Source organism: Cricetulus griseus (genome assembly GCF_003668045.3).
Source record: "Cricetulus griseus strain 17A/GY chromosome 1 unlocalized genomic scaffold, alternate assembly CriGri-PICRH-1.0 chr1_1, whole genome shotgun sequence".
Taxonomy (NCBI): domain Eukaryota; kingdom Metazoa; phylum Chordata; class Mammalia; order Rodentia; family Cricetidae; genus Cricetulus; species Cricetulus griseus.
The window spans coordinates 96,826,685-96,898,773 of record NW_023276807.1 but is presented as its reverse complement, the minus strand read 5'-3'; the positions used below and the strand labels follow the sequence as shown (position 1 = coordinate 96,898,773).

Genomic DNA, 72,089 nt, shown 5'->3' with positions numbered 1-72,089 from the left:
ATTAGAAAGCAATTTGGTAGTTCCTCCAAAAGCTATAAGTAGATCATCTTGCTGTCCAGTAATCATTAATATGTCAATGGGAAGTTTTTCTTATTTAGCTCAGGAGTCCTTCCATATTGAGGTGATTATGAAAATTAGATGAATCATCTTATGCTATCATTTCATCCCACAATCAGAGGAAAACAAGCAGGTCTGTGTGATGAGCGAGTTTTTTGTTTGTTTGTTTTTTTATGATTGTGATAGAGGATGGATGAGCTTGGGCAGATTCCTTACCTTGGGATTAGAAGCTTGTCCAATCTTAGAGGGAAGATGACGCTAGGCTTAGGATCCAAGTAAAGAGAATGAGTAACGGAATTCCAAGGAACAAAATCATTGCAGACTTTGAAAATAGAAGTATTGGACCATGGGACTGAGTTTTAGTTTCTTTGTCAGTGATCTGTCGCTGCCCTGGCATGTTGGTGAATTAAGGTTCACGTTTAAACCTGAGGAAGATCAACTCTGCAGCTGAGAGTCCTCTTCTTTGTTGTTTTTTGTTGTTGTTTTTTCGAGACAGGGTTTCTCTGTGTAGCCCTGGTGTCCTGGAGCTCACTTTGTAGAATAGACTGGCCTCAAACTCTCAGAGATCAACCTGCCTCTGCCTCCAAAGTGCTGGGATTAAAGGCATGCACCAACATGTGGTCCCTGTAGGTGGTACCGAAACACCACCTCAGGGTCCTAACCCCTGGGGCAAACCAAAAGAGAAAGAAGAGCAGGAGGGAGGGCGGGGGCAGGTTTTCTGCGTGTTCGTGGTAGACACAACCAAATGGATGCTCCTAGTTTGAAGGGAAAGGCTTTAAAATGAAAGTTTGTCCAGTTATTTGGGGACAGAATCATGCCAAGTCACGAGTATACACGGACTGGAAGTTTGGATGTGGTCTACAGGGAAAGATCCAGGACAGTCAAAACTACACAGAGAAACTCTGTCTCAAAATCAAAACAAAACAAACAAACAAAAATACCATAGCAACAAACAATAAAACCAATATAAATGTGAAGAATAAAAATGTATCAATGCATCTTCATATTTATCCAGTTGCTGTTATGCCAGTGTTCACAGAGGCCCATGATCCTGTGTCCTACAACGTCAGCTTTTCTCTTTAGATTGTGTTTGTCTTCTTTGTTAAAGTTTTAAAATTTTATTTCTAGAAAACACAGCTTTTAGCTTCCTTGGGCTTGTTTGACTGATGTATTCAAAGACTCTGTGAGTATGTGATCTAATCCTTATTTCTTTCCCTCTCCTAAGGTTGACCTTAGTAGACAGAATGATGCTCTGCATTCCTTCTTCCATTAGTTCCACTATTTTCTGATGAAAAACAAACAAAAAAACCTGTATACCCATGGGCTGCTCATCCTGATGACATGTGGGCTGGCAGTTCCTGGTACAGACCGTCACCATGCTGGCAAAGTAGATAGCCATTGATCCCTGGCTGCTGCACTTTGGTTCAGGAGCATGGAACTTGGTCAGTTCCAGAGGCTCCTGACAGCAAATCAGTGAACTATATCCCAAGACCTGTCTGAACTGAGCCCAGGGATGCCAGTACTCTTGCCAACCCTTAGAGGCTGTGTTTAAGAAGGAGATTTCTGAGGAGAGTGGTGCAGTCTGGGAAGATCAGAGTGTGATAAAAGATAGATTTTACTTTAGCAGCAGTGGGGACTGCATTGCTTAAAGCAGAAAGCATGTGATCCACAGTAGTTGTAAGAGCCCTAAAGGCAGGTGGTCACTTGACAGGTTAGACAGCAGAGGTCAGGGATTTCGGACAACACAACACTGAGCTTGGGGACCCAAATGCAGCTCAGTATTGCTGGAGTATTCGAGATAAGGGAGCTGAGGTGGGAGGAACAGTCAGGCTGAAATACAGGTCTTGCACAGTTGAGTTTTACCAGCAGTCCCTCTCCTATATGCATGTGTCAGTTTTGTAATGGTGGCATGGTGTTTCAAAAATACTCTTTTTTGGTAATAGAATAGTGTTCAGATAATGGGAGAAAAGACTAACTACAAATGATGAGGCCGAGCAAAGCAGCAAGAAGATGACTCATCCCTCCCCACTGAGTACTTCTCTGAAATAAAATTACCCACCTACTGACATCAGCATTCTTTTTGCCAAATCTCTTCATTTTGAATGCAAGGTGTGCTTTCAGCTAGGGGTAATTATCTAATTATCTGTTATCCAGTGTGTATCGCTTCATTTTCTCCTCATTCTCCCACTTTGTTTAGTGTGTGGCTTTTGGCTGGCTTGAGAAAGGCATGACTCAGTTGCCTGTCAGCACAGCTTTGCTGCAGAGAACACATCATGGAAAAGGAATCACACTTGTCTTAGGAGCTGAGTGGTAATTGATTACTAATTACTGAAAATCATGTCTGAAGTGGAGAAGGCTCCAGCCTACTTTCCAAAGCCCCGGGTAATTAGCAGACAAGCTTGAGACACCAGTGCAGGGGTAAGAGGGGGATTGAGATCTGAGCAGGGTGAGAATTTACCCTCCTGACAGGGTCCATTAGTGGTCCTTAGGGTAATGGGCCATTCATTCTCAAACAAGAAAGAAGAGGAGGGTGGGCTGGGGCTAACAAGCTTCTTTCATCATTGTTACCAGAAGTGGGTACCCCAAAATTAGCTCCATCTTTCCCTAATGGTAGAGAGGAGCAACAGTGTGAAAGGAGAGGCAAGCAAAGCTCTTTGCTTTCATAAAAACCTTAAGGTTAATATTGCAAAACCACAAGTCTGCCCATGTCACTGTTCTGTAGGAAGTCTTGGGTGGCTCCTTTTGTCCAGAAGGTTCTCAGTGTGGTTCAGGCAGCAGCCCTCCAGCCTCCTTTCCCTGCTTCTTTGCTCACAGCAGAAAATAAGTGGGTGGTGATCAGGAGGTGCTTATCTCTGAAGCTCCTCCTCAGGATTTCTCATCCCTGAACGTGTACAACAATCGCCTTCCTGATCTTTAGCGGGCTCTCTTTGCCAACGCTCCCTCACTTTTTCTTAGTTCTAATGTACCACTGCCAGCAAGACTTCCCTGAATTTCACCCATTGCTATGCACTTCATTGACTCAATTTTAAAGGAACTTACTTTGTTTTTAAATCAAAGAAAAAAGTACAAAAATCACAAGGAAAATCTCCATATACTCTCAGTTTTCTCTGCTGTTAACGTCTTACATTCACATTTCAGTGTACTATAATTAATGGACCATTATTGACATTTATTTTTATGTCTCCTACCATCTACTGTTTAGTCAGAGTTCTTAGTTTTTGTCAAAGGTCCTTTTACTGTCACTGAATCCTCTTCAAGGATTAGCTATGGTTGTGGGATGCTCTGTCTCTAAAGGGTCATATACTAGACTCTTGCTCCTCAATGTAGAGATGCTGAGCATTCATATGGTTACAGTACTGAAGGATGATTTGATCCCCTGAGGGACCCACCCTCAGTGATCTGAAAGTGAGTCAGTGTAGATCTGAATCCTGCCTTGGCTTTCTGTCTCACCATGTCATCTGTCTCATGTGTTCCCTCTGTTGTGATGCCATCCACCATTCAGACCTCGTTAAAAACTGCTCAGATGGCATGTCATGTTCTTGAACCCACAAAACCAGGAGGTAAATGAGCCTCATTTATACTAACATAAGCTCTGTGACAGCAACAGAAACAAAGACATCATATTACCCTTGGGTATTACATCTCCTTACAGTCTTTCTCTTCTATGAATTGGGCAGTTTTAAGCACAGTTGACCAGATCCCTCTATCGGAATTTGCCTAGTGAGTTTTCCTCCCATAATGCAGGGTAATGGCTTTGTCAGAAGAAAATCATATAAGTAAAGCATAATTTTCATTGTGCCATATTATATTAACTACTTTTCTATCTATGTGATAAAATATCATGACCAAGGCAACTTATAGAAGAAAGGGTTTACTCTGGCTTTCAGTTACAGGAGGGATAAGCATCTATTGTGGCAGTGGGGCATGGCACCAAGAGACAGACATGGTGGCCTGAGTAGAGAGCAGAGAGCTCACAGCTTGACCCATAAGCATGAAGCAGAAAGAGCAAACTGGAAGTGACAGGAGTTTTTAAATTCCCCAAAACCAAGTCCAGTAGTGTACTTCCTCTGACAAGGCTGCACCTCCTAAACCTCCCCCAAACAGAGCCACCAACGGGGGACCAGGGCTCAATACACAAGCATTTCTCACTCAAAACACCACACGTATCAAGGATATGTCCTGTCATTGGAGAGGGAACCTGACCAGGAGAACAGAGGTAAGAATGTAGCAGAACAGACAACCAAGGTAGAGTAGGGTGATATTTTTGAAGTCATGAGTGGAATCTTAAAATTCTGGCCCCAATTAAATTATCCCTTAAAATTGAAAGACAAGTCATTTAAAATATTTCTCCAAAGCTGAAACTTCAGAAGAAGCTGTGTCTTCTGGGAAATATTAAAGAGAAGTTCCTCTTCCTCAGAAAGAGGAAAATGAGGTTGATGCAATCTAGAATCGATGTGAAGCAGGGAAGAGTCCAAAAGCAAAGGAAAGATGCTATATTTTATTCTTTTCATTTATTTAAAAATAACTCTCTGAAAGTAATCATCGCAAAGTATCACTTATATAAATGAAATGGATAAAGGGGCCCTTCATGGACAGTAAAAAAGAGCATGCCTATTGTTGTGTTATGATAAACCCTCTCCTGTGGACTTCTGCTCTCAGTGGGAAGTGGGCATTTCTGCTCAAATTACATCAGTCAACAAATTAGCTGAAATGTATGTCTATAGTGACCATAATTGTTTGCTTTTTATTTGTTTTTTTTTTTTTTACATTTTACTAGTGCATGTATGTGCACAACTATGTGCAGACCACATATGTGGAGGTCAGAGGATGGTTTTCAGGAATTGGTTCTTAGTGATCAAACTCAGGTTTTTGGGCTAGCTGGCAAGTGTGTTATCCAACTGAACTATCTCACTTAACTTTGGAAATGCTTCCCTAGGAAAATCTAATTGAAATGTTATGAGAGGCATGGAAATTGAATAATCAAATTCTTAATTTAAACCAGAGAAAACAGAAAAAAAGTAGAGGGACAAAAATAAACAAAACACAAATATAATAGGGAAACACAAACATGGAAGATTTGATTTAAATATCAGGAATTACCCTAAATGTGAATGGTATAAGCCATCAAATAAAACACACTGTCAAAATTAAAAAACTAAACAAGATCCAACTGCATGTTGCCTAAAGAAATAATTTTAAATCAATAATTCCTAATTTAGGACAATTCAATAATTTTTCAACCCTCTGTGAGGGGTTTATCAGTGTGTTTGTTGCATTCTTTTTCATTGATTTTTATTTAAAAGTGTTTTCATATAGAATGTTTATCATATTCTTTCTGCTCCCCAGTCCCTCCTCCCATCCTCGCCACATGTCCTGTACCCACCCAACTTCATATTCTCTCTCTCTCTCTCTCTCTCTCTCTCTCTCTCTCTCTCTCTCTCTCAGAAAAGTGAAAATCAAAACTAAAACAAAAATACAATACAACAAAAACTAACAAAACAAAAGATTGGCACAACAAAATGGATTTTGTTTTGTGTTGGCCAACTACTCCTGGGCATGATCCTTGTCCTGGAGTACAGTTGATATACCCAGTGAGAGTTCATTGAAGAAAACGAATTCTCTCTTTCCTAGCAGATATCAATTACAAGTAGCCTCTTGGTTAAGGGTTAAGTTCGTGCTACTTCCCCTCTCAGTGTTGGGATTCTGACCTGCTTAAACCTGTGTAGGTCTTGTATGTGCTGTCTCATTCCATTTCATAGAGTGGGCCTTAAATACAATTTAAAAAAAAAAAGTTTGGCTGCTCTCTTTAACATTTGTGCCACTGTAATGATAGTCAAAGCCATTTTTGACATGGGATAAATGGTTTATCAAGACACAGCTCACCATTCATGGAGTCACATGTTAACTAACCCTCACACAGGTTGAAGGAAATGGGAGTAAAAAGAGATGTCCTGCTGGCTCTACTGAAGACTTGGCAGTAGCCACATTGATTCAAGGGGGGGAATGTAAAGAGAGGTTATTATCAAGGACTAAGAGGGCCTTACATAGGACAAAGGGGTCAATGCTCCTCTAATGACAACAGCTTTAAATCTGTTTGCACAAAATTGATGATGTCAATATGTGAGAGGCAAATATTGATAGAACTTCAAAGAGAATGGAGGCAAACTGCTGTGATAGTGGTCACCCTTGGCTATGGTCTTAGCTTTTGTGTTCCTAGTTACCTATGATCAACTTTGATCCAAAACTCTTAGATGTGGGGCTGGAGAGATGGCTCAGCATACAGGAGCTCAAATTGCTTTTATAGAGGGCCTGTTCCATTAGGTATATTAAGCAAAGTTAAGCATCAGTCTTGATACCAATTAATTGAAAATAGTGAATTGAATTGAAATATTTGAAAAATCATTTTGACAAGGCATTGGACCCCTATAGGTCACACCAAACATCAAGATTGAGTCATGCATGCTGGCATTCCTATCACCAATCGAAAATAAACTGTTTGTCTAATTAATCACAAAGGACAGAGATAAGAGCCAAATACCACAAATGGGACAGATTCAGTTGTGACAATGATGGCATCACTCAGATACAATCTATTTAAAACTATTTTTATACAATATATTTGGATCTTATTCTTTTCCCTTCCAAAATCTCACTGATCTTTCCCATCTCCCTACATACCTTTATGGTTTTTTTTCTCTCTCTTTCTCTATCAAAACTGAAAAATCAAAACAAAAGAAAAAGGAGAAGAAAAATAAGAAAAAAATACCAAACCAAAGGTATGAACACACATCACACACACACACACACACACACACACACACACACACACACACACTATACAGAGAGAGAGAGAGAGAGAGAGAGAGAGAGAGAGAGAGAACAAGCAAAACAAAATGAACAAACAAACAAAAAACACATGGAGTCAATTTCATATTGGCCAACTACCACCTACTCTTGTACATAGGGCCTGTCCTAAAGTATGGTTAACATACCCAATGACAGTCAGTCTGAGAAAACTGGCTTCCCTTATACAGCCGGTATCATCTTCTTGGTTAGAGGTGGGATTTTGTATCTATTTCTTAGTGCTGGGATTTTGTCAGCTTTGCACCTGTGCAGGTCAGTGTGTGATATCACAGTCTCTGAGAGTTCTCATGTGTATCAGTCTAGTATGTTTCTTAACAACAATCTTTATGTGTCAAGGAACCTGAACCACTTGCTGTAAACAAGTCATTTACTTTCCTATTGTTCTGTCTCCATGTCTCCTCCTTTCAATGAAAGTGACTTCAAATGACTAGCCTGCTGTCTGTCTGGGTTTTTCCATTTGTGTTTTCTTTATGTCTTCAGTAAATCCAGTCTTTCTACACAGCTCATTGATCTATTCATCATGTTGGTGAACAAAGTGCTTCCTGATTCTATGGCCACAATAAAGCCAATGAAGATCTTCAAATTTTGTTGTAATTTTGTTAAACTATTGTCATCTTTTTTGATGGAAGAGCCATGGTCCTACATTAACCTCCTTTATTGTTTTTGTTCCTAAGCACTTGTCTTATTTTTTGTTTTGGCAAGTTCACCTGTGTTTGCATCATTTTGTTTCTAATGTGGTGTTTTTAGTCTCATTGATGTTACATTTAGAGTTAGGCATTTTGCAGTCTCTTGTTCTCTTTACCTTGGCTAGTTGTGGGTCTCTGTGTTAATTATCATCTACAGAAACTAGAAGCTTCTCTGAATAGGGTGGAAAGATCCATTAATCTATGGAAATAGTGATGAGCTCTTCAAAGTAGTTTTAATACTATGACAATTTAGTAGAATAAAAATAGTAGTTTCTTTCCTAAGGCCTATGATTCATCTATCCATAGGTTCTTGACCAACTAATGGGGACAGGTATGAGTTTCATCTCATGGAGCCAGACTTAAATCTAATCAGAAGGTTATCAGTAACATTCAAAATTGTTTGTGTCGCTGTTTCACCAAGCTAGTCATTGTAGGACACAGAATTCACAACTTGGAAAGACTAATAATCACTTATCCAACCTCACAGTATACAGTACCTTCTATTGCTCTGATTGACTTTTTTCATGTTCTATTCCTCAAGCATGTGCTGTGTTAAGTGATAGGGTCTTACTATAAGGTTCTGGAAGGTAACCAAGAATGTTGGCAATAATCTGTAATGTTAGAGGCCTATGGGACCTTGCTGGCCAACCACTCCATAAGAAGTAACCTACTTCTGGCACTGAAGTTTTTATTTGATAGCCCATGGTGTCTGGTAGGGACATTGTTGACATGATGTAGGGTAACTACATTTTAACACTTCTAAAGTACTGGAATCTGAAGATTCAAACCTACATCCAAAAATGAGAGAAAATATGTGATGTTTGTCTTTCTGGGTCTGTGTTATCTAACACAGAATTGTTTCCAGATTTGTCTGTTTACCTGTGAATTTTATAATTTCATTTTGCTTAGTGGAAAAATAATATTCCACTGTATAAATATACTATAGTCTTATTAGCCATTCATCAGTTGATAGATGTCTAGGCTATCTCAATTTCCTATTTGTTGTGAATTGAGCAGCAATGGACATAGATAGATGAGCAAACATCTCTATAGTGGGGCTATATGGAGTCATTTGGGTATATGACCAAAAGTGATAGAACTGGATCATGCGGTAGATATTTTTTCCTAGCTTTTTATTGTTCCCACACTGGCTGCACCAGTTTGCATTTCCAAAAGAAATGAGTAAGCATCCTCCCTTCCCCCTATCCGTGCTAGAATTTATCATCATTTTGTTTGTTTGTCTGTCCAAGCCACACTGACTAGGATAAGATGAAATCTTAAAGTATTTTTGATTTGCATTTTTATGGTGACTAAGGATGTCAAACATTTTGGAAACTGTTTCTCATCTATTCGTAGTTCATCCTTTGAGAACTCTCTGTTTACCTCCAGGCCTCATCTTTAAATTGGGTTGTTTGCTTAATTGGCATTTAATTTTTTAGTTCTTTGTATATTCAAGATACTACCCATCTTAGTTACCTTGCTATTGCTATGATAAAACACCATGAACCAAAGCAACTTGGGGAGAAAAGGGTTTTTATTTCATCCCATATTTTATTCCATCATCCAGAGAAGTCAGGGAAAGAACTCAAGAAGCAGGAACATGGCAGTAGTAACTAAAGTGTAAATCACGGAGGAGTGCTGCTTATGGGATTGCTCTCCAAGGCTTTCTCTGGCTGCTTTCTTGTACTCCCCAAGTCTGCCTGCCCTGGGATGGCATCACTCAGAAAGGCCCAGACCCTCTCACAGCAATCGCTAAGTAAAAACAACGCATCACAGGTTTGCTCATAGGCCAATCTGATTAAGTTATTTCTCAATTGCCTCTAGCTTCTGTCACACTACTCCTCAGTCAAATATAGCTATTAAAGATTCCCCATTCTCCCGACTGCATCTGCACACTTGAGTGATGGCATCCTGTGCTATTCAGAGCTTTTGAGCTTCATGAGATCCAGTTTATTCATTGTTAGTTTTCAAGCCTAGGCTCTCAGGGTACTATTCACAAAGTCCTTTCTTGAACCAATGAGTTCAAATGTATTCCATATTTCTCCTCCAATAGCTTCAGGGTATTTATGTTGAGATCCATAATCCATTTATAATTGAGTTTTGTGTAATAGGGCAAGAAATATGAATTTAGTTTCATTATTCTACATTGAGCTACCAAGTTTGGCCAGTATTATTTGTTAAAGATATCTATCTCCAACTCATGGGGTTTTTATTTCAACAGTGTACTGATAGTTTTACCTCTTCCTTGTAAACCTCTGTCTATTCTTGTATTATACAACAAAACTAGAATACAGTGCTGCGAGGATAGAATTTGTAGCACTGTGTAAACATGGAGGTAAAGGTAGACAGCTTTATCTTACTCTGGAACTTATGGGAAAATGTTCAGTATTTTACCATTAAATACTATGTTAGTTAAAGGGTTTCTGTTTGACTTTTATAAATATCATCTTTCAAGTTAAGAAGTTCCACCTGTTTCTACTTTGAGCAGAGCTCTTATATAAATAGATGCTGAGTCTTGACAAATGAATTATCTGGATCAATGATAGGATCAGGTGGCTCTTCTTTAGATTTTACAAAACATGTATTATGTTGGCTTTCCGTAAATGTTATAAATCAAAGATAAATCCCACCTGGCTGTGAAGTATTAGTGTAGTGATCTGTGGATGGATTTGTCTCCTTATTTTGATGAAAGCTTTTGTAGATTTGTCTGTCTAGACTATTGTTCCACAGTCTTCCCTGCCTCCTCAGGCTTCATTTCTCTCTTCCCTTCCACTATACCTCCCTGGTTTTGATATCACAGTAAACACAGCCACAGGAAATAAATTGGAAAACCCTATTCCCATATTATAGGTGAAAGTGTATAGATAGTACTGACATGATGTCTTCTTTACACATCTGAACCAACTCCCATGGAAACCTCTAGCCTAAGGATGACCTCCCATTGTATACTCACCTGATAGTTCATCTTATAAATAACTATAATGCTGTTTGGATCACCTTCTCCTTGCATATGTTCTAGCAGCCTGTGATTTTTTAAAGAATTTGTCCCCTTTAGTTAAGTTTTCAATTTATGTGTGTACAATTCTTTGTAATGCTTAATATCCTTTTATTTTATTTTTTTGAGACAAGCTCTCACTATGTAGCCCTGGCTGGCCTAAACTCATATATATCCACTTGTCTCTACCTCCCTGGTGCTGGAATTAAAGTCACATGCCACTACACCCAGCTTATTATCCTTTTATTGTCTGTGGATCTGGTACTAATATCCTTTCTTTCATTCCTGACATCTTCCCATGTGTCTTCTCTTTTCTTTTTTACCGATAGTGCTATAGTTTATGCTGATTTTGCTTTACAAACTAGATATTAGACAAATTCACTGTCTCTAAGTTGTGCTTCTGTTTTTGTTTGTGTGTATGTTCTTTAGCCAGTTGAAGCTGATGTAGTAAGTATCCATAGACTGAGTGACTTATAAACAACAGAACGTATTCTTTCTGGATGCTGGACCCCTGAAGTAGGGGGCCAGCCTGGGTGTGTTCTGATGAGAGCCTTGGGGCAGACTGCCAACTGTGTGCTTACAAGACAGAGTAGGGAGAAGCACACTTACAGCCTTTACAAGAGTGTTAATCCCATCCCCAGAATTCCATGTTCATGACCTCAACTAATCCTAATTACTTCCAAAAATCACTTTGGCAGGTAGGATTGCAAATGAGTCTTAAGAGACACACTCATCCAATCCTTAGCAAGTTGTCTATTTCCTTAACTTTCCATTCTGTAGTTACTATATTCTTCCCTCTCTTGGCTTTGGGTTTATTCGGCTTTATTTTTTCTAGTTCCTTAAAATAAAAGCCTGGAATATTGACTATATACCTTTCTCTTTTAATTACGCCAAATTATTCCTTCTAATCTCTGTTTTATGATCTCCATCAAGTATTAATATGTTGTATTTTAATTTCATTAATCTCAAATTTTACAATGTAAAATTTGTAAGCAAAATATAAATTAAGCAAAGAAAAACCCACTTCAACTGTGATTAAACAAACTAGTATGCAAAGCTTAGTTCCCATCATCCATGAATAATATAATACATTTTCCTGGTGCTGCTCTTCTTGACTTAACCATACTTTGATCAGCACAAAACTTTGGGGATACTTTGGGCCCTGATATGTTGAGGAACCATAATAGCCAACCCATGAACAGATCTTTAAAAAAAAAAAAAGTAGCCTAACAACAATTGTTAAAGTCTTAATTTTCTCTCTCTCTCTCTCTCTCTCTCTCTCTCTCTCTCTCTGTGTGTGTGTGTGTGTGTGTGTGTGTGTGTGTGTGTGTGTTTGTGTGTGTGTGTGTGCACGAGCGCGCGCGTGTTATGCATGTATAGGTGTGCATGCCACTGTGTCTGGTGGTTAGAGGAGCTAACTCTACAGCTGTGTGGTGACTACACTCTCTTTCGACTTCTACATGGGTTTCAGGGATTGAACTCAAATCACCAGGCTTTCATGGAAGTCTATTTACCTACCACCACCTTGGCCCATTAATTTGCCAAAATGAGTGTATCACCTGTCTTTTTACCCTCCCTGGACAAGAGCAATCTGAACTCACCGTTAATCTCTATACTCTTTTTGCCATGGTCCACATACGAGTGATGACTTTCAAACTGTAGACTGACCAATTTTAAATCTCCCAACCATGCCAACATTAAACTCTGCTGCACTTGATAAACTGAATGAGGGACATGTCATGGGGCCTCACAGTCTCCACCACAGTCCTCTTTCTGCCACCTTTGTCCTATCAGCTGCATTTGGTTTACACTAATGGGGAAGAATCATTGCATTTGATGCCCCTTTCCTCATAAAAGGAAAACAAGCTGTTTCTGCATATTTATAACACTTCCATAAGCAAATGATTGCATTTCCCACACTGAACAACTTCTCAAGTCTGTGCAGGTACTATGTGAGTCTCTACATTTAGCTCAGTGTTGCTGACACTAACTACACAAGGTTAGTACAAACCCAATGTCTCAGTTCTACAAGACTGTCCCCCTCACTACTTCAGATGCCAATCAAGGGAGTAACCCCTATGTCACCAAACATTATAAAAACTTAGCTGCATGTTTGTGCTTTCCATGACCTTCCATGTGTTCCATAGTTTGCTATAAGAGCCCATGGGTCTCAGAAGAATGCTTTTTTTTTTTACTGCTTATTATAATGGACATAGCTCATAAACAACCACATGGAAGAGACAGATGCACAGCCCAGGGCATATTAGAGGTGCAGGGAAGGATACAGGGCTTCCATGCTGACACAGCACTTCAGTCACATTTCTGTGGTCAAGGACTGGAAGCTCTTCTATCATGCCATTTAGGGTTTGTGAGGTATATCCATTGTGATTGATTAGCCTACTGGCCAGTGATGGTTGAACTCAATCTTGGATGCCTTTCCTTGCCTGGGGATGGGACTAAAAAGCATTGTAGTTAAAAGTCCCCTTGCAAGCCAGAGCAACCAAAGGCATATCAGCTACCACCCATACCTTTTGTTAATGTGCAAAAAGACTTTCTATCACTCTGGAGATGCCAAGGACCCTTGACACCCTGTGTTAGGAATTAGGGACTAAGGATAAATAGAAAAAAATTCTCCAATCCACAATCCCTTAAAATGTTAAGAGAGTGCTTGAAGTTCCATATCAGGAGCTAGACAGAAACCAATTATTACACAAAGCATGGCACTTTCTGCCCAAGACTGCCAAGCTCATATGTACTAGTAACTAACTCTGCTTATGTGGCAATCACCTAAGTGCACTGACCACCTTATCTAAAATACCTCCATATTTCCAAGGGGACTAGTCCATCCCTTTAATGGTTACTATGTCTTCCAGTTTGTTTTTGCTATTGCTCTTCCCCAAATAGAAGATAATTTCTATGAGAGAAATGGTAATGTGCTGCATCTAACCCTGTGGAGTAGAAGAGGCCTGGCACAAGTCAGGTGCTCAGATGTGGAGTAATAGACTCCAAAGGTATCTTGGGATTAATAAGAACACTGAAGTGTGTTTGAAGTTTTTTTTCTCAGAACTATATGATAAAATGTCTACTTGTTAAAATCTAAATTCAGGTCACTGGCACAAGGGCACATATTTGGTAATTAATAAAGTCAAACTAATTAGGAATATAATGTTTTAGATATACTCATCTGTCTGAACAGAAATAATTTGATCTTATCCATAAAAAAGTGGCCAGGGTTCATGTATGAGAAAAAAGTCTGGATTTGCTAAAATAAGGACAAGGAAAAATCTAAACTTTGTGGAAACTTTTCCCATACGAAATAAATTGAGTTAATTTTATTGACATTTTCATAATACAGAGAGTCCTGAGTTTATTGAAATGTTCACATGGTCCTCAAAACAGCACTTAAAGCCATCACTATTCCTATTTTATACATGGAAGCTGAAACAGATCATCTCAGTACTGCGCTCCAGATTCTTGGGAAAACCCATGGAGGAGTGGGCAGATGGCAAACACTGAGACCCCAAGCACAAAGATTCTCTTATCTTAAAAACATGATGTTGACTCCAAAAGATTTAGAGAAAATTCATCAAATGCACTTGTGTACTTTCTTTTCCAGTGAAAACCAATTTGGAGAAACCCTTCCACCTGAGCGATAGGTCTTATAATGATGATGGGGACCTGATTCTACTTTTCCCATCATCAAACCTAGGGCAGCACCAAGCAAGACATGCCTGTGTCTCTCCCACATGCCCAGAACAAATCTACTCAATTCATTACTAACTCAGAAACCATGCCTCACTATCTCCTATGAGTGGAGGATGCAAGCAAATCAAGCCAAGAATCTACTATCCAAGGCAGAAGTTCAGGGAAAAAAATGAAGCAAACACCAAAGAGGAATGCTGCTTACTGGCTGATTTCTCTTGGCTTGCTTAGATACCTTTCTTCTACAGTCCAGGCCAACCGGCCCAGGGGTGGCACTACTCACAATGGAGTAGACACTTCAATCTTAATCAAGAAAATGTTCTCACAGATGTGTTCACAGGCCTATTTGATGTAAATTTTTCAATTGAGGTTCTCTCTTTCTAGGTATGTCTATGTTTGTGTCATGTTGGCAAAAACTAAATATGAAAAAAATTGAGAATACTTCACAAAATCTGGGGCACATCCTAGAAGTAGGAACTCATGCTAAGGTTGAAATCAGGCAGTGTATTTCAGAGGATGAGTACAGTGCAGGGGAAGTTACCTAAGAGTCATGACATACAAGCTGGAAGAAATATCCTCTAAGATGTAGCAATTAGCTTATCAAATGAAGGAAAACGATGCAAATCTGTAGTCAATCACCTTTTACATTCAGATTCTTTGTATTGGATCAAAATAGTCAGAGGTTATGTAAACATAACAGGTTCTTTTGTGTTCCCAGGTATTTAAAGGGAATGCTTAGTGTCACTTTTCTTCATCTCTGTACATACCTTGTAGTATGGAGTCAGTTGCAGCTCTATCTACTGGAACAGCATCCATTAGCATCTACAATAGTCTACAAAACACAGGCCAGTAGATTAAGAAAAGCCACATAGTTGCCGGGCGTTGGTGGAGCATGCCTTTAATCCCAGCACTCGGGAGGCAGAGGCAGGTGGATCTCTGTGAGTTTGAGGCCAGCCTGGTCTCCAGAGTGAGTGCCAGGATAGGCTCCAAAGCTACACAGAGAAACCCTGTCTCGAAAAAAAACCAAAAAATAAAGAAAGAAAAGAAAAGCTACATAGCAAGGGGATGAGCATATTGCATAGTATTAACCTCAAAAGATTTAAATATCAGAAAGAATAGCTGAGGTGGTAAGAACTATTGCACTGGGGCCTGCCATTCTGCAAGTCCCTTGCAGAGGAGAGATTAGTTGAAATGCAGCCCACTGTAGAGAAACCATAGGAGGATTCCCCATCCCCTCTAAAGAGGAAGTATTCAAGACATGCTGGACAAACATCTACACCAAGTCTACATAGATTTCACAGGACTGCATACCATATGGGTAGGGATAAGCTGCCCAACTGACCTTGACATTGGACTATAGGGCCAGATGTTATGTCAGCTGTGACATGTGTTAAGAGGACATCCTAGAAGACTCAGTGATTCAGAAAATATTCTATCTAGTAAGACAATTGACTTCATATAGAGATACTTAGTGGGAATGTGAGAAATTCTATATGAGAGAGGGTAGATATTTTCAAAATAAAAATGTTGATTGTTATGGCAGAAAGTAAAACAGGATACACTGCAGTTTAGGGAGGATTCCCGTAGGCTAGAAATCTAGTTAAACAGAGAGGTCTACAATGGGATGCAAGCTAGTGAACGAGGTCTGATAAACATCTATTTGGGGTTGGATATCAATCAAAATGGTCTCAGATCCAAGGGCTGCAGATCCAAGATTCTCTTGTGTTATGGATATGCATACATGTGAGAAAGTAGCCTGCTTAGTACCACCAGCTCAACTCAAAATACTTCTTTCAGCTGAAGATATAAGTAATCTCCCTCCAAAATGATGGGCTGACTTTGATGTATCTTTGTAAATATGTTATTGGTCCATTTATTAGTTCTTTGGATTTTGCTTAAAGCACAAAATGTTAAAGTATTCCGAAGGACTCTTTAAATTGGGGGACCAGGATCTGTAAAATCGCTGATACCCCATAGGGCTTAGTAAATATTTCCCTTCCAGAACTGTTGTAAACAAAATGAAATCAACAGTCTAGAGTATTTCCTTTGCAGATATCTTGAAGACTGCCTCTCTCAAAGTCTTAATCCTGATCCTAAATATTTGCATCCTAAATTGAGATAAAGTCATGTCTGTAACTACATTATCTGTTCTTCTTCATACTCATCGTCAATGCCAAGGGGCACTTCTTCCTGGAAAAGTCCATCTTTTGTGATAACATGCAATGTGTTTCTAATTAATAAAGTTGCTTTCTGCTGGCAGAGTGGAAGTATCTTATCGTCACATGCAAGGGGAATTCATGCAGGGTCCTGTCTGTGCATGCCGAGCCCTGGAGCCAAAGAAAAATCTCCTGTCATTAACTGCTCTGCCTAACTAGCCTGCTTATTAAGAACCAAGCCATCAGTCATGCTGGATAAGCATATCAGATGTAATGGACGCCAGGAGCTGATGAAATACTTTGGCAAGAGCAATGACCAGTTTTGTTATATTAAGTTGTGGTTTGTTTCCAGTATGGAAGGAGAAAAAGTCATTTACTATTGCTCAACATTCTTGGGTAAAATATTCCTGTCATCTGAATCCAGAGGTGGGAAAGAGAGCTTATTTATTTGTTTGTTTTGCTTGGTTTTTAAGTAGAAATATGGTTTTTCAGTTGAGGGGCAATGGCAGCAAAGCTGTCCTTGGAGACAAGCCTGGCTTTGATGCAGCACTCACAGTTGTCACTTCTCTTTCCTTGTCACCTCCCTTCCCCTTGACCGTGCTCCCTTCTTTGCAGAGGGAGGATAAGTGCCCCCACATTGTGATGGGTACATGAGATAAAGTCTGGAAAGCTGTGGGCTGTGTGGATAAAGACATCTTCCTCCCTTCTGATAATAATTTCTAATCTGACAGACTCCACTAATGAAATAGCTGGAAAAAAATGTCTTGACTGTTTGCTAAAAGATGGTTACCGGGCACTTCCTTTGTCAGCGTCTGATTCTCGGGTTTTAGGTTTAAGTCTGACACACAAAGGCTCCTTGGGAATTGATCCCTGAAGAAAACCAAAACTAATGTAGGCATGGAATTCAGGGAACTTTCTGATAATGAGGTTAGAAAGGTATTTATAGTTTGGAAAATCATTTCCTGGAAACATTTACAATTGTAGGACTAATAAAATGATGGATTCAAAGGTAAGTGCCCTGTAAGGAAGAGGGAGTGTTGCAGGCTCATACACCTTTATATTACTAAGCAAACTCTCACATTTACACAAAAAGTTACATTGAGGTTGCCTGCAAAGCTAATGCAATACCCAACAGCTAAACAGAGGAAATTTGGAGGAAAGAGCAGTTGTGGGAGGAGAAATTAAACTAATTGTTTTTAATCACAGAAATACAGCCCAGGCTGAGTCACCACGAAAATGGGATAATTTTCCTAAGCATTGAGTACTCTTCAAATGTTTGAAGGATTAGCCTGCTGTTGTCTTTAAATTATAAGCTAAGGGATGAAGAATGAAAGCACAAGCAAGCCTGGGACACACTGGGTACAAATCAAAAGCTGCAGCCCAAGGCTGATTTTTAAAAATGAAGATCTGTTCCTGTCATACTATCCACAGATCACAGAGTCTGTGGAGAAGGTTGAGACAAACTAGATGAAAGAAAATTAAGAAGATGCTAATGGGTCAGCATATCTTGTTCTTTCGTTTTCTTGCCACAGCAGAGTAAGGAATGGTTTCCACATAATCTCCACCTTATCTTCCAGAGGACTACTATATCCTGTGATGTCTTCCATAATCAGCATCATCTTCACAAAATGCTCCCCAGTCTCTTCTACAGTCCTCATTCCTCCCAACCAATCCCCTGCTGGCCTTTATCCTTGTAATAACAAATTAATTGAGGGTTGAATCGAAGATGTATTCGTTTTTGGTACCCCAGTATTTCTGGGCCATATGACACACGTAAAAGGGACTGAATCACAAAAGAGTGATCATCCTGAGTTGCTATACTGGGTGTATCCCGCTGGGTGTAGAGGAGGAAGTGGCGATATAGGCCATTCAGTATAGGCAAATTTGTCTGGAGACTGTCTTTAATCAGGATGATATATTTCCTGGGTGGGTATGGTGGTGTACACCTTCAATCCCAGCACTTGGGAGACAGAGGCAGGAAAGTCTGAGGCCAGATTGGTCTACATTTCAAGCTTCGAGCAAGTTTGATGGCTAATCCTAATGCCACACCTTCAATAAACAATAAAAGAACTATGCAAATTTTGGTTAATCTCCTCCATTGCATGAAGTAAGTTCTCTGTGGACAGGAACATTTCTTTTCCTTTCCTTGCTGTGGCTCTGACATGTAGACAGCATTTCAAATAAACATGCCCACACTGGCAGTACAACAGGAACAGGACAGGGACTGACCTGTACAACTGAGTAACTGGTTTTGTTTTGCTATGCTTTGATTTTTTTCTTTTTTTGGCGCATCAAAGGACAATTGGTGTTTTGTCATGATAATGGAAACTTTATTATTCAAAATTAACAGGAAAAATAATATAACCACACCACACACATGGCATAGATGTCAAGAAACTACAGACCAGCAGATCCTTATAGGACCACATTCAAGAATTTAGTAGACACAGCCATTGTTTAACACTAGGTTCTCACCAACAACCTGCTGAAGAGAAGGGAGACTAAAGTATGCAGGTTGTGTAGTATATGCAACTTTCCATGAACTAGAGTGAGAAAGAACACAATGGTCAAATGTCAGGAAGTATTTCACTCATATGGCCCCCTCTTCTTTAAAGGTGGAATTAAACAGGGTGTGTCCAGTGGAAGAATTCTAGCTATTCTCCATTCGTTCTCACATGCATCCATTGATTCAAGTTCGTCTTCTTGGGCACACTGTGAAATGTTGCTCCTCACAAGGGAGAAAATTGATTTTGAAGGCACAGCATGCTGTCTTTTGTGACTCCATTAGGCAAAGATGCCAACAACGACTCCTTTTTTATGTGCCTGGCCCCAACACACTCCTTTCTATGGTAAGTTTAGACATCATCCTCAGTACATCCTTATAGAATCTCTGGGATGGAGTCTTTGTGTTCATGGAAGTCTATAACATCTTTCCTAAAATGAGACAATCAATGTGCCCAAAATCATTGTATTTATATACATTATGGTCATTTTGAGGACTGACATCTGCATAATTTTGTCAAGCACACTGATTGTAATTGTGCGTGGAAGAAATTAAAACAAATGTCTCCAAAAATCACATGCAAATACTAAGCTTTGAAGAATTTTAGGCAGTTAGTAAATGTTCAAAGGACCAAAATAGAAAGCATGCAAATATTTGTATTCTGCCTGAACACACGAGTCATTAAAAGTCACCCCATGTTTGGTTCTCATCTCCTTCTCATGCCTAGCTCATGCACAGTGGTCATCCATCCCTCTCTGTGTGACATATGAAGTATCTGCTCTAAGACTGTTTACTGAACTTGGTATTTACAAATACACAGAGACCATTCAATTAACTGTAATGGAAAGGCTTTACACATTCAATGGTAATCACAAAAATTGAGGTTTATGCAACTCACCAAACTGTGTTTGCTATGTAACCAGTGGTCAGTGTGCTAGATCAGGGATGGGAGCTATGGTTTTATACAGGGAGCTAAAGATAAGCAGAATGTAATATATCGAGTGTCAAGGTAGCTGTGAGTAGAGATAGCTTCAAAGAGAAGACCTCTGGCTGCAAGTGACATTCCAGAGGGTCACATGGGCAAATCAGGAAACAAAGGTGAAGAAAAAGGAAAGCACATGCTTTAAATTTTATCATTTATTATTTGAGAATTTCATATATGCATATATTTTTAATTTAGCTTTTTATTGATTCTTTGGATTTTACACCCTGCAATCTAATCCCATTCTTCCCCCTGCCCCTCAATATCTGCCTCTGCCCTTGCAACCTCCCCCGCTAAGATAAAACAAAATAAAATTTAAAAGAAAAGAAAGCTCTTGTCATGGAAGCTGTACTGTAACATAGTGAGTTGCCCTTTAGTCCATAGATCTTACTAGTAAGCATTCATTGTAATGAGTCATTGGTCTGGTCCAAGGCCTCTGGTTTTTGCTACACTATTGATTCTGGGCTCTCACTGGGTCTCCTCTTGGTTATCTTATTGTTGTCCAGTATCTTGAAGATCTTGCAAATTTGGGTCTGCAAGATCGGCCCCTCCTTGTGCTCCCACAGATCATAGATGGGGTAGGCCAACTCATAGCCCTGGCTCTGGCCTGCTGGATCTCCGTCATCCTGAACAACAGGGTGAACTCCCCAGAACTGCCCAGGCTAGCTCACCCTATGCAGGGCAATACAGTAGAGCTGGCCCTGAGGGTGAGAACAGGAGAATCAGTCCCGCCCCTAGCCACTTACTTCATAGGGTGAGCTAGCTTGTTGTCCAGGTGAGATGCAGGGGCCATTCTGTCTAATGCTGCAGCTAGTGAGAGGCAGGGCTAGCTCTCTTGCTCTTGTGACCTCAGAGACAGCTTTCCTACCTACCATGGGCAGTGTTGGGCAGGGGGCTTCTCTCCCTCACCCTTACTACCTCATGGCAGATGAGAGGGGTGGAGCCATTTCTCCCACTCTCACAACCTCAGGGCAGGCTCACCTGAACCCCCTTCAAGCTTGGTCAGCACTATAGTGCTACCCATGAGAGTTGTAGGGCTTGCTCTCTCAAGTGCTGTAACAAGTGAGGGACAGAGCCAGCTCTTTCACACTCACAACCAAGGGACTGCTCTCCTGCCTGCCTTGGGGGGGGGGGAACACCTCCCCTGCTACCATATGGAAGATAAAGGAAGGGACCAGATCTTTCACATTCATATTCTCTGATTGGATCACCAGTACCCCTATGAAAAGGGTTGGCTCCATTATGCTGCCCAGGAGGGGTGTATGACCTGCTCTCCCTAGTGTTGCAGTTGGTGAGGGGCTGGGCCAGTTCTACCTAGTGTTGCAGCAAGTGGGTGCCAGGCCAACTCTGTGCAGCCCCTCTTCCCTCCCTCTCTCTGTCCCTCTCCCTCTGTCTCTCTGTCTTGCTTCCATTCCCCACCCTATATTTACCTACCTTAATAGATCCTGACTGCCCAGCACCACACCAGGAGGGCCTGTGTTATCTCCTTCCAGGACCTGGGTACAATGCCCCTGACATGCATGTGGCTCTTTGTCTTCTGGTCAGCCTTCCAGAATACAGTATATTTTGACCAAATCCAATCCCCCATTCCCACGTTTTTCCAATAATCCCTTATTCTCCTTTTAATATTTGAACTTTGTGGGTTCTTTTAAAAAATTCTGCCTCTATATGTATGGATGTATGGATCATGGTTAATAGTTAATATGCTGGTTGGTTTTTGTCAACCTGACATAAACCTAGACATATCTTGGAAGAGGAAATCCCAATAGAGTAATTGTCTTCATCTCACTGGCTATTGGGCAACTCTATGGAGGCATTTTCTTGATTATGATTGATGTGCGAAGGCCCAGCCTATTGTGGGTAATACTACTCCTGGACAGGTGGCATCAGTAAGCAATCTGGATAAGCCAGGGGAGCAAGACTGGAAGCAGCATTCCTCCATGGTCTCTGCTTCAGTTCCTGCCTCCAGGTCTTACCTTCAGCTCCTGTCTTTGACTTGCTTTGATGATAGACTACAACTGTAATTTGAATAAACCCTTTATTCCCCAAGTTGATGTTGGCCATGGTGTTTATAACAGTGGTAACATAAATAAGATGGCCTCTCAAGGGCAGCATCCCTGAAGAAAACTAACTCTCCTTTTCTCAGCAGCCATCAGCTCCAATTCCTTATTCGCTAAGGTTAGAACTTCATGAGCCTCTCCTCCACTTGTCTACATCTTGTGCATGAGGTCACCGCTCCTGTGCTTGAGTTCCTGTGCACCAAGGCACTGAGAATACACTTTTATAGAACTCATTGTACTTTATCTTATTTTTGAAACAGGATCTTACTATGTAGTACAGAATAGCCTCAAACTCATGACCTTCTTGCCTCAGTCTCTTCCCAACACTCGTGCTAGGATTCAGTCATGCACCAGCTTGCTCAAACTGAAAATATGCTTGCATTGTATTTTGACCCTCTACTTTTAGTAGCCACTCCCAACACCTTTCACAGTTGAGATTTTCAGGCAAGAATAACCATTAATATTTCAAACATATCTTAGTCCAGCGCCCACGTCTTGACATGTTTGTGTCCAGATAGCTAAGACCTGTTGACCTGCTTTCCCTTTTCTACTCTGCCTGAACAAGACATGGGCTTTTGGACTACATTCTTTTCTACTACTACAGACAGAGTTTCTGCCATTGATAAAGAAGAAATTAAATACCTGTTAGTGTTATAGGTGACACCAATGCAGTTCTGTGTGTAACAAGACTTTGTGTTGGCTCTGCCTCCCCACGATGCCTTGTGCCACTCTTGATGACAGTATTCCACGTCCACCTCACACTTGGCCCTCCTCACAGTTGCCTTCTTCACAAGTGTGTGCTCTAAGGGTCTACAGATCAGGCCTCATTCCCACCAGTACTCTACTGTACATGAGCAGTGTGAGTGCAAATGCAGTTCTTGGACCCTCAGGCTTGCCTGCAAGGTCTGAGCAAAGGCAGCCTTGGGACTCAGCCTTGGTAATGGAAGTTTGGACATGCTTTTCTGGCCTTTTCTCAGCATCAAAGTGTGACCTCAATGTGGCACCTTCTCACCCCAGCTGACATTGTCTCAGGCCTCTGGAAGAGGTAAAGGACAAGTTATCCACCTTCAATCAACAGTTCTTGATTATGTCACTGCATAGCCTCTTTTGTTTCAAATGTTATTCTTTTCTTTAGGCACTGGTTAATACCATTCTCTTTTTTTGCAGATGCTTTTTTATTTGAATTAGAAACAAGATTGTTTTACATGTCAATCCCAGTTCTCTCTCCCTCCCCTCCTCCTCTACCTCCTCCCCCAACTAAAACCTTACCTATCACATATCCTTTCTGCTCCCCTTGGAGGGTGAGGCTTTCCATAGGGTGTCATCAGAGTCTATCGTATCCCTTGGGATAGGGCCTAGGCCCTGTGTGTCTTGGCTCAGGGAGTATCCCTTTCTTTATGTGGAATGGGCTCCCAAAGTCCACACCTATTCTAGGAATAAGTACTGAACTACTACAGGAGGTCCCGTAGATTTCCGAGGTTTCCTCACTGAAACCCACATTCCTGAGGTCTGGATCAGTCCCATGCTGGTATCCCAGCTATCAGTCTGGGGACCAAGAGCTCCCCGATGTTCAGGTCAGCAGTTTCTGTGGATTTCGCTAGCCTGGTCTGGACCCCTTTGCTCATCACTCGTCCTTCTCTGCAACTGGATTCCAGTTCAGTTCAGAAGCACTATTTAATACATTCTTTACCAACATTTTCCTATGTACTCTCCATGGAAATAATCACTAAAAATGTTTAGGAAGAATAGGAAATCAGTCACTGAAGAGGCATTCTTTCATTGAATTACCCTTAATACATAATCAAACTCCAGCAGTGGGTTAACAATATAAAGAAAAAGGTGGATTCCCACACATCCCTAACCTACCTGAATGAGGGTTATCTGAGAGAAAAGTAGACTCTACATGGTGGTCACCATGAGCTTTAAGTACCCACGTGGAACCTATTTTTAATTTCCCTTCCCTCTGTGCTGCAGAATGTCACATAGGTCTGTCTTTAAAAGGTGTTCTCTGACAGTTCAACCTTAGAGGAAAATAAGGTAAGAGATGCCATAATAGAGGGAGCCATTATAGGTTTAAAGAGAAATCAGGCACTAGGGAAATGTCTGGAGATCTACAAGGACGACACCAACTACAATCTAAGCGACAGAGGAGAGGCTACCTTAAATGCCCTCCCCTGATAATGAGATTGATGACTGACTTATATGCCATCGTATAGCTTCATCCAGCAGCTGGTGGAAGTAGAAGCAGACACCCACAACTAATCACTGAACTGAACTGGAACCCAGTTGCAGAGAAAGAGGAGTGAAGAGCAAAGGGGTCAAGACCAGGCTGGTGAAACCCACAGAAACAGCTGACCTGAACAAGGGAGAGCTCTTGGTCCCCAGACTGATAGCTGGGAAAGCAGCATGGAACTGATCCAGACCCCATGAACATGGGTGTCAGTGAGGAGGCCTTGGAAATCTATGGGGTCTGTTAGTAGATCAGTACTTATCCCTAGCATAGGTGTGGACTTTGGGAGCCCAATCCACATAAAGGGATACTCCCTGAGCCAAGACACACAGGGGTGGGCCTAGGCCCTATCCCAAAGGATATGACAGACTCTGAAGACCCCCTATGGAAGGCCTCACCCTCTCTGGGGAGCAGAAAGGGTATGGGATAGGTAGGGTGTTAGTTGGGGGGGCAGGGAAGAAGGGAGGGAGAAAGAACTGGGATTGATATGTAAAACAAACTTGTTTCAAATTTAAATAAAAATGGAGGGGGGAAAAGGGTGTTCTCTGAAAAGAAACTGTTTCATTACAGAAGCAATGAGAGTCATCACAGCTTTGGGCATACAACTAATGTCCATGAGTTCCCCAGAACACAGCAAAAGAGACACATGTATTTGCTTCCCACTATATCCTGTTTAACAAGAACAAAAGGAATACAAACATGTTTACCCAGGTCTCATAGATTTTGAGACATTAAGGATGACTTTAGAAATACACCTTTGTGCCATATCACGAATACGTTCCCCTTTGTTTATGATCTATGCTTGAGAGTGTGTGTGGACAGCTCATTTTAGTCTTCTTAGATAAGAACATTGTACGAAATACAGGCCTGCTTAAGCAACCAGTTGCCACAAGGTCATGAAGCATAAATGAGGATGAGACCTGAGAAGGATTCCTGTGTTGTGCTCAACTCCCAGCAGCAGACACAGGCCTGGTACCTCAGCAGGACTGCTCTAGCTCAAAGCAAGCATCCTTAAGCAATGGAAGTCTGCTGATGCCAGCAGGCTCTCTGGAGGGTGAAAATCCCTCCATCATGGATTGTGCTGGGAATGAACTTCACCCTCCCCCACCTCAAAGTTCACATCCAGTTCTTTGCTCTGTTTGTCTGAGGGTAAGCCAATTGGAAACTTCTGGAACAGAAAAGAGGCATCCAAACACTGGTGCAGGCCAACGATGGGTGCTGTCCAAGGCACAGATGAAATTCTAGAGAGATAAAAAGTTAGGCTGAAGAATTTTATCTAAATTTCTTATAATTACAGAGAAAATCGCATTGGAGAAACATTCAAATAAGATAAGAAATAATAAGGGGCATAATAAAGAGTATTCACTTGAAATTTTAGGCACCAAAATGTGCCTCTGTTTCTAGGTTAACTAGAGGCCAAGTTTAAATTTTCTTCTACCAATTAACACAGCTATCTAGCAGCTTCTGTCTTCTTCATGAGACTCATCCATATCCTCAGTACTTTCCTCATGTAGCCATTTACAAAATACAGGAGACAAGCTTTCAAAGAGGAAAGTACTAAACATACTACTTTCTCTTCAGTTATTGCTTCAACCCTGTAATATTTAAGACCTGTCTCAGACATTAAGGTGAAAGGGTACTAAAGCTTGTGTGTGTGTGTGTGTGTGTGTGTGTGTGTGTGTGTGTGTGTGTGTGTGTGTGTAAAACAATTTAGTTTATTAGATTTCCCTTTGTTCTTATTGGTAATGATGAATAATATTATTAAATAGTAGATTCTTCTCCCCCAAAGCTAAATTCAATTATTATAATCTTTGCACTCTGACAGATGAAATCAAGAAAACCTTAAAATTTCTAAAGTACATAACCAACACTTACCAATACAAGTCTCTACAACTCAAATACCATGTTAAACTTATAGAATGAAAATCTCTTGGGGTGGCAGGGGAGGAGAGGAAGGAGAGGGAACTAGGATTGACATGTAAAACAATTTTGTTTCTAATTCAAATAAAAAATGGAAAAGAAAAAAAGAATATAAAGTTTTCATGTCCTCAAAAATAGGGAAATTGTTATCTTATTAAGCATTAATGTTACCTTCCAATTTAATTAACATTGTCTCTCAAGGCTAGCATAATAATAACTTTATTATCCTTCAAGTGGTATTTTAGCTAAATGATTTATATTAGTGTAATTGTGAAAACCAAAAATTACTTTGTAAAAATAAATGAGATGGCCCCCACACAAAAAAAAAAGAAAAGAAAATCTCTACAAATTTAATGTCATGTTCTTATGGTCCTTGTATTTGTCTGGGGGGGAAGTCATTCCTATTTTTAAAATGAAAAGAGAAATAGGTTGATTTGAGGCCTGTGAAGGGCTACCAATTTATGCAGAGAAATGTCCTTGCTTGTCTTCTCAACCTCATGGAGCATCTGTTCTACTGTGAGAGACAGATGTTAAATGTATAAATTGATTAGAACTTGATTATGGCAACACATAGGAGATCTGACCTTGTGGTAGAAGGGAGACTCCTAAGGAACCCCTGTCTTGGTGAAGCTCTAAGGATGGAAGGAGTTACTTATATAAAAGGAAGAACATTCTGTCAGTCTTCTTTCTGTTGCTGAGACTAAACATTAACCAAAGTCAGCTTAAGGTGGAAAAGGGTTATTTGGCTTACATGTCCCAGGTCTATCACTGAAGGAAGCAAAGCAGGAGCTCAAGCAGGCAGGAGCCTGGATTCAGGAACTGAATCGGAGATGATGGAGGAATGCTGCTTACTGGCTTGCTCTCCATGGCTCATTCAGTTTGCTTTTTTTATGCAAAACTGAATTAGCTGTTTCCAAGTGGCACCAGCCACATCAATCATTAATCAATGCCCCAAAGACTGACCTACACACTAAGCTGAAGAAGACATTTTCCCAAATGAGGCTCCCTCTATCTAGATGACACTAGCTTTGTTAATTTGACAAAGGAAGGAAAGAAGGAAGGAAACTAACAACGCACATGGTACAAGCAGAGAGTATGGGGGTAAAGAAGGGCTGGCACATTTGAGGACTGGGGGCTTAGAGAGCATCAGAGTTGGAAGAAAGATCAACAGTGAACTTGTGATGAGATATAGAAAAAGATAAAATAAGCATGCCTCTTGTTGGCATATGCTACACTCTGGCCTTGGCCAACTTAGCCCTAAGCTCAATGAGTTTTTGAGAGTTTTAGAACCAGTAAGAAAATGAGCACCTTGTTAAAAATGGGCAAAGATCTGAAAGCCTCATCAAAGAAGATACACAAATTGAAAGTAAGCATATAAAATAAGCATTCTCTGTCATTTGGAACCACAAATTAAAGTAGAAAATTAAGAGTACATGTGATGATATATTATGATCTAATAAAGATTGCCAGGAGATCACAATGCAAAGCTAGCCACAGACATAGGAGCTTGGCAGTGGTGGCCCACACTTTTAATCACAGTGCTCAGGAGACAGAGGCAGATGGATCTCTGTGAGTTCAAGGACACCCTGAGCTACATGAGAGTGAGTCAGTCTAAAAGAGAAACAGAGTTCACTCCTTTGATCCCAGCACTAGAAAGAATATAAGGAGCCCAGTGCAGTCTTGGGAGCAGTCTGAGCTATGGTGAGGAGCAGTGCAGTCTGGAGATGCGATCTGTGGTTCGGTGGATCAATCCTTTGATCTGAGCATTGGTAGAGGTGAGAACTCTCTGGTGGCTTGGCCACTTTCCTTTTCTGATCTTCAGTTTTAACCCCAGTATCTTCTCTGGTATTATTTATGCTATAAGTACAAAACCATATGTTCAATCACTGGAACATAAAATAAAAATAAACAACTGTACACTTATTAGAATGGCCAAAAATCTCAAATACTGATGGCTGACCAGGATTTGGAAGTAACACTGTTTGAGAGCAAGGAAAATGGTAGACATTCTAGAAGAGAGCTTGGCAGTTTTCTGCTCCTATCATAGGATCCTGCAATTATGTACTTTGGTGTTTACCCAAAACCAGATGAGAACTCAGTGCACTCAGAGACCTCCACATGGATGTTTGCTCATTATTGTCCAAACTTGGAAGCAAGAAAGCTGTCCTTTAACCGTGGTATTTCCAGCAAAAGGATATTATTGAGTGTCAAAAAGAAATGAGCTAACAAGCCACAAGAAGGCATAGTGAATGAAGTGCTGTAGCAGTCCCAAGCATGGCAAACATGGCTCTGGCAGGTTTTGCCCTCCCCCTTTCCCTGCCCATTATAAACTATAGATTACATCCCTAAAGCTAGCCATCAAGGTCTGTTCCCTTATCTGGACACTTTCTTATGGCAGACTGGTTCCTAAGGCTGATCACCAAGGTCCAGCTATCAAAGTATTGAAATCCAGCAATCAAAATCTCCCTTTGGCTCATCTAATTAACATGCCCAATAAAAACATATCATTGCGCCCTACCCATTCTAACACAGACCCACAGACCTCCCTTTTTTTAACTCTTAAAATTCACACCTGCAAGGTCATTTGCTGGTGTTTACTGCCTGAGTCAGAAGACAGCCACTTAATAAAGGATCTCTCTATGAAAATAGGTGCTCAGATGTGCTTTTTGTCAAATCTGAGGTCCTCGGGGAAGTCCCCCCCACCCTGCACTGTGTGTGGGACCCTTCAGTGAAGACTTAAATGAAAAAGATGCCAATTTGAAAATGATACCCTCTATTTGATTCCAACTGTGTAAGATTCTGGAAAAGGAAAATTCTGAAGACAACAAAAATCGTCATAGTTTCTGAGGAGAAGATGGGGAGGAGGAGGCCAAACAATTAGTGCTGGAAGCTCTCTAGTTTAGTCAGTCTTGGCAAAAGGCATGTTTGAGCTTAGCAAAAGCACTTCGTTAGAATGTTCTGTATTGTCAGAGAATCCATGTGCAAATCTAAATAGATTCACGTTAGAGCTGGCTAATGTTTCCTAATGCAGAAAAAATGGGCCACTTGACATGAGTTCCATTACTTTAAAAAATATTGGCTCTCTTAATATAACTGAAAAGATGACATAAGGGTACAGCAGTACAGTAACCGTGGAAGACATGGCATGGTAATACCGTGTGCTTTATATAAATGCATACCTATTACTGTCATTGCAACAGTTGAGACAGCAGTGCTGGAAGGAAACAGAACTGCTCAAAGGAGCTTTGCAAAACTTACCAAGGCTGCAGGCCATTTGTGTGATCACTGAGAACTAACATTAGACTATTCGTATTTCATCTTTTGCACATAGAGGAAAAAGGTTACCAGTGTTTTCCACAAAGAGGTGTTTCCTGTGAAGAGTTGATTCATCTCTTTCCTTCACCAGCTTGCTCATGTTTTCCAACATTATTTTGACTTTTCCCTCATATACTGTGATTTCTGATGCCTGTTGCTGTTGGGACAGTGGTTGTCCTCAGTCAGGCTTTTGAAACATAACTTCTATTTGACTGGCTTTTCAAGTTCCTTGTGCTCTGATTTAATGCTTGTGGAAAAGGAGACACAAATAATATGCTTCCAAACTGAGCTCATAGGACCAGGAGTTCCTGTAAAGAAGAGGAGGCAAGGAGTGCTGGATCATGAGGTAAAATAGAAGCCAGGCTTGCAGTAATCAGGACTGTTCCCTCCATATTAATGCCACTGGGGGTATCTGGGGGGAGATTCCAGTGGTCCAGACTCTGTTCCCTTTGTGTTTATGAAGAAGCTCAGAGCCTTCATAGGATTCTCTTTGATGAAGTCATCAAGGTCCTGTTGATATTGAATTATGCTGCAACTAACAAGATCAGACTCCTTTTACCATCCCACTAACTCTTCTATTTAGCAAGGTTTACCACATCTGGACATTTCCAGTCGCCCTTGCTTGTCTTAGAAAGCTGATTGGAATATAATGAACCCTTTGCACCTTTTCTGCTGCCCTGTACTTCCTCAGTGATGGGGAGTGTCCTTCTGTATGCTGTGAGTCAATGTTTCTCTTATTAGTTAATGAATAAAACTGTTTTGGCCAGTGGACAGGCAGGATGTAGCCAGGCAGGAAATATAGGCGGGGCTGCCAGACTAGGAGAATGCTGGGGAGAGGAACACAGAGAATGAGTCGCAGAGGGAGATGCCATGTAGCTACTGGGAAGGTAGAATGTGCAGACATTCTCTGGTAAGCCAAGACCATGTGGAGACACATAGATTAATAGAAATGGGTTAGTAATTAAAAGAGAGAAAGCCAATAAGAAGCCTGATCCATTGACCAAACGGTTTATAATTAATATAAGCCTCTGTGTGTTTATTTGGAACTAAATGGCTGCAGGACCAGGCAGGACAGAAACTTCCATCAACACCCGTCTCCTGAATCCAAACTTCATTACATCAACCTGTTATAATAACTAAATTCCATCCTACACTCTTCTGTGCAGTTTCCACCCTGACCTTCTTTTACACACACATGCCTTTATTGAAAATAGATTCTTTCCTTATACAATATATCCTGATTACAGTTCCCTTGCCTCTACTCCTGCCAGTTCCTCACCACCTCCTCTCCAATCTGCACCCACTCCCTTTCTGTCTCTTTGATATATTATTTATGATTTATTAAGGCTTGACTTTGGATTCAGAAAGCAAAGCCATCATCAAGCTATAGAGATCAGGCAGTGGTGATACACACCTTTAATCCCAGGACTCAGGATTAAGAGGTAGATAGATGTCTGTTAGTTAAAGGTCACATTGAGTTACATGAAACATATCCAGTTCTAAAGAGAAATAGCTCATACAAACATGATCTCAGCACTTGGGATCACACAAATTTAATCCAGGACTTATGAGACAGGAACTTTAAGACAGGAACAGGGTCTCAGAGCTGGCATTCATTCTCTAGCCACATTGAGAATAGGAATACATTGAAGTCTCAAGATTCTCTAGCTACATTGAGGAGAGCATAGCAGTCCCAGGTTTGGTAGAGTCAGTATTACATTTCAGTCTGAGGTAGAGGATAGAGCTAGTGGCCAGCTGTTTTGGTTTTCTGATCTTCAGCTTGAAGTTTAAACCCCAATGTCAAGTCTCTGTGTCTTTTATTTATCATGCTATATCTCTTATTAGAAAATAACAGGATTCTAAGAGATAACAACCAAACATAACAAAATAAAATATAATGAGATAAAATAAAACCATCATATCGAAGTTGAACAAGATAAACCAACAGAAGGAAATGAGCCTAGGGGAAGGCACAAGAATCAGAGACCCACACATACACACAAATATGAAAATGAATAGTTATAATATATACACAGAGGTCCTGGTGTAGACCCCTATAGGTGCTATGCTTTCTGCTTCAGTGTCTGTGAATTCAAATAAGCCTCGCTAAGTTGATTCACAGGACATTGTTCTCCTTATGTCTTCCATCCTCTCTGGCTCTAATATTCTTTCCACTTCCTCTTCTGCAGGGTTCCCTGAGCTCTGAGGGGAAGGATTTGATGAAGACACTTAAAATGTTCCAAAGACATCTATCTGTTTATCTATCTATCTATCTATCTATCTATCTATCTATCTATCTATCTATCTACCTGCTTATCTGTCTATCATCTATGTCTGTGTAATATCTGACTGTGGATCCCTGTATTTGTTCCCATATGTAGCAAGAGGAAGCTTCTCTTATGAAGGATGAACAAAGCACTGACCTATGAGTATAACAGAATATCATTAGAACATCTTATCACTGCCTTTTTTAATCAGTTGTATTTGGTTTTACCCTAGGTCTCTGGGCTATAAAGTCTGTGGTTCTTAGTTGTTCAAGCAATGTTGGCTATGGGTTCTACCTCATGGATGTGTACCGCAAGTCATCTTTTTCTACTAAATCAACAATGATTTTTCAGTTGTCTCAGCTTTTTCAAGGCCAAGTCTGGCAAGGTCTATTCCCAGCAATGCTTCTTCATTATAAATACCCTCTCTGGCCCATACTACTCAATTCCCAGTGCAAACTCTCTGTTCATTTGTTCACGTTTCTTTTTTTCTTTTCCTTTCTTTTTTCTTTTCTTTTCTTTTCTTTTTTTTGTTTTTTTGTTTTTTCAAGACAGGGTTTCTCTATGATTTTGGAGGCTGTCCTGGAACTAGCTCTTGTAGACCAGGTTGATCTCGAAATCACAGAGATCCACCTGCCTCTGTCTCCCAAGTGCTGAGACTAAAGGTGTGCGCTACCACTGCCCGGCTATTGGTTCACATTTCTACTCCCCATAAATGAGTTGGGCAACAAAGGACAAGAGCATATGTCTCAAGAACCTTATCATTTTCTATATAAGTACACTTAATATGTTTTCACCAACAACATGAATGACAGCTTGAAAGTGAACTGCCTCTTGAACTTCATTCAATAGTCTACATGAAATTTGTTCTAAAAAATAAGCCTATCAGCATTGCTGCTGGATGTAATACCATAAAAGTGTCACAGGAATGGTATTCTACTTCTTCAAAACTCAATTCTGTCAGCCCACTTGCATACACACCCATCTCCCTGTGGGAAGTACCACAAGTCTAATTGTTTTGCTTTATTTTATTTATTAATTATTTGAAATTTTCATGCAACAGGTTTGATCACATTCACCTCCACTTTGTGTACACTTTTTTAAAAAAATTGAGTGCAATTTCTGGTTACCAGGCCATCAAGTGGAGAATGGTCAACCCTCATCAGAGAAGCTTCACTTTTTAGTAGATGACAATTAACACAGAGAGCAACAACTTGTCAATGTTCAGAGAATACAAGACTGCAGAATGATCAGCCCTAAACAGGGCATCTGTATCACACACTATCCTCTCCAGGCTCAGGGATCATGATGCAAGAGGAGGCAAAAATAAGAAATTAGCCAGAGGTGGTGGATGACTATAAGAAATACTGCCTTCTGGACACAACAGGGAAGTTGCACATATGCACTCACAGCAAGTGTGAATACATTAGCACAAGACCTGTGCAAAATAAAGCCAGACAATCCCAGCATGGAGGAAGATGATCATAGTATCCCACCACTAGTTGAGGAACTACTGGCAACTGATAAATGCTGAAAGGGGGCACATGGCTGATTTTTGTTTGTTTGGTTGGTTTGGTTTAGCTTTGGTTTTTCCAGACAGGGTTTCTCCATAGCTTTGGAGGCTGTCCTGGAACTTGCTCTGTAGACCAGGCTAGCCTCAAACTCACAGAGATCCACCTGCCTCTGTCTCCTGACTGTAAGATTAAAGGTGTGCACCACCACTGCCTAGCTGAGTTGGTTGTTTTCAATAAAAAATAAAAATAATGCTTTTATTATGTTAAGATATGTTCCTAGTATCCCTAATCTCTCCAAGACCTTTATCATGATGGGGTGTTGGATTTTGTCACAGACTTTTTCAGCATCTAGTGAGATGATCATGTGGTTTTCCTTTCTCAGTCTGTTTATATGGTGGATTACATTGATGGATTTTCGTATGTTGAACTATCCTTGAACCCCTGGGATGAAGCCTATTTGATCATGGTGGATGATTTCTCTGATATGTTCTTGGATTCAATTTGCCAATATTTTATTGAGTATTCTTGCATCAATGTTCATGAGGGATATTGGTCTGTAGTTCTCTTTCTTAGTTATGAATTTGTATGGCTTGGGTACCAAGGTTATTGAAGCCTCGTAAAAGGAGTTTGGCAATGACCCTTCTGCTTCTATTGTGTGGAATGCTTTGAGGAGAATTGGTGTTAGCTGTTCTTTGAATTTCTGGTAGAATTCTGCAGTGAATTCATCTGGCCCTGGGCTTTTTTAGTTGGGAGACTTTTGATAAATACTTCTATTGCATTAGAGGTTATAGGCCTATTTAAATTGCTTATCTGCTCTTGATTCAATTTTGGTAAGTGAAATCTATCCAGAAAATTGTTCATTTCTTTAGATGTTTGAATTTTGAGGAATACAGGTTTTCAAAGTGTGACCTGATGACTCTCTGGATTTCCTCAGTGCCTATTGTTATGTCCCTTTTCATTTCTGATTTTATTAATTTGCATGTTCACTCTCTTCTGTTTGGTAAGTTTGGATAAAGGTGTGTCTATCTTGTTGATTTTCTCAAAGAACCAACTCTTTGTTACATTGATTCTTTGTATTGTTTTCTTAGTTCTATTTGATTGATTTCAGACCTCAATTTGATTATTTCCTGGAATCTATTCCTCCGGGGTGCATTGGCTTCTTTGTGGTCTAGAGCTTTCAGTTGAGCTGTTAATCGTCTAGTGTGACTATTCTCCAGTTTCTTCATGAGGGCACTTAGTGCTATGAACTTTCCTTTTAGCACTGCTTTCAAAGTGTCCCATAAGTTTGGGTATGTTGTATCCTCATTCTCATTGAATTCTAGGAAGTCTTTAATTTCTTTTTTGTTATTTCTTCATGGACCCAGGGATGGTGCAATTGGGCATTATTCAAGATTGATGACTGCCTTATATGCCATCCTAGTGCATTTAGTCAGTAGCTGAAAAAAGCAGACGCAGACACTCACAGCTAAACACTGAGCTGAACTCTGGAATCCAGTTGCAGAGAAGAAGGAGTGATGAGCAAAGGGGTCAAGACCAGGCTGGAGAAACCCACAGAAACAGCTGACCTGAACAAGGGGGAGCTCATGGATCCTGGACTGATAGCTGGGAAACCAGAATAGGACTGTTCCACACACCCCTGAAGGAAGAAGTCAGTTTGGAGGTCTGGACAATCTATGGAGCCACTGGTAGTGGATCAGTATTTACCCCTAGTACACAAGTGAACTTTGGGATCCCTCTCCTCATAAAGGGATACTCTCGAAGCCTAGACACACTGGGGAGGGTCTAGGCCATGCTCCAAATGATATGACAGACTTTAAAGATCCCCCAAGGAAGGCCTCACCCTCCCTGGGGAGCATAATGAGTTGACATAGAAGGTTCAATGGGAGGCAGGGGAGGAGAGGAGGGAGAGGGAACTGAGATTGACATGTAAAAGAAGCTTGTTTCTAATTTAAATAAAAAAAGAAAGAAATGATAGTTTTAATTGAGAAGTATAAGGAGCCTAATTTCCCTTTTCAATTCATAATTCTTGTTCATGTTACTTTTGACAAGGCATTGCAGGATCATTTCTGATGTCTCACCCTACAGTGGAACAAAAACATTACGAGTGAGTTGTCTGCACATGAAGACTATAGGGACACCTTGAAGGCTGGAATGTAGGTCCTTTACTCAAATGCCATGAGATTTTCCTACTGCTAAATCGGGTTTTTCTTTGGTACATTTTATAGATGTGTAGCCCATTGTGGTGTGGCATGATAATTTCTGCCAATCAAATCTGCACTGCAATTGTTAATGAACAAAGTAACATTTTTATTGTTCATATATCCGTTTCTCTTTAGTAAACTGGCATTCCTTGTGTCTATTTTTCTGTTAATTGAAAGGCCTTTTCCTCATTTATTTTTATGTTAGTAGGTGATACAAATAGGTAAAATATGGGTAGATTGATGATATCCAGGTAAATAACAGATAGATACTATGATACATAGATAGATGGCAGATAGAGATGCAAGCTGGTTTATATTCCAGTGACGTGCATTACAAATATCTTCCTGTTTTTATATTATGTTAATTTTCTAAGATATTGTTTGATAACCAAATGTTTTTAATTTCCATTGGAGACTTGCAATGAATGCTTTTGGTGTCCTTCCCAACTTCAAGGGCAGGATGATTTCATCCACATTGTTTCTACTCATTTTAAAGCTTTGCCTTTGACATTTAAGTTTTTGACCCATCTGGACTTAATTTCCCTGTAGTGAGAGATAGAAATCTATTTGATGAATTCCTTGCAGAAATACATTTTCTTAGCTCTACATATTATGCAACTCTTCCTTTGAACAATAACCTGTCGTAACACTGTCACCATCTATCACAATGCTATCTGTCCTTTGAGTTTCTGTGTGTTCTATGGTTTCATTCATTCACCTGTCCTCCCTACTACACAATCAAAATATTAATTTCTGTTTTGTCATTAACAGATAGCTTTGGCAACATCTGCCTTGGTTCTTTATACATTGGAAAGGCTTTGAAGATGGAGAATGCATCCTAGTGGCCTCTATCTCCTCAAGGGCTTATTGTCTGGCACCTGACATGTTCTCAGCAAACACTTGCTCCCATAATTTCTTACTGATGATTCTCCCATCAGAAGTGGAGTCTGCCTTTTCTTAAGCCTGACAGAGTAAGAGATTGTTGAACCACTGGGGACAGTAACTTAAACGGTTCATTGAAGACTAAGCAACTCCTGCCTCATTCAGTATGGCTCTGAGTCATTATAGAGGACTCTCTCTTCTCCAAGGCCACCTTGCTATATCCAAAGCAGAGAAAAAGTCACATACAGGACCGCTAGCCATCCGTTTTCATGACGCAGACCCTTTTCATGATGCCAGAGATTTAGAGAAGAATTCACCAATATAATTCAAGCACTATGCACTTTGAACTACCTATACCTGTTAAATCTTCCCAGTGAATAAGGGCAGGCCAAGCACACTAGGCTTCACCCATTTTCCTGGTCTGAAGGATCTGTGAACCTAAGGAGAAACTTGTGCTTTGTATTCTGCAGCCTCAAAGTTCTGACACTGGAATAGAGGACAGGAGAACTGAGCAATGGGTCTGAGAAAGGATCCAGTACACACAACAGTCTGGGCCACAGTGAAACTTTACCTCTTGATAGCCTGCGGGATAATGCTCTCTCTATCACCATGCACATTTTCTCACTCACTGGGCCTCAGTTTCCCCAATGTAAAGCCGCAATGTCACACTTAAGAATTCAAAATACTCTTTCTTGAATCTATTGTCTTACAGAAAATGAACCCAATTTGATATTCTTACTCTCTGAAGCCTAGGGATGCTGATTAAAGTTCAGTTATTTCTACTCTTCTCATAATATCAACTGCCATTCTCAACATATTGGAAACAGATGGATGATAATGGTTACTATTAATGAATTTTAGTTTTGGAGTACAAATTTAGTACTTGGAGTACAACAGCATAAATTTTGTCACAAAAGCACTTATCCTTCATAATATACACTGTGACTATATTTAAAAGGACTGGATACTTGGTATGCAATTACTAGATAGAAATTTAAAAGGAAACAGAGATCATAAGTCAAAACTCACATTAATAAAGTCATTGACAATACTTGTAACAATCATTAAATTCATTTCTGAGAAACTTAGACTCAAAAGCAAACCATCGTGGGTTGATGAACTGCACTGTCTGATAAAATCTAGCACACACACTTCTGAGCAAAGCTTAGATACTTGATAATTAATGGTAAGGCTCTGCCCTGAAACAAAGCAACGAAACTTGTGATATATAAATGCAATACCACATCTGTTTGATATTACATTATTGCATCTTACAGATAAAAATAAACTAGAATAAAACATACTAATTCTAACTGTAGGAAATGATATATGTTCTGGGGGCCAGAGCAAGGTCCAAACAGAAACTTGTGTTTGTAAAACTCATTTATTTTCTACCCTGCTCACAAAAAATGGAAATTCAATTCACCTTATACCAGGACATTGGCCACTCTATGACCAATATTTATGGTAACAGTGCTACAAAAATATAGAAATACAGCCGGGCGTTGGTGGCGCATGCCTTTAATCCCAGCACTCGGGAGGCAAAGGCAGGCGGTTGGAGGCCAGCCTGGTCTCCAGAGCGATTGCCAGGATAGGCTCCAAAGCTACACAGAGAAACCTGTCTTGAAAAACAATATATATATATATATATATATATATATATATATATATATATGTCTTTTTATTATTAGTGTTCTAAAAAGCTGAATTTCCAGATTAAAAAACAAAAAAACCCAGCAGCTAACAATAATGCCAGGGTAATAATGAAAACTATCAAGTGAGATTCACAGGTGTTTAATACAGGCAGGGAGATGGGTCAGTGGCTTGTTAATAATAAATAAATAAACAAACAAATAAATAAATAAATAAATAAATAAATAAACTTGTCCCATGTGAGCCTGATGACCTGAGGTCAGACCCTCAGAACTCAGGCAGAAGTCAGAACTGTAATCCCTTTGGTAAACTCAGCAATCCTAGGGTGGGATAGGAAGCAAAGACAGGAGGATCATCCAGAAGTTGGTGGGAAGTTAGCCTAAAGTGCATAGTGCAGAGGCAAACAGAGAAAGACATGCTGCTTCAAACAGGGGGAAAGATAAAGACTGGCCCAAGGCTGTCCTCTGACCTTCATATTCAAGTTGCAGTACTCACATGCCTTCACACACACACACACACACACACACACACACACACACACACACACCACAATTCACATACATGTACACATACACCTTCACACATATATTCTCTCACATACTGTACACACATAAAAATGTTTTAAACATATTATTTGCTGGTATGACATACAGTTATTTAAATCAGTTGGAAGAGCCACCGTCATAAGCCCAGATCATTTTTTAAAAGCCTTTAACATTTCCCTTTGAGTACATGGTAGACCAGAGACCTGACCTGTCCCTGCGCTTAACTTTTTCAAATGCTGAGATCTTTATCCAGGTCTATGATAGGAATTGGAAAGTAAACAGAATGACTCAAAATTGGTTTTCCTTGGCAAGATGTTAGAATAAACACATGAACCTGAGTCATTTCAGTGCACCATGTCCTGCATGTATGACTGTGGACGTGCTGTGTGGCTCAGCAATTTGGGTTAAGGTTTCATCACATTAGGGCAGGTATCTTCCAGCTTGATCTCATAGATGCTGGGAATGTTTGTAAGGTTTAGCTTCATCAAACCTTAAGCTTTTAATCATGAAAAATGTTCTCTAAATGTGATTACAGGTGATTTTCCATCACTACTGTGTAAGGCCCATTCAAGATACTCAACAAATCTGAAGGCAGCCAGGACCACCCTGCTCTCCCTGGTATCATTTCCCAACAGTAGGGCACTGTGGCTCTGCCATGCTTTCCCATATCAGCCTGCGTTCTACGTTGTAAGATTTCCTAGACACACAGAAGAATTATCAAAATCCCCAATAGTCTTAGGTAGATCTATGCTACATCTCTTCCCCATTCCTCTAAAAGCCTTGGTCTTTTTGATTTGACTAAATGTCACTGGTGTCACAAGCTTGTTATAACCTGTAATGCTGTCTTTCCCCTTAAAGATTACAAATGAAAAATATTAAGACTTTGAAATAACCTTGAATTGGAACTTGGGTTGAATAGATTTCTTTTTCAAAACATGACTTAGAATTTTATTTTCAGTGGAGAGGAATTCACACATAGGCCTTTGGTCCAGGCCTAATAAGAACCTGTGTCTTTTCATTGCCCTATTGACTGACAAATAAAAGGTACTTGGGATAAAGATAACCTTTATTAGAAAAACACCAGCCAAATGCAAGCCAGAGCATGCCAGGGGCAGCAAGGCAGGCAGGCCAGAGAGAAGGGACTCCCATGTGCCTTGCAGCCCCTTAAAACCCTATCATGCTTCACCCTGACAGGCATGGTCAGGCACACCTGTAGCCAGCTTCTAGCAGGTGTGGCTTGCACTGTCCCCTACATTGCCCCTTCCTTTCTCATGCTCCTCCTTCTCCTCTTCTAAGCTTTGCCTTGGATAGTCTGACTTGTATTCCCTCTTGGAATTTCCCGCAATTTCTACAGGCAGAGAAGTAGGGGTGCTTGTTATCTTTAGAACAGTTGTTGTCATACAGTACCCAATGCATAGTTACTTAAAAGGAGTATGTGCCTCTTGTCTGCTGCATTCCAGATACAAAGACAAGAGCCACAGCTCAATCTGCAGGAGCCTGCCTGTCTTGTGTGGAGGTCAACAAACACACCAGTCTAAGGAGAGGCCAAAGCAGGACTCTAGTCTTCTAGAGTTCAGATCTCATGAGGTGATTGTTGTTCTTTTGTTTAAGCTGCAGCTGCTAATAAGGAAAGGAACAACGAATAATCAACCCACGTGGAGTTTATTTATCAGAGAGGGGGAAAGAGGGGATGGGCAGTCAGCCAACCCTAGGGAAGTCGAGAGAAAGAGGAAGAGGGGTGTGGGGCAGGACCTTTTAAAGGGAAGATTGCATATGCGCAGTAGGGCAAAGGTCGAAAGGCATGGCGGGTGAGTGAGTACCCGCTTGTTAGGGGGCGGGGTTAGGGTCATCCAGGTGTTTTGTTCTTACAGTGATACTTAAGCAGAAATTGGTGAGAAAAGATGCCCAAAAAGAAGAAAGAATAAATGTGATGTTTCTTAAATGTGACCCTCTCATAGAGCAGCAAAAGGGCAGCATGGCTAAGGTGAGGGGCAGAGTTGGGGAAAAGTACTTGGGAAGTGTCACCCAACAGTCACCTAGGTTCCTGCAGAACATAGTGAGATTTTTCAGTGGGTTTTCCTGTATTCAGTTAAACATGGTGAGCAGAGATGATATGATTTCATTTGTATTTTAAGAGGTTCATGGCTAGCATCCTTTTGTCTGAGCTGGTCTCTCCCTGGAAACCCACTGACCATGCTGGCCAGAGAATCAGGCAAGAGATTTTTACTTTTCCTTTCCAACCTCCAGTTCCAATTCCCAGTCTTACCCCAGGCTTTGTAGCAGACTGCCTGCTATGGCCCAACCTCAGGGATTAAGCACATCCTCTTCAGCAGGCTTCCTTACTCGGTCAATACCATGTTAACAATCAAAACAGCCTGTCTATCTATCTCTGGAAACCTACTGGTCTCAATAGCCAGGGAATCAGGTCCTCCTGGCAAACCCAGTTTTCCTCCCTCCTATGGACCTTCTCAGACCACTCCCCTTTAGTTCACCCCAAAGCTCCCAAATAAGATACCTAGGATATCTAGTTGCAGGGACTCAGAAGCACTTCCTATCAGGTAACAAACAGATGCCACATAGTCCTAAGATTCAGAGAAGGCAAAGAAAACAGAGTAGGAAACCCACCCAACAAAGAAAAGACCAGATATCAACACTTAGAATTACAGTCATTCCAAAGACAGATGTTTAGATGTCAGAGTAAAAACACAATCAATAATAGCCAGAACAATATGTCTCAACTAAAGCATAGCAACCATGTCACTCTACAGCATGCCCTGAAAATGCAATATAGATGAAGTACAAGATAAGGACATCAAAGGAGCTATTATGAATATGATCAGAGACCATAAAGACCATAAATTCATAAATGACATCTTCAAAAGTGCAAACAGTGGAATGAAGTGAAGAAAACTGTTTAAGAAATAAAAATGGAAATAGAATCCATTTTTTAAAAGTAGGAAAGGAAAACTGGAAATGAAAAATTTAGGAACTTGAACAGGAACCTCGGAGCCAAGGCTCACCAACAGAATATAAGAGATGGAAGAGAGAATCTCAGTCATTGAAGATAAGGAAGTAGAAAAGGATACCTTGGTCAAAGAAAATGTTAAATCTTAAAAAAAAAATCCAAGTACAAAACATCCAAGAAATCTGGGAAACCATGAAAAGACCAAATCTAAGAATAATGAGAATAGAGGAAGGAGGAGAGAGCCAGGTCAAAGGTGCAGAAAATATTTTCAACAGTATCATAGAAGAAAATTTCCTTAACCTAAAGGAAGATGCCTAGGCTGGAGAGATGGCTCAGAGGTTAAGAGCATTGGCTGCACTTCCAGAGGTCCTGAGTTCAATACCAAGCAACTACATGGTGGCTCAAACCAACTATAATGATATATGGTGCCCTGTCCTGGCATGCAGGCATACACATATATGCAGGCAGAACACTGTATACATAATAAAGTAGATGTCTACAAAGGTACAGGAAGCATACAGAAAGAACATCAATAGATTGGACCAAAAAAGCAAGTATCATCACTACACAATAATCAAAACTCAAAATGTACAGAATAAAGAAAGAAAATTAAAGCCTACAAGAGAAAAAAAAACAAGTAACATATAAAGGCAGGCCCATTAGAATACCACCTGACTATCCTAAAAGCCAGAATCATGTAGACAGATGTTCTACAAACTCTAAGAGACCACAAATGTCAGCCCAGACTTCTATAACCAGCAAAACTTTTAGTCACAATAAATGGAGAAAGACATTCCTCAATAAAGACAAATTTAAGCAATATCTGTCTACAAACCCAGCTCTACAGAAGGGACTAGAAGGAAAATTTCACCTGAACAGGTTAAACATAACCAAGAAAACACAAGGGATAAATAATCTCAGAGCAGCAAATCAGGGAGTGAGGACCCAAACACCACAACAAAATAATGGGAAGGAACAAACACTGGTCATTGGTCCCTCAGCATTAGTGGTCCCAATTTCCCAATAAAAAGATTCAGACTAACAGATTTCATATGAAATCAGCATCCATCCTTCTGCTGCATCCAAGAACCACACCTAAAGCTCAAGGATAGCCATCAACTCAGAATAAACTGATAGAAAACTATATTGCAAGCAAATGGATCCAAAAAAGAAGACAGAGTATTAATTTTAATATCTGACAAAACAGACCTCAAACCAAAACTAATCCAAAGAGATATGGAAGGACCCCATATACTCATCAAAGGAAAAAAATCTATCAAAAAAAGGAAATTGCAATTCGAAATATCTACACCTTGTGTTTACAAGGCACCCATAAAGAAACACTCCTACAGTTTAAATCACATATCAAAGCTTGCACAATCATAATGGGTGACTTCAATACCCCACTCAATAGACAGGTCATCCAGACAAAAACTAAACTGATAAATGCTGTAGGTAACTGACATCAAAACCAAATCAACCTAATAGACATTTACAGAACATTTCACCCAAAAAACACAAAAGAATGGAACATTTTCTCTGCACCTCATGCAATTTCTCCAAAATTGACTGCGTTCTTGGACACAAAACAAGTCTCAACAGATACAAAAAAAAATGAAATAATACCCAGCATCCTATATGAACACTATGGATTAAAGCTGGATATCAACAACAGAAACAACAAAAAGTTTACAAACTAATGAAAATGGAATGGAGAATGGATCAAGACAGAAATTTGAAGGGAAATTTAAAACATGATAGATATGAATGAAAATGCAAACACAGTGTACCCAAACTTATGGGATGCAATAAAGACAGTTCTAAGAGGTAAATTCACAAGCCTAGGGTCCTACATAAAAATAGGTAGATAGATAGATAGATAGATAGATAGATAGATAGATAGATAGATAGATAGCCAATAGATATAAATAATAGAATTGGAGCGATCTCATACTATTAGCTTAGCACACATCTAAAAGCTCTATAAAAAAAAGAAAAAATACACAAATGGATTAGACAACAAGAAATAACCAAACTCAGGGCTAAATCAATAAAGCAGAAACAAACATCCAACAACAGCAAAACAATAAAAGAAATCAATGAAATGAAGAGTTGGTTCTTCAAGAAAATCACTAAGATTGTCAAATCCTGTTGTTCAGTGGCATTACAAAGGGGCATCTGGAGATGAGCTCCCACAGTAGGAAGAAGCCAAAGCAGGCCAGGGGCCATGCAGCACATTGCAGTTGGGCAACCTTAGGGTAAGCAAATATATGGTGGTATGGAAGGGAGAGAGGTACACATGACTATAGACCTATAGAGAGAGACATACCTGAAGAGGCAAAGGCCATGAAGAACAAGCTGATGTGGGATGCCTGTTTGCCACACATGGACATGGTGTCAGCCAGTCTGGGGCTGTTGCCAAGGGCTATCCATGTCTGGGTCCGTGGCCCTACTGCAGCCTTGGTCTGTGAGAAGTCCATAGTGCCTGATACCACCAGGGGCTGTGAAGATGTCTGGGGTCAGGGATGCTCCTTCTAAGGACATCTGGGTCTGTGTTCCTACATCAGCCAGGGTCTGTGATGATGTCCATAACCCATGTCACCACCAAGGGCCACACAAATGCCTGGGTTCTGAGTTACTATGTGTGACCATGGTAGTGACTGAGGGACTTGCAGTGGCTAAGGGTGGGATGATCTGGGTAGCCTGCATTGCCACCAGTGACCTTGGAGTCACCTGGACCCAAGCTGCTGCTGGGGGCCATATCTGAGTCTGTGGCCGGCTTGGATGTCAGTGGGTCCTGTTACCACCGAAAGTAATGCTGATGCCCATGGTCCAAACCTTGATTCCAGAAAGATGGCCTTCCCCTAATAGTAGAACTAGCCCCCATACTTGGAAAAGTTCACCCCACCCCTCACCATGGGAGAGTTGACTCCACCCCTCACCTGAGAGAAGCAGTCCCGGTGTTCCAGACCAATCACCTCAGCTGCCATCCAAGTGCACATCCAAGGCTTGGAGTTGACACACCTCAACATCTACCCCATTTATGATCTGTTGGAGTGTTTATAAGGACTGATCCTGCAGAACCATAGTCACAATGGCTCCATAATTGGGGCAACAGCAAGATATTGGAGAGGAATGTCAATGGGAGTTTAGTTTTGAATGTGTACCAAAGCCTGAGGCCTTGACCTAGACTGACAATTCATTACACAATGGACATTTGAAACTAATGCTGTTTGCATATAAGGGTATATTGCATGATACACAGCAGCTCCCATTGCCATTAAGATGAATGAAGAGGAGATGGAGAGGTAGGAAAGACAGATGAACAAAATGTTTTTCCTTTTTGTAAATTATTATTTATTTTTATCTTACTTTTATTCTTTTTTAGCTTTCCTTTGGGGGAAAACACTACAAGAGTGAGGGGCAGATAAAGAGAGTCTGTGATATGAACAGGATTGGGGTGCATGATGTGAAATTCCCAAAGAATCAATTTTTAAAAAAAGACTGTCAAACCTTTATCCAAATTAAAAGGCATGAAAAGAAAATTTTCAAATTAACATAATTATTGAAAGAGGTAAGTAGCCACAGATACCAAAGAAATCCAGATAATCTTATGACATACTTTAAAAACTTTTATGACCAAATTGGAAAACGTAACAGAGATGGATAATTTTCTCAATATATACCACCTACTAAAATTAAATCAAGGTCAAACAGATCCATAATATCTAGTGAAATAGAAGCAGTCATTAAAAGTTTCCCAACCAAAGCCCAGAAACAAATAGTTTTATCACAGACTTCTACCAGACTTTCAAAGAACAGTTCATGCTACTACTCTTCAAATTATTCCACAAAATAGAAACAGAAGGAACATTGCCAAATTTTTTTAAAAGGCCACTCTTATCCTGATACCTAAGCCACATAAAGATCAAATGAGAAAATACAGGCCAATTTCCCTTATGGACATAGATGCAAAAACTCTCAATAAAATATTAAACACATAATTAATGTAAACCAAATATTAGAACACATCCAAAAGACCATCCACCATGGTCAAGTAGGTCTCATTCCAGCTATACAGGTTATGGTTAAACATATGTAAATGAATAAATGTAATTCACCAAATAAATAAGCTGAATGACAAAAAGTACATAGTCATCTAATTAGATGCAGAAAAGGCCTTTGCAAAATTCCAACACCCCTTCATGATAAAAGTCCTAGAGAGACCAGGGATACAACAGACACATTCTGAATTTGTGCTAAAGTCAGGAACAAGTCAGGCTGTTAACTCTCTCCATAGCTATTCATTGCAGTACTTGAAGACCTAGAAATAAGACAACTCAAGAAAATCAAGGGAATACAAATAGAAACGAAAGAAGTTAACCTATATTTGTTTAGAAGTGATAAGGATTCTAGACATAAGAGACCCTAAAAATTTTACCAGGAAACCTCCCTAGCTGATACCTTTCAGCAAAGTAGCAAAATACAAAATAATATGCAAAATGTTCAGAAAAACAATACCTTTCACTATAGATTAAAAAAAAAAAACAAAATATCATGGAATAACTCTAACCAACTAGTAAAAAGCTTGCATAATTGAAATTTTTAAGGCATTGAATAAAGAAGTTAAAAAAGATATCAGAAGATGGAATGATCTCCCATCCTAATGGAATAGTAGGATTGATATAGTAAAATGGTCATCTTAGCAAAATTAATCTAGAGATTTAATGAAAATCCCCTGAAAATTCCAACAGGATCTTTTACAAAACTTGAAAGGATAATTCCAGCTTCATATAGAAACACACAAACATGCACACACACACACACACACACACACACACACACACACACACACACACACACACGGGGGGGAGGGAGAGAGAGAGAGAGAGAGAGAGAGAGAGAGAGAGAGAGAGAGAGAGAGAGAGAGAGCTAAAATATCTGAATAATAAAAGAACTACTAGGAGAAGCAGAAGTGTTTTTATGAGGCTTCAATAACCTTGAAGCCACACAAAGACACAACTAAGAAAGAGAACCAGAAGCCAATATCCCTCATGAACATTGATGCAAAAATTACTGGCAAATTGAATCCAAGAACGCATCAGAGAAATCATCCATCTCAATCAAGTAGGCTTCATCCCAGGGATGCAAGGATGGTTCAACATAGGAAAACTCATCAATGTAATCCACCATATAAACAGACTAAGAAAGAAAAACCACATGATCATCTCACTAGATGCCGAAAAAGCCTTTGACAAAATCCAACAGCCCTTCATGAAAAAGGTCTTGGAGAAATCAGGCATAACAGGAATATACCTCAACAAAATAAAAGCAATATACAGCAAGCCGACAGCCAATATCAAACTAAATAGAGAGAAACTCAATGCAGTTACTCTAAAATCAGGAACAAGACAAGGCTGTCCACTCTCTCCATACCTCTTCAATATTGTCCTTGAAGTTCTAGCTAGAGCAATAAGACAACAAAAGGAGATCAAGGGAATACAAATCAGAAAGGAAGAAGTCAAACTCTCAAGATTTGCAGATGAAATGATACATAAGTGACCCCAAAAACTCTTCCAGGAAACTCCTACAGCTGATAAACACCTCCAGTAAAGTGGCAGGATACAAGATTAACTCAAAAAATCTGTAGCCCTACTATTTACAGATGACACATGGGTGGAGAAAGAAATCAGAGAAACATCACCCTTTACAATTGCTACAAACAACATAAAATAACTTGGGGTAACACTAACCAAAAAAGTGAAAGACCTGTACCTTAAGAATTTTGACTCTCTAAAGAAAGAAATTAAAGAAGATACCAGAAAACGGAAAGGTCTCCCATGCTCTTGGATAAGCAGGATCAACATAGTAAAAATGGCAATCTTGCCAAAAGAAATCTGCAGATTCAATGCAATCCCTATCAAAATCCCAACAAAATTATTCACAGACCTTGAAAGAACAATTCTCAACTTTATATGGAGAAACAAAAGACCTAGGATAGCCAAAACAACCCTGTACAATAGAGGAACTTCTGGAGGCATCACCATCCCTGACTTTAAGCTCTATTACAGAGCTATAGTCCTGAAAACAGCTTGGTATTGGCACAAAATAGACAAGTAGACCAATGGAATAGAGTTGAAAACCATGAAATTAACTCACACATCTACAAACACCTGATTTTTGACAAACAATCCAAATATATACGCTGGAACAAAGAGAACATCTTAAACAAATGGTGCTGGCATCACTGGATGCAAACATGTAGAAGACTACAGATAGACCCAAGCCTTTTGCCCTGCACAAAACTTAAGTCAAAATGGATCAAAGACCTCAACATAAACCCAGCCACACTGAACCTATTAGAAGATAAAGTGGGAAATACCCTTGAATTAATTGCTATAGGAGATTGCTTCCTGAACATAACACCAGTAGCACAGACACTGAGATCAACAATTGATAAATGGGACCTCCTGAAACTGAGAAGCTTCTATAAGGCAAAGGAGACAGTCAGCAAGACAAAACGGCAGCCCACAGACTGGGAAAAGATATTCACCAACCCCACATCTGACAGAGGGCTGATCTCCAAAATATACAAAGAACTCAAGAAGCTATTCTCGAAAACACCAAACAATCCAATTAAAAAGTGGAGTATAGAACTAGACAATTCTCAATAGAGGAATCTAAAATGGCTGAAAGACACATGAGAAAGTGTTCAACATCCTTAGCCATCAGAGAAATGCAAGTCAAAAAAACTCTGAGATGCCATCTTAATTCTGTCATAATGGCTAAAATAAAAAACACTAATGACAGTTAATGCTGGAGAGGATGTGGAGAAAGGGGAACACTTCTCCACTGCTGGTGGGAGTACCAACTTGTACAGCCACTTTGGAAATCAGTATGGCGACTCCTCAAGAAAATGGGAATCAGTCTACCACAAGATCCAGCAATTCCACTCTTAGGCATATACCCAAAAGAAGCACATTCATACAACAAAGACATCTGTTCAACGATGTTTATAACAGCACTATTTGTAATAGCCAGAAACTGGAAGCAGTCTAAATGCCCCTCAACTGAAGAATGGATTGAGAAATTGTGGTACATTTACACAATGGAGTACTACTCAGCAGAAAAAAAACAATGGAATCTTGAAATTTGTAGGAAAATGGATGGAACTGGAAGAAACCATTCTGAGCGAGGTAACCCAATCACAAAAAGCAAACATGATATGTACTCACTCATATGTGGATTTTAGACATAGAGTACGGGATTACCAGCCTACAATCCACACTGCCAGAGAACCTAGTAAACAAGGAGGACCCTAAAAGAGACAAATTTTGTCCCCTGGAGAAGGGGAATGGGTCACCATCCCCTGAGCAAATTGAGAACATGGGAAGAGGGGGGAGGGAGCTACGAGAATGAGAAAGGTAGAAAAGGAAGAATGCAGAGGTCATGAGGGAGCAGAAAGGTTGAGTCAGGTGTAGATTAGAAGAAAGGATATGTGATAGATAGGGTTTTAGTTGGGGGGTGGCAGAGGAGGATGAGAGGGAGAAGGGAACTGGGATTGTCATCTAATTCAATTTTGTTTGCAATTCAAATAAATAAAACATAAAAAAAAAAAGAATTACTAGGGATGTCACCATTCCTGACCTCAAGCTATATATACTACTGGACTATATCAATAAAAACATCATGATGTTGGCATAAAAACAGACACATTGATCAATGAACTTGAATGGACACCCGAGTTTTGATACATACCAACCAAAAAAGAGCATCTTCAACAAATGGCACTTGGCAGACAAAACTTAATGGCTGCAGGTAGATGAATTTAAACAGATCCATATTTATCACCTTGCACAAAATTCAACTTCAAATGGATCAAAGACCTCAACTTAAGGACAATCACACTGAATTTGATAAAGAAAAAAGTTGGAAATGGTCTTAAACTCATTGGCAAAGGAAAGAATTTTCTAAACAGAACACTTTCTATCACAGGCAATAAGAACAACAATTAATAAATGGGACCTCAAAAATTCAGTATAGTAATAGACACCATCATTTGGATAAAGTGGCAGGCTACAAAATAGGAAAAGATTTTTGTCAACTACAAATATAATAAAGACATTGTCAGGAGCCAGCCCTGGTTAGATATAAAAAAGTCTCCTTTACAAGAGGCCTGGTGACCTCCATGCTAAACTGTCAATTAGTCAAGCACCCCACCCCTTAGGTTATTGTTCGAGATAACCATAGGAGGTTCCGGACACCTGCCCTGGCCTGAGAGCAGTTAACACCCATTCCTCCTGCACTTCCTCTTTCTTCCTCCCTTCTCTTGAAAAACCCCTTGTTTATAATCAATAAAATTAGACCTTGACAAGGACACTGCTTGGTCTGGCTTCTCTTTCTCATCCATTTATTTTCAGGCTTAGTTCACCTCAGACCCATGAATTACTGGAGCCCTGCGGGCTGGAAAAGATTTTTGTTAACTACAAATACAATAGAGACATAATATCCAAAATACATTTTTCTTTTTTTTTTTTTTTTTTTGGTTTTTTGAGACAGGGTTTCTCTGTGTAGCTTTGGAGCCTATCCTGGCACTCGCTCTGGAGACCAGGCTGGCCTCAAACTCACAGAGATTCGCCTGCCTCTGCCTCCCAAGTACTGGGATTAAAGGCGTGTGCCACCAAGCCCAGCTCCAAAATACATTTAAAAACACCAAAAAACTGGACATTAAGAAGTAAAAAACCCAATTACCAAATGAGGTACAGATCTAAACAGAATTCTTGAAAGAGAAAGCACAAATGACTGAGAAGAACTTAAAGAGGTATTCAAAACCTTTATCCATTGGGGAAATGCAAATCAAAACTACTTTGAGATTTCAATGTATACCACTCAGAATGGCCAAGATCAATAAAACAAATATTACTTTAACTGGGTAAAGGTGTGTTTCTTTTTGTTTATGCTGCATTTGTTTAATTATAATCATATGTTGGTGTTTCATTTTGTCTGCCTAAGGTACCTGATTGGCTAATAAAAAGCTTGACCACGGGACCCAGTTTGGCTGCAGCAGTGGGCTCCAAACACCGAACACCCAGAGGCAGCCCGGTCTCCATCCGGCAGCCCAGGTAGGCCAGGGGCTGTTTCTGGCTCCTGCTGGTCATCGCTGCTCAGAGTCATCTGACACAAGTGACCATATGGAGTTCGGCAGCGGGATCGGCACCCGGAGGCCAGTGACAGCTCTGCCTCCAACTGCTGGCCCAGCAGAACCCGGCACGCCCAGACCGGGGTAACAGTGACAACTCCATCCATGAGAAGAGGACCGACATCAGAGTATTGTATCTGTTTGCATCTACCAGAAGGGAACCGTGGTCCTACACCCACCAGGAGAACAAGAAACACCTGCTACACCCACCAGAAGAAAGGATGAGAAGAGGACAAGGTAAAAGCACATCCAACAACAGAAAACCCAATATGACACCACCGGAGACTAGGAACCATACACCAGTAAGACCTCAACATCACAATGCAGATGAACCAGAAGAGAATGACCTTAAAAACATCTTCAGGAAAATGATAGAGGACCTCAAAGAGAACATGAGAAAATCCCTTAAAGAAATTGAAGACAAAACAAACCAAAATTACAAGAAACAGTTCAAGACCTAAAAACTGAAATAGAGACAATAAAGAAAGCACAATCTGAGGCAATGCTGGAAATAGAAAAGCAATGACAGTTTGTGCTGGAGAGGATGCAGAGAAAGAGGAACACTCCTCCACTGCTGGTGGGAGTGCCAACTTGTACAGCCACTTTGGAAATCAGTATGATGACTAACTCAAGAAAATGGGAACCAGTCTACCACAAGATCTAGCAATTCCACTCAGGCATATACACAAAAGAAGCGCATTCATATAAAAAGGACATCTGTTCAACCATGTTCATAGCAGCATTATTTGTAATAGCCAGAAACTGGAAGCATCCTAGATACCCCTCAACTGAATAATTGATACAGAAAATGTGGTACATTTACACAATGGAGTACTACTCAGCAGGAAAAAAAAACAATGGAATCTTGAAATTTGCAGGAAAATGGATGGAACTCAAAGAAACCATTCTGAGCGAGGTAACCCAATCACAAAAAGACAAACATGATATGTACTCACTCATATGTGGACCTGCTTTATGATACATAGTAGTGACCGTGCTTTATCAGAGCTGTTTTTAATGATGTTGCTCAGAATGGTTTCCTTCCAGATGATGATTGAGAAGCTAATTTAAAAAAAAAATGGTGCCAGGCACCACAAGGGTAACAGAACTGTGCTGTTTTTCTGGGATTTTGTTTTTTACTTTTTTTTTTAATGGAGAGTGCTGGATGTCTCTACAATTTTGTTCAAATGACTGCAGAACCTGGAAAAGCTGTTGCTGCTATTGATGCATAACATACTGCCATTATTGATATATATATATAATATATATATATATATATATATATATATATAATTTGAATTTTTGGAAACTTTAGCTGTGCTGTCAACTTTGGAAAAAAGCATCCCAGTTTACCGCATTCAGTTGTCATTGTACAAAAATTAACAGCCATATTGTTCTAGAAATGTTGAACTTAATTTTTTTCCATTTATACAGGGGTAATGCACTGTATTAAATATGTAAGGTCTTAAAAAAAAAGGCATTTTGATCGCCAGTCCCATATGAAGGGATGCTCTCTTGACCTGGACACATGGGGAAAGGCCTAGACCTGGTCCAGGATGATGTGGTAGACTTTGGGGAGCCCCTTTTGAGGGCCTTACCCTGCCTGGGGAGTGGAGGGGGGATGTCTAGGGACAGGAGGGATGTTGGGGGGGAGGGTTAGGAGAGGGAGAAGGGATTGACATCTGAAGAAAGTTTGTTCCTAATTTGAACTAATAAAATTAAAAAAAAAAAAGCTTGACCACTGCCAGGCATGGTGGTGCTTGCCTTCAATCCCAGCAATGGAGAGGCAGAGCCAGGCTGATCTTTGTGAGGTCAAGGTCAGCCTGGTCTACAAAGTGAGTTCCAGAACAGCTAGGACTGCTACACAGAGAAACTCTGTATCCAAATACAAAAAACAAACAAACAAGCAAAAGAAATAGCTAAGCAGAGAAGTTATAGTCAGGGCTGGCAAATAAAATAAGTAGGAGAAATCTAGACTCAAGGAATAAAAAAGGAGAAAGAACGAGACACCAAGGGCCAAAAGCAAGGCATCCGCCAGACAGTCAGACACAAAGGAAACAGAAAAATAAGACATACAGGATTAAAGAAAGGAAAAACAAAACAAAACAAAAAATAACAAAAAAAATAAGGCAAAACGAAGATAAATAGAAACAGATTAAAACAAGAGCTAAAATAAGGTCGAGCTTTCATAACTAATAACAAGTCTTGCTGTCAAGATTTGGGTGCTGGTTGGTAACCCAAAAGAAAGCCTGCTACAGTGAATATTTACCCATTGCTAGTGGGAGTACAAACTTTTCGATACTACAAATATCAGTGTGGCAGTTCCTCAGGAAGATTGGAATCAATCAACCTCAAGACCCAATTGCACTCTTGGGCATACACCCAAAGATACTTCATCCTACCACTGAGACACTTGCTCAACTGTGTTCATTGCTGCTTCATGATAAAAGTCCTGGCAAATATCTATCAATGGATGAATACTCACCAGTGGATAAATGGATAAACAAAATGCAGTACACTTTCATAATGGAATATTACTTGGATGTTAAAACTGAAATTTTCAAGTAAATAGATGGAGCTATAGAAATAATCAGTCTGTGTGAGGTAACCCAGACCCCCAAAGACAAATATGGTATGTATACACTTATATGTGGATGCTATTTGTTAAGTCATCGATAAGCAGGCTATAATTCATATAACCACAGAAACTAGGTATAGGTAGTCAGTTATGGATTTTGAGGGGAAAATCCTAGAACAGAAGGATCAAATAGGGAGAGGGAGGGAAACGGAGGGATGAGGAGAATTTGGAAAGGGACATTTGAGGGACTGTATGGAAACCTAATATAATAGAAGCTTCCTAAAATATATGATAGTGACCTAAATAGAATCTCCCAATAATGTGAGAGACAAAGCCCCAGTCGACATCTCTCATTGCCAAATGAAGGCTCCAGTTGTGGGAATAGGTTACGTCTAATTGAGTTGTTGACCAAAGCCACCTCATGGGAACCCCAAACAACCCAGGCTATTGACAAGACAGTGGGTTGCTCTTCACAAACTATTGCTAAAGATAAAAATTATTGGACATGGAGAGTCAATCAGGTGCCTACCTAGAGTCTTCACCCCTACTGTCTAGTGTTTAGGATACTAGAAGGTGCTCTGCATACTCCCATAAGACAAAGGTAAACACCAGCCTAAGATGACATATTATTTATGATTTAATAAAGTTTGCCTGAGTCTTCAGAATACAAAGCTAGCCACAATCCATAGAGCCAGGCAGTGGTGATACACACCTTTAATCACAGCAGCCATCCTAGCTACCCATAAAGCTAGGCAGTGGTGGCACACACCTTTAATCCCAGGTCTCAGAATATAGGCAGATGGATCTCTGTTAGTTCAAGGCCACACTGATCTACATGAAATTGATCCAGTCATAAAGAGAAACACTTCACACAAAGATGATCTCAGCACTTGGGATCACAAGCATTTAATCCCAGTACTAGGAAGGTATAAAAGGAAGAAGTGAAGGGTCTCATGTGGAGATTTAGTTTCCAGACAGGGAGAGTTATTGTCTCTGAGGATTCTTGGAGCCAGGATCGCCCTTTCAGTCTGAGGTAGAGGTAAGAGTTAGTGGCTGGCTGCTTTGTTTGTCTGACCCTCATCTTGAACCCCATTATCTATCTCTGGGTTTTTATTTTTCATGTTATAACAACCCATCTACAAACCCTTCAATCTACAATGATGACCTGAATGCAAGATGCACTACCCCAATAGTGTCACAAAGCTTGTGGGAATAACCAACCAATATCATTAAGATCATTCCATGAGATGTAACCATTCTCAGTACTGCCCTGGTGGCCAAAAACTGAATAGTAGATAGGTCAGGGAGCTATGGAAAAACCAAATATTACTGTTCTGCTAAAAGAAAATAGTAATAAAATAAGTCCTAATGGCATTCTGCTACACTCATAGATCAGTGTCTTACTCCTCCATTATCAGAGAAGCTTCTTACTTCTGTAGATGGAAATAAATACAGACCACCTATAACTGGACAATTTACAGAGAGTTAGAGACCTTGGAACACTTTGTCTTAAATGGGTTGTTTCCATCGATTCCCTCCCCTCAAGGCCCAGGGAACCCTGGAGAAGAGAAGGGGGAAAGATTGTGAGAGTCAGCAGAAATGAAGGATTCCAAGGAAACAAGGCCTTCTATACACAGCAGAACACAAATGAACTCAAAGAGACTGTAGAAGCAGACACAGGGCCTACGTGGGTCTGCAGTACATGTGGTCTTCATGCTGAGAGTGAATGTGGACACAAGTCACATCACAACACAGAAGCCACCTCCAATTGATAACTACTTGCAAATGAAAAACTAGTTTTCTTCAAAGGAGCCTCACTGAGTATTCAAAACACTATGAAAGACAAGCCTCATGCCCAGCAGTAAATGGCCAACACAAAACAAACTCAATGGTACTTGAGGTGTTTTTGCCTCATGATGCTTTTTCTGAGCTTTTTTTTTTTATTCTAACATTACAGATCTTTTGTTTATATATTATAGCTTCCAACTTCATGTTTTATTGGTTTTTCTGAGTTTGCTAATGTGTGTGTCTCTGTGTCCATGTGTGTTTCCATCAATTTTTAATTGTTGCTTTGTTTTGTCTTGTTCAGGTTTGCTCTTTCTATTTTATCACATTTGAATTTCTTTCCTTTTATATGTCTGTTTGTTTTCTAATGTAAGAAAAAGAAAGGGTGTGGATTTGAGTGGGTGGGGAGTTAGAGAGAACCTTGGAGGAATCAGCGGAGGGAGAACAATAATCATTTGATTTCCAGTAAATAATAAAAGGAAATAAATAAATGAATAAAATTATAAAGACTTTATGGTTACTCAATGACCTCAATGACTGCCATATTTAAATATTGTAGTGCCTCCTATGAATTTATTGGTAGTCTGGCATTGTCTGCACAGTTATCTCTCCCTATCTAGGAACCAAAACATTCTGAGAGTGGAGACTTAACAGAAACCCTCTAAGACAGTGGTTCTCAGCCTTCTTAACACTGAGACCCTTTAGTACAGCTCCTCATATTGTAGTGGCCCCAATCATAAAATTATTTTGTTGCTACTTCATAGATGAAATTTTGCTACTGTTATGAATCATAATTTAAATACCTAATATGCAACCCCTATGGATGGGTTGAGACCCACAGGTTGAGAACCACTGATCTAAAAGGTTTACAAGTCTTAGAAGAGACCCTTAGCAGTCCAGGAAATCAATGTTCACAATTTAGCTGACCTCAGGGATTGAACTCAAGGATTTTTCAGGCTATTTGTTAAAGTCCTTGAAGTCAGTTGTACTGTTGTCTGCACAGGTACAGGCTTACTAACTAAACAAGTGCCCAGAAGGTTGGGAATGGGCACTCAGTACTCAGCCAGTACCAGCACAAAAAGACTCCATGATTTTTAGATGCTCCCTGGAGATTGCTACTAAATCTCAACTATGGGATGTCACAGCATAGAGGGGAGGAAGTCAGAAGCAGTACAGATGTCCCATGAGTGGCCCAAATAGTGAAGCTGAGTGTCCAAGACTTCAATAAAACTAGTGGAAATTTTTTAAATAATGGAATAAAAACTGTAAGCAATCAAACTATGCAAATGATAATTTTTGGGAAGGAAATACAGTATCAGAAATTAAAAGATTACAAAAGAGTTTTAGCAGAAGGACACAAGAAAACAGGGTTATATCCAACTTGAGGAAAATACTAAAAATGCAATAGAAACTTTCCTATCTGAAATACCAAACGCAAACAAAGAAATACACGAAAGAATATTAAACCTGAGACTTAAAGAGAAGTTACGGACTAATATAGGAGACAGTCAATGAAAGGGACCCTGGTACATATTGTTGTGCAACCCTGCTGCTTTGAAGTGGTTGGACCTAATGGCTCACATCTACTGAGAATTGGCAGTTCTGAATACAAATATATTATAATTTTTATCTACAATATAATATAGTTTTGAATATAAATATATTATAATTTTATTTATAATATAATATAATTTTGAATGTGAATAGATTGAGACAACAAAATCAACTTTGGGACTAAGATTGACAGCATAGCCATGGAAGAGCCATGGTTTAAACCACTTGGCTAGAATCCATTTTCATAACAAAAGCTTTCATAAATTGTATGAGACCTCATTAACTTGGTGAATCCTCAGCTAGAAGTTCAGTACTTACCAATATTGACTCTGGTATCAGTCAATAATTCTATGTCTATTTTATGTTACTATAACAAAATACTGAAGGCTGAGAAATGTATAAGGAAAAAAAGTTTTTAACTCACAATCAGGGGGAGCAAAGTGTGCCAGAAGACAGCACAACTATTAATGGGACTAAAATAAACAACCAGAATGTACAAAAGAAAGACATCCTCTAAGAGAAGAAGCAAGAAGGGAGATTCACCAGTTATAACTGTCATGTCTCATACTAACTAGTGTGTTGACACATTAACTACTGAAGGGCCTAATACTGGTAAGGTCCACATAACCTTGAGAATGCTAATTCAGTCTAACAAACATCTACTCAGGAGAGTAAGCCTGCCCCAGGAGCTAATCAGGTCCCACTTCTGCTGTTGTTCATTAGATATTATTGAAGCTTATTTTACAGAGTAACTGAGTAGCTGATGCACAGAGCCCATTCTGTGCTTCTTCAGGGTTCGTGGATTTCCAGTAGCCTTGGTATCTTCTAAGTTGCAGTCACAAGCCACTATACCTCTTTTGATGATATTGAGGAATAACTGAACAGCTCATTCACTAAGCCCCATCTTGTATTAGTGGCCACCCCTTAATTGCATCTTTCTTTGGGTTTGATAGATACATGTGTAATGTATACAACATCAAAGCATTATAGAAAATAGTAAGCCTTTGTCCCCATCCCCCCTCCCATAACAGGATGCTGACAGGTCCAGTCTTGCCCAGGTCTCCTGCTGTTGTCACATCTATGGCAGCAAGAATACAGCAGAGATGTCTTGTTCCAAAGACAATGCTCTACCTCATTTAATTCTTATATTCTTTCTTCCCTGTCTTCCATCATGTTCTTTGAGCTTTGGAAAGGGAAATATAAAAGTCCAAAATATACTTAAGCGTTTGACATCTTCACTTCTGCTGCTGCCCCCTGCAAAATGGAATTTCTCTGACCAAAGCTGTGGGAGCAGCAATCTATGGGTACAAACACAGTTTTTAAAAATTACTCATGAGGTTGTGTGTATGTCTGTGTGTGCATGTCACAGGAGTGCAAGTGCCTAAAGATGACACCAGAAGTCCCAGAGCTGGAGACACAAGCAGTTGAGAGCTACCCAAAGTGTATGCTGGGAACTGAATCCAGGTCCCCTGCAAGAGCTCTAAGCAAGTTTCAGCACTGAGCCATTTTGCAGCCCAAAGCACAACTACTCAGATGGTCTGAGCTCTTTAAAGTCCCATTCTCACCACTATCGTTAATTGGAGACCAAGCCTCCAACACACATCCCTTTGGGGACACAAACCACACCCAAACCACAGTCATTCTCTTAAATCAAAAGTATCACAGCTTGTTTCTGTCATCACATTCAGTTGCTAGCAACTGCAGTAAAACAACTTGAAAAGCAAAGAACTGGAAGCTGATTATATTCTAAGATGACATTCATATTTGTTTAGAAAGTTCAGGAGAGTTTCTAAGTAATGGTAGTCAAATTGGCAGAATAAGGAACCAAAATCTTGACTTTCTGGATAGAAACACAAGTATTGGCAAAACTGTAAGAATCAAACTTTAGTAACTTGGAAATCAACCAAGAGCTTCAAAAACAGAAGTAGACTTATTTAAAAAATAATAATAGCTTTGTTTTAGTAAGAATAGCAAACTTAGAATGGGTTTAAATTTCTCCAGTCCCATCTTCACTCTGCCCCAACACCATCCCCACATACCATCCCCAAACACACTGTCCTACACACCATTCCTCTCACACCATACCTGAACACACCATCCACACACACCTTCCATACATACCATCCACACACCATCCCATACACACCATCCACATATACCATCCAAACACACATGAACACACACCATCCTATACCATGGCAGCAGCCTTGAAAATAATACCTGCTTCCCCACTACTTCAGAGAGCAGAATGGGCAACACAAAGAATTGCATGATTTATATTCACACAAGCATACACACATACACACACACACAAAAAAAAAAAATACTTGAATAATCACCCAGGAATGATTGTTCATGCCTTTAATCTGAGCACTCAGGGGAGGGAGCAGGTGGATCTCTGTGAATTTAGACAGTACAAGAAGCTTACGGCAGACCAAATAGAGTGAACCACAAAAAAAGTCACCTCACCACACCAAGCACACAGAATAAAGAAAGAATATTAAGAGTAGCAAAGGAAAAGGGCCAAGTAACATATAAAGGCAGACCTATCAGAGTTACACCTGACTTCCCATGGAAACTCTGAAAGCCAGAAGGTCCTGGATAGATGTTTACAAACACTAAGAGACCATGGATGCCAGCCAAGACTACTATAACCAGCAAAACTCTCAATCACTATAGATGGAGAAAACAAGAAAGATATTCCATGACAAAACCAGATTTACACAATACATATCCACATATTCAGCCCTACAGAAAGTTCTGGAAGGAAAACTCCAACCCAAGGAAGTTAATGACACTCACAAAAACATAGACAATAGATAATCGCACTTTACCAAAAGCCAAAAGAAGAAAGGGGGGGAAATCCACACACAATACCATGACCAAAAACAAATCCAAAACAAACAATAATTAAAAATCAATGGTCATTAATTTTCCTCAATAGTGATGGTCTTACACCAGGCATTTGTGGCATACGCCTTTAATACCAGCACTCAGGAGGCAGAGGCAGTCGGTTCGAGACCAGCCTGGTCTACAAGAGCTCCAAAGCCACAGAGAAACCCTGTCTCGAAAAACAACAACAACAACAACAAAAAATATTGATGGTCTTAACTCACCTTATAAAAAGACACAGGTTAACAGAATGGATAGGAAGGCAGAATCCATCCTTCTGCTGCATACAAGAAATGTATCTCAACTTCAAAGACAGACAGTACCTCAAAGTAAAGGGTTAGGAAAAGATTTTCCTATCAAATGGAGCCAAGAAACAAGCTGATGTGGCAATCCTATTATCTAATAAATTAGACTTTAGACTAAAATCAATCAAAAGAGATGAAGAAGGTCATTTCTTATTCATCACAGGAAAAATCCGTCACAATGAAGTCTCAATTCTGAATATCTATGCCCCAAATACAAAGGCAACCATGTTCATAAAAGAAAAATTACTAAAACTCAAATCACCCATAAAACCTCATGTGGGACTTCAACACCCCACTCTCACCACTATACAGGAATACCAGACAGAAACTTAACAAATAAACAAAAGAACTAAGAGAGGTTATGACGCAATTGGGTTTAACAGACATCTATAGAAAATTCCATCCAAACACAAAAGAATATACCTTCTTCAGGGCCACAGGGACCTTCTGTAAAATTGACAATATACTCGGCAACATAGAAAACCTAAACAGATACAAAAATTTGGAATAACCCCCTGTTTCTTATCAGATCACCGTGCTTTAAAGTTAGAACTTAATACCAACACAAACTGCAAAAACCCTACAAACTCATGAAAATTTGAAAACTCTCATTTGCAACATTCCTGGGTCAAGGAGAAGATAATAAAAAGAAATTAAAGATTCCTAGAAATCAATGAGAATGAAGACACAACATACCCAAAACTATGGGACACTTTGAAAGCAGTGCTAAAAGGGAAAGTTCATAGCAATAAGTGACCACATGAAGAAACTGGAGAATAGTCACACTAGAAAATTAACAGCACAACTGAAAGCTCTAGAACAAAAAGAAGCAGAGTCACCTTGGAGGAGTAGATACCAGGAAATAATCAAATTGAGGGCTGAAATCAATAAAGTAGGAACAAAGAAACAATAAAAAGAAACAATGTTCTATGAGAAAATCAACAAGGTAGACAAACCTTTAACCAAACTAACCAAAGGCAGAGAAAGAATATGCAAATTAACAAAATCATAAATGAAAAGGGGGATATAACAACAGTCACTGAGGAAATCCAGAGAATCTTCAGGTCATACTTTGAAAACCTGTACTCCACAAAAATTTGAAAATTTAAGGGAAATGGACAATTTCCTGGATAGATATCACTTACCAAAATTAAATCAAGAACAGATAAGCAATTTAAATAGACCTATAACCCCTGATGAAATAGAAGCAGTCATCAAAAGTCTCCCTACCAAAAAAGTCCAAGACTAGATGGTTTCAGTGCTGAATTCTGCCAAAAATTCAAAGGAGAGCTAATACCAATACCCACAAAGTGTTCCACACAATAGAAGCAGAAGGCTCATTGCCAAACTCTTTCTACAAGGCTACCTTGGTACACAATCCACACAGCTAAGACACAATCAAGATAAAGAACTACAGACCAATCTCCCTCATGAATATCAATGCAAAAATGCTCAATAAAATACTGGCAAATCCAGTCAGGTGTTGGTGGTGCACACCTTTAATCACAGCACTCGGGAGGCAGAGGCAGGCGGATCTCTGTGAGTTCCAGGGCAGCCTGGTCTCCAGAGCAAGTGCCAGGATAGGCTCCAAAGCTACACAGAGAAACCCTGTCTCGAAAAACCAAAAAGAACAAAAACAAAAACAAAAACAAACAAAAATACTGGTAAATCCAATCCAAGAACACATCAGAGAAATCATCCACCATGATCAAGTAGATTTCATCCCAGGGTTGCAAGGACAGTTCAACATATGAAAATCTATCAATATAATCCACCATATAAAAAAATGCAAAAGAAAAACCACATGATCATCTCACTAGATGCTGAAAAAGCCTGTGACAAAATCTAACACCCCTTCATGAAAAAGGTCCTGGAGAGATCTGGGATAATAGGAACACACCTGAACACAATGAAAGCAATATACAGCAAACCAACATCAAACTAAATGGAGAGAAACTAATGCAATTTCTCTAAAATCAGGAATAAGACAAGGTTGCCCACTGTCTTAATATCTCTTCAGTATTGTGCTAACTAGAACAATAAGACAAAAAAAGGAGATCAAGGGGAAACAAAATGGAAAGGAAGAAGTCAAACTTTCACTATTTGCAGATGATATGATAGTTTATATAAGTGACCCCAAAAACTCTATCAGGGATCTTCTACAGCTGAGGAACATCTTCATCAAAGTGGCAGGATACAAAATTAACTCAAAAAAATCAGTAGCCCTAATATATACAGATGATAAATCCAATGAGAAAGAAATCAGGGAAACATCACCTTTCACAATACCCACAAGCAACATAAAATATCTTGGGGTAACACTAACCAAACAATTGAAAGACCTATATAGCAAAAACTTTGAGTCTTTAAAGAAAGAAATTAGAGAAGACACCAGAAAATGGAAAGATCTCCCATGCTCTTGGATAGGTAAAATTAAAATAATAAAATGGCAATCTTGCTGAAAGCAATCGACAGATTCAATGCAATCTCTATCAAAATCCCAGCACAATTTTTCACAGACCTTGAAAGAACAATTCTCAACTTTATATGGAAAAACAAAAGACCCAGGAGAGCCAAAACAACACTGTACAATAAAGAAATGTCCAGAGGCATCCCCATCCTGACTTCAAGCTCTATTATAGAGCTATAGTCCTGAAAACAGCTTGATATAGACACAAAAATAGACAGGTAGACCAATGGAATTGAATTGAAAACCCTGATTAAGCCACACAACTATGAACATGTGATTTTTGACAAAGAAGCTAAAATTATACAATAGAAAAAAAGAAAGTGTCTTCAACAAATGGTGCTGGCATAGCTGGGTGCTGGCATAACTGGGTGCTGGCATAACTGGATGCTGGCATGTAGAAGACTGCACATAGATGCATGTCTGTTGCCATGCACAAAACTTAAGTCCAAATGGATCAAATACCTCAACATAAACCCAGCCACACTAAACCTCTTAGAAGAGAATGTGGAAAGTACCCTTGAACAAACTGGTATAGGAGACCGCTTCCTGAAAATACCAGTAGCACAGACACTGAAATCAACAATTGATAAATGGGACCTCCTGAAACTGAGAAGTTTCTGTAAGGCAAAGGACACAGTCAACAAGACAAAATGGCAGACCACAGAATGTGAAAAGATATTCACCAACCCTACATCTGACAGAGCGCTGATTTTCAAAATATACAGACAACTCAAGAAGCTATTCTCGAAAACACCTACTAATCCAATTAAAAAGTGGGGTACAGAAATAGACAATTATCAACAAAGCAATCTAAAATGACTGAAAGACACATAAGAAAGTGCTCAACATCCTTAAAAATCAGGGAAATGCACATCAACACAACTCTGAGATACCATCTACACCTGTCAGAATGGCTAAAATCAAAAACACCATCACCAACTAAAGTTTATGCTGGAGAGGATGTGGAGAAAGGGGAACACTCCTCCACTGCTGGTGGGAGTGCCAACTCATACAGCCACTTTGGAAATCAGTATGGAGATTCCTCAGGAAAATGGGAATCAGTCTACCACAAGATCCAGCAATTCCGCTCTTAGGCATATACCCAAAAGATGCACGTTCATACAACAAGGACATCTGTTCAACTGTGTTCATAGCAGCACTATTTGTAATAGCCAGAAACTGGAAGCAGCCTAAATGTCCCTCAACTGAAGAATGAATACAGAAAATGTGGTACATTTACACAATGGAGTACTACTCCGTGGGAAAAAAGTAATGTAATCTTGAAATTCTCGGGCAAATGGATGGAACTAGAAGAAACCATTCTGAGCGAGGTAACCCAATCACAAAAAGACAATCATGGCATGTACTCACTCATATGTGGATTTTAGACATAGAGTAAAGGATTACCAGCCTACAATCCACACCACCAGAGAAGCTAGGAAACAAGGAGGACCCTAAGAGAAACATATGTGGTTCCTCGGGGAAGGGCAAAGGGACAAGATCTCCTGAGCAAATTGGGAGCATGGCAGGAGGGGAGAGGGACCTAGCAGAAAGAGAAAGGGAGAAGAGGAGGTGTGAGGAGGACATGAGGGAGCAAGAAGGTTGAGTCGGGGGAAGAATGGAAGAGAGCAAGATAAGAGATGCCATAATAGAGGGAGCCATTATAGGTTTAAAGAGAAATCTGGCACTAGGGAAATGTCTAGAGATCTACAAGGATGACACCAACTAACAATCTAAACAAAAGTGAAGAGGCTACCTTAAATGTCCTCCCCTGCTAATAAGATTGATGACTACCTTATATACCATCCTAGAGCCTTCATCCAGTAGCTGATGGAAGCAGAAGGAGACACCCACAGCTAAACACTGAACTGAACTCCTGGAATCCTGTTGCAAAGGGGTCAAGACCAGGCTGGTGAAACCCACAGAAACAGTTGACCTAAGCAAGGGGGAGCTCATGGACCCCAGGCTGATAGCTGGGAAACCAGCATAGGACCGATCCAGATTCCCTGAACATGGGTGTCAGTGAGGAGGCCTCAGCAATCTATGGGATCTCTGGTAGTAGATCAGTATTCATTCCTAGTGTACGAATAGACTTTGAAAGCCCATTCCACATAGAGGGATACTCTCTCAGCCTAGACACATGGGGAAAGGTCTAGTTCCTGCTCCAAATGATATTACAGACTTTGAAGATCTCCCATGGAAGGCCTCACCCTCCCTGGGGAGCAGAAAGGGTATGGGATAGGGGTTTTAGTGGGGGGCGGGGCAAAGGGGAGGAAAGGAGAGAGGGGGAACTGGGATTGACATGTAAAACAAGCTTGTTTCTAATTTAAATAAAAAATAGAAAAAAATAAAATGTCAGAAACTATAAAAATAAAAAAATAAATTAAAATAAAAAGATAGAGACCCGGGTGAAACTAACTTAAGCTTGTAAGAAAGTGTGTCAGTTTGCGGAACTGGAAGCTTTACTACAGACCAAGCTCGGCATTGGTGACCTGTTGGTCCTGATTCTTCCTCCTGCATCCCTGCCTCCAAGCTGCTTTCATCTTGAAACTGTTTTATCCTCCTTATCTAGTCCCCAGCTGCACCTCCTGTATGCCATTCTTCCTACCCAATTACTCACCTGGTGCCCCATGAGATGGTTCCGTTATTTGTCTCCGATTTTGCAGATGAGGGGTCTGGTGCACTGAGGTTAATTCTTAGCCAAGGCCCAAAGGCTATGCTGTAGACAGCACACTGCTTAGGGCAGCTTTTCAATTTTGACATCGGGGACCATAAAGTTCTGTCCTGAGCCTTTCCATCCATCTCTGGTGTAACAGCTGGCCATTGGGCTTGTTTAGAAAGGCCATCTCCCTATATCTGGCAATCAGGGAACCTATGAAGGCTTTTAGCCGCTACCACAAGACAATTTCAAGGAAGCTATGCTTTACAGTGGCACCCTACAGGCCCTGCCTACAGACCCCACCCTATAGACTCCGCCCTATAGTCCCTGCCCTGCTCAGGGCCCTCCTCCCTGGTCTCACTATCAGGCCAGCTACTTTCGAGTAGTTCTGTGCAAAGCATGCCTGTGAAGGCACCTACTACATGACTCTTACGTCAAGCTTCACTCGTTCTTTTCAATGATCCAACAAAAGCATGTCAGCTCCAACCCTTGAAACTGGGAATGTAGACTCTCAGCTGGTGACTTTACAGTATCTATGGGTCTGTGCAGGACCTACCTCTGTTCTGGCAGCTCACACTGTAGACCCCCTACTGTAATCATGGGCTCCACGCTTCCCAGGAGTCACTGAGGGAATTCAGTTCCTATGAATCTTCAGGCAGAAGCACTCTGAGAAATCAAATAGTGGCCAAATGGGAGAGAGGAAATGCTAGCTGCATTCTGAAGACCTCCCAAAACCTCTAGTCAGAGCATGCAGACCCCTGAGAGGGTCAGATATGTGTTGCCCACCTCCATAGCCCATAGTCAGCAAGGAGCCAACAGCAAAGTCAGTTTCTCAGGATATTTTGGATGGGTTAGTTAGTTAGTTAGTTAGTTAGTTAGTTAGTTAGTTAGTTAACTTGCTCTTTTAGCTGCCAATTCTAAATTGTGATAATTTACATTGTATCATAAATCATGTGACATCCTATAATCAGACAGCATCAAAGATCTTGATGGAAGATCGCTGTACAGGCAAGAGATGGATGCAGCAAAAAGAAAACAGAACTGAACTATTAGTCAAGGTGCCTTATGGGTCTGCTCCTAACTGCCCTGTTCAAGCACAGAAGGGAAAATTGGGCTAGGAAGAAGCAGACTGAGAGTGGCAATTAGAGCTAGCCCAATTAGGCTCCCCAAAGGCAATCTAGGTATAGTCTGACCTGTGACCCAAGACCAAAAGCAATGCTAGTCTGTAAACATTTAGTGAGTAAGCAAGGCAGGCACCTAAAAGGCAGACTCCTGTGCTAATGGGCTTTCAGAATACCCGTTTATTTTCAGGTAAAACTTGGTAGTGTAAACTGTGCACTGTCCTCAAGTCCTAAAGAGAGACTGCTTGGGAACTGGCCCACATCTATAAGGATGTGTTTATGGCCTTTGTTCAAGGAAAGCATCACTCTGGAAATGATCTCATCCTGTCCATGCCTGCTGCTGGTCATCTTTTCCCACTCTACTGCTCCTTGGCTGTGAGAGATGTGAGTCCATGGCCTTTGGTTACAACTGGAGCCAAGAAAATTCTGCAGAAGCTTAAAGTGAAGAAGAGACGCTTCAAAAGGCAGAGCCCTATGATAGGAACAAATAAACACAGCTTCATTGTTAGACTGACCTGGAAAAGGCCAATGCCCTTTTTCTTGTCTCAGTCTGGGTCTATTTTGAAAAGAGATTTGTCACATCCTTGGGTAAGGTCCCCATTCTCCTGAGTTTCACTGCTCTTTCTCAGCAGTGTCTCTCACTTGCAAAGCAGGGGTCCTGGAAAGCTGTTAACGTGTAGGTGATTTGAGAGATCAGTTGCCTTGAGATGAAAGGCATGTGTGGGCTGTGACCATTCCCTGCAGCTTGTGGATGTTTAGGACTCTTGTCATCACTCTCAGGAAGTCTGAATCACTTCCTATAAATGTTTTTGCATAGACTCACCTTCATTGCTGCAGCTGTGAGGTATTTCTACTTCTAGTGTAGATTTTGATGCATGTGTGGTACTGGGAATTGAAGGTGGTGCCCCCATGAGCTGGCAAGTATTATCTCACTGAGCTGAATCCTTAGCTCCTCATTTTCTGCTTTGAGGCAAGGCTCAAAGCTTTGAGCTTCCTACTTCAGTCCCCAGGTACCAGGGATTACAGGCATGCACCATCAGGCATGGACCATAATTTCTGATTATTAGTGTGGATACCTATAGACGTTTGTCATAATGAAATTTCACTGATGAAATTTCAGTAAAATTCCATTTGTAAATTTCATTAAAAACCTGGGAAACTTTTATACACTGGAGTCTTAGCATGTTTCTGGCTGTGAAAGTTTTATCTGTCAAACTGACACAATCTAGAATGATCTGGAAAGGCCTTAATGAAGGGAGGTCTATGTAAGTTTGACCTGTAGATAGGAATGTAGAGAAATATCTTGGTTATAGTAACTGAAGTGGGAAGATCCACTCACTATAGGGAGTTGATTGCAAGCATGCATGCATTTGTTTTCCCCCCTTTGACTGCGGATGTAACCAGCTGCTTCACTTCCTGCCAAATTGACAACCTCCCCACAACCTGGAATTTGAACCTTTCTCCACTAAGTTGCTTTCATCAGAGTGCTGTAACAGCAATGGCAATATTACTAAGGCATCTTTGGAATGCTGAAGTTCTATTACTGTTCCCCACAGGTGTTTACAGTGCTGAAGGATAGACAGAATGGGGTCTGGGAGCTGAGGGGAATGGTAGCTCCACTTGACACAGAGGCTGAGGTAGCTTCAGCCTTTCCTGCCAGAGCAGCTAACTCAGTGCAGAGTATGACAGCTCCTGCTGCTCACTGCCTGGCTCCCTTCAACAACCGGCTTACAGTACAAGGAAGCATTCATGATAAGATGCTATTGGTAAGGACCAGTAACCTTTTTTTTTTTTTTTTTTTTTCCGAGGCATGGTCTCACTGTAAGTCTTGGCTGCCTGGAATTCACTATGTAGACTAGCCTCAAAGTCACAGATTTGTCTGCCTCTGCCTTCCAGGAACTAAGATGGATTGCATACTGTCAGGGCCCAAAAATATCAATTATGGTATTTCAGATGCAGGCCTCAAACTCTATCCCAGGAGCTCCAATCTCACATTGTCTTTTAGATGTCAACTGGTTTCCACTTGGCCTCAGTGGAGATTGTCTCCTAATTTGCATAACAACAGACCTAGGCCCTGGGTGGGCCCACACCTATTCTGAGGGCTTATATATGAGCCTAGGGACTGGTAAGAGGCTGATGAGGACCTGCAGTTTTAGGGGTACCTCTAGGATTAAAGGAAATATTAATTTCAGCTTTAAACATGATAATAGATGTCTTTTGTGATCACCCCCACTGTTGGAAAGCTATTTAAAAGGATGCTTGAACGAACCATAGACTCCAGTCTCCAGCATGGACTGAGAGTCCTCCTGAGATGACAAGATGCCTCTGTCTGGTCTTTATTGGGGTAGCTAGGAGTTTCCTGATCCACACTCTCCCTGTCAGGGATGGACCGGGTGCTGTTCAGCTGACTCCAAATGCAGCCCCAAAGACATCAGTCCGGAATAGATGGATTCCATTGCTTGGGACTGATACAGGCTGAATCCCGGCAGCACACCAAGTATGATTTTCTGCTGCTCTGGGTTTCCTTATTCTTTCTCTAAAGCTCCGTGTGCCTGGTTGTCTACCATGTTGTTGGTCTCCATGATGTCTTAATCAACAGACTTGCTTTTCATCTTTTCTTTTTCTTCTCCATTTCCCTCCTCTGAACATCTGCTTGCCTGGGGTTTTTTCTTTTAAACTCTGATAAAACTGTTCTCAAGGTTTTTTTGTTGTTGTTTTGTTTTGTTTTGTATGTTTGTGAGAGAGAGAGAGGAGGTGGGAGAGAGAGAGAGAGAGAGAGAGAGAGAGAGAGAGAGAGAGAGAGAGAGAGAATGAGAGAGAGAGAATATCATTCAACACAGTTCAGTGTTCCTCCTTTATGCCTAGGTGCAGTTTCTCTAACTCTGGCTGTTAGCAAAGCCTGAAAGGAACAATTAGGAAATTAGATATCTAATTCTCCCTGTAGAAATATGTGTTCCTCATTATTGTTGTTTACTCCTTGTTAAGAGGGCTGGACATTATTATCAGAGCACAGTGGCCATGATGTCAACATGAGGGGGAAGCTCAGTGTCACAGAGATTTGGCCTCAGGTCAAGCTCTGTAGGAAGGGCTATTCATTTCTCTTCATTCATGAGACAATGCCACCTGTACCAAAATCTGTACATTTTGTTGTGTTTTCACCACAGTTCTGTGGGTGTTTTCTTTCTGTAAGAAGCATGAGACACTCTGAAACTGATTTTACTTGCTTTCTTCATTTCATACATCTGTAATAAATACTATGTCTTGCCTTATGCTACTTCCCAGGACCCAGAAAAGCTTCGCGAGGATTCCATTTTTTTTTTTTTTTTTTTTGAAAAACAGACCAGAATGTATATTTTTCCAGAGCAATAATACAGGGATTGTTTCAAGTCTGCTTTCATCTTATAGCATCTGCTTTATAAAGAAGACATTCAGATAGACTTGGGTTAGACAATTTATCTAAAAACATTGTGGCTTCTTAGAAAGGGAAGATAATAGCATCAGCTTTGGTGAAATTTATTTCGATATTATTTTCAGAAAAAGACAAATAGCCTGGATTACAGTAACAATAATTAATAATAATAATAGCAGCCAGAGGAATTAAATGAACAACCTATGCTCTTTGAACCAATTTCAGGAATACACTCTGTGCAGGCTATGAGAGTGGCCACTGTGCTGTCACTGAGAGTCCAGTGGCCCAAGGAGGTTAAACCTCTTCTAAAGGTGAGTCTGTTGCTATAAGTCTGAGAATCATTGCTGTCTGAAGTGGGGAGGAGAATCAGAAGCAGTGCATTTTCTCAGCCACTCAGTGGAAACTTCCCAAAGCATCTAGAAGGACTGGCACTTTGAAGAACAATGTTAAAAATTTAACAAAGCCTTCATGAAATGATTCAAAGCAGGAACTAGAACTAAAGTTGAAAGGTATAGCCACTTCATAATTCTATCAGCTATTAATGGTACTTAGGAAAATGTAGGGACTTTCAGGAATTTCATAATTTTAGTATTTTAAGTATAAAACAGCCATGATCAAAAATGTAACTCAAATTCTTAGTAAAAGAAATATAAAACTTCATTTTAAACATGTTTTTTTCTGGGCATTATAACGTAACTGTTCCACAGAGATAAATGCATCCAAATAATTTGTCCACAATTGAATATTAAATATTCATGTTGCTAGTTACTAAAATTTAAAAACTGGTTTCATTCAAAAGTACCTCGAATTTTTACTAGTGAGAAAAATATTCTTTGATAATTTAGTTTAAGAACATAGCAAAATCTTCACAGAATCAAGTTTTAGCTGTAGGGTATTTGTTTTCCTAGGGTGGAGCTTGCTGGGCTCAGAGCTAGGAGGCTGATGGAAGGAGCCTTAGGACTCTGTCGCCATCAAGTGGAGGATCCATTCAGTAAGTGTTAGAGGGGGCCAGCTTGAATGGCACACAGCCTGTCAGGCTTCTGGAGGCCTTCTCACCTGAGCCAGGATGCCCTGCCCAGGTTCCACAGGACAGGAGTCTGCAAGGGCTCTCTGTGGGTGTGGGCATGTTTCTGGGTAGTGTCTACCAGAGCTTAAGGATATAGTGGCAAGCATGCATCAGGAGCCAGCCAGTAACTACATGGTCAAAACTGTAAATTCTGCAAGCACAAATGCACTGAAGGTGTTCTGACGTCAGCAATACTAATGCCACATACTTCTATAAACATGTGTGCTACACGTTTGTTTACTGCATGTGTGTATGCATGCGTGTTTGGAAAACAAGGACAACTTTCAGGAGTTGTTTCTCTCTGTCCACACTGTGAGTCTCAGGGATCGAACTCAGGTTTTCAATCTTCGAGACAAGTGCCTCTGTCCACTGAGCCATCTCTCTGACCCTATATATACAGTCATATATATTTTAATAAAAGTAAACTCCTGGATGCATCCCAGGATTGACTTTGGGCCTGTCACACAGCCCTTGCCATCCAGCTGTCATCTTCACCCAGAATTTACCTCTTAGTCATTTATGACTTTTCTCTTAAGAGTTGTGGTTTTGTGGTTTTATTTTTTCAACATGAAAAGGAGATCTATAAATTGTCTATAGTGAAGTCAATGCTCTCTGCTTGCCATATGACTCACTTTTCAAAACAGTCATGTTAAGGCACCGGAGGAAAATAAAATTCATGATGTGGAATGTTTACTAAAATCAGAAGAGTGACTCCTTGAGACTGTGGATCTGCTGAGATCACTGTGTCCCCTCACACTATGACTGAAACTAAAAATCCAGATAAACAGCAGGCTCCTCCTTTATTTAAAATTCTAAAATGTCAGAACAAAATTATGTGCAAGTAATAGGAAGCTGTGGAATTTTCCCAACAACAGGCATAATTCTCCCCCTACTGTCTTTGTGAGAAAAATCTGATATTGGTTTCACAGGGTAGACCTGATCTATCCCAGAAATGACTGGAGGAGGCCAGTTGACAGCCCCATGTGACAATAAATGGGTGTGTGGCACCTGGTGTGCCCTTCACGGTCACAGGCAAGCCAGACATGAGGAGATCTGGATGGGTCCTGTCTCTGTTAGAACAAAGGGATTTCCTGTGAGGCCTTCAGCACACGTCTCAGCTGCTGACTGCTTTGAGAAAAAGATTAAATTTCAACAAAATTTGATTACATTTAGTCAAATAAACTTTTGGGAGAAGACTATGAATCTTGTCCACACAAATCTTGGTGAGATTTCTGCCCTGCCCCTACCCCCATCCCAACCCAGGCCACTAATAAAAGAAAATAACTTTTAAGTGGAAATAAAAAAGTTACTACAAGCTCACACATAGAATTTATTTATAAATTGTCACCTGCAAATTCTTTAACCTAGTGAATACCCACTTTCTATCTCTCTCCCTCTTGTCTATCTCCTTTCTATAGCTTTTTCCCTCTTCTCTCCTCCCTGCTCTTTTCCAAGAGACAGTCCTAGACTGACAAGAGGTCCCACCCCTGCCCACCTGGCCCACGGGACTGCTGAGCATTTGAGATAGCCATGTGTGCCTACACAAAAAGGACTCAA

The 72,089-nt window shown here is 40.2% G+C and overlaps 1 long non-coding RNA gene across 1 annotated transcript; it reads right to left on the bottom strand.

Moving 5' to 3' along the window:
* Positions 1–24,701: 24,701 nt before the first annotated feature.
* Positions 24,702–66,765, bottom strand: LOC118239716. The gene is made up of 3 exons (XR_004772538.1): positions 66,573–66,765; positions 65,493–65,602; positions 24,702–25,476 (listed from the first exon to the last, which is right to left on the bottom strand). It is a non-coding gene; the product is annotated as an uncharacterized LOC118239716 (long non-coding RNA).
* Positions 66,766–72,089: the final 5,324 nt, after the last annotated feature.